Source organism: Paramormyrops kingsleyae, chromosome 19 (genome assembly GCF_048594095.1).
Source record: "Paramormyrops kingsleyae isolate MSU_618 chromosome 19, PKINGS_0.4, whole genome shotgun sequence".
Lineage (NCBI taxonomy): Eukaryota > Metazoa > Chordata > Actinopteri > Osteoglossiformes > Mormyridae > Paramormyrops > Paramormyrops kingsleyae.
In genome coordinates this window covers 14134822-14196481 of record NC_132815.1, presented here as the reverse complement: position 1 = coordinate 14196481, position 61660 = coordinate 14134822, and the positions used below count along the sequence as shown (strand labels likewise).

At 42.1% G+C, this 61660-nt stretch overlaps 2 protein-coding genes and 2 long non-coding RNA genes across 6 annotated transcripts; 2 read left to right on the top strand and 2 right to left on the bottom strand.

Annotated features, from left to right (window-relative positions):
- The first annotated feature begins 4066 nt into the window (after nucleotides 1–4066).
- On the top strand, nucleotides 4067–5039 carry LOC140581232 (uncharacterized). Its single transcript, XR_011984295.1, has 3 exons — nucleotides 4067–4157; nucleotides 4230–4348; nucleotides 4424–5039. It is a non-coding gene; the product is annotated as an uncharacterized lncRNA (long non-coding RNA).
- A 4198-nt stretch (nucleotides 5040–9237) lies between these two features.
- Nucleotides 9238–13684, top strand: LOC111841319 (uncharacterized). The gene is made up of 4 exons (XM_072703203.1): nucleotides 9238–9752; nucleotides 10135–10222; nucleotides 10319–10388; nucleotides 11002–13684. The coding sequence occupies exons 2-4, from the start codon at nucleotides 10185–10187 to the stop codon at nucleotides 11575–11577; spliced, it is 684 nt and encodes a 227-aa protein (XP_072559304.1). The 5' UTR covers nucleotides 9238–9752; nucleotides 10135–10184; the 3' UTR covers nucleotides 11578–13684.
- Nucleotides 13685–15604: 1920 nt separating this feature from the next.
- LOC111841317 (sialic acid-binding Ig-like lectin 16) lies at nucleotides 15605–58451 on the bottom strand. Of its 3 annotated transcripts, XM_072703199.1 has the most exons (12): nucleotides 58251–58451; nucleotides 51678–51773; nucleotides 51148–51504; nucleotides 50500–50832; nucleotides 50002–50241; nucleotides 48297–48632; nucleotides 47793–48032; nucleotides 46099–46434; nucleotides 18547–18786; nucleotides 17120–17207; nucleotides 16984–17023; nucleotides 15605–16694 (listed from the first exon to the last, which is right to left on the bottom strand). In XM_072703199.1, the coding sequence occupies exons 2-12, from the start codon at nucleotides 51715–51717 to the stop codon at nucleotides 16395–16397; spliced, it is 2550 nt and encodes an 849-aa protein (XP_072559300.1). In that variant the 5' UTR covers nucleotides 51718–51773; nucleotides 58251–58451; the 3' UTR covers nucleotides 15605–16394. The 3 variants fall into 3 exon arrangements, with proteins under 3 accessions (XP_072559300.1, XP_072559299.1, XP_072559301.1); XM_072703198.1 differs by lacking the exons at nucleotides 15605–16694; nucleotides 16984–17023; nucleotides 17120–17207; nucleotides 18547–18786 and adding exons at nucleotides 39571–41235; nucleotides 44646–44715; nucleotides 44999–45086; XM_072703200.1 differs by lacking the exons at nucleotides 15605–16694; nucleotides 16984–17023; nucleotides 17120–17207; nucleotides 18547–18786; nucleotides 50002–50241 and adding exons at nucleotides 39571–41235; nucleotides 44646–44715; nucleotides 44999–45086 and having other exon boundaries at nucleotides 48297–48595; nucleotides 50808–50832.
- LOC140580849 (uncharacterized) lies at nucleotides 27789–28553 on the bottom strand. Its single transcript, XR_011984034.1, has 2 exons — nucleotides 28436–28553; nucleotides 27789–28294 (listed from the first exon to the last, which is right to left on the bottom strand). It is a non-coding gene; the product is annotated as an uncharacterized lncRNA (long non-coding RNA).
- Nucleotides 58452–61660: the final 3209 nt, after the last annotated feature.

The following is a 61660-nucleotide window of genomic DNA, read 5'->3' as shown; positions in this document are numbered from 1 at the left end:
GGCCGTGTCTCACCTTGCAGCAGGCAGCCAATGAGAATGAATCCCTCAGCCACAGTCATGACTCAACTGAAGAGAAGCTTTGATACCAGAGAGCACTAATATGTGTACATTAACCTGCCAGAAGCACAATGTGTTTAAATAATACTCTCAGTAAGTCGTTTGGAATTTCAAAAAGCTGAAGTGGTTCCTGAGCACAGACCTTCATTCAGTTAGCAGACCATGACTAAACAATAGAGCCATACAGGAAATAACTATATTAGAGCAAGTTACCTCTCTGACAGGGTCCCTTCTCTGGATCAATATAAAGAAAAAACTGCAGGTATTAAATGAATATTCTATGTCTACACTGAATGCTGTAATTACTCTCTTGGGTGACGTGTTCACATCATCCTTGTAAGAACTGATCAGTGCCTTGAATTCTTAGCTACACTCAAAATAAACGAAGCACATTTAAGGTGGTATTTTTTTGTGAACATAATACATTTTTGAGAACAGTCAACGCTAAATTGCTGCTATTTGTTGAGTGTGCACTCAGCACAGTAAGATGCAGCACTTAGTCCTGGTCACACAAAACCAGGATAACCTCAGGGCCTCCAGGAAGAACAGAACTTGCATATTTTTGCATGCATGCAACTTGTGAACAGCACTGCAGGAATTCATTACAAAAAACGACAAATTGACATTTTTTTTGACTTCCATGAAAATATCAGGATTTGTCAAAACATGCATTCAGACCATTTCTGAGACCTTATATTTTGATGCAAATTTGAAATTATGCACAGAATTAATTAATTTCTGTGTTCCTGTCCAGTGTCTAAGCCCGCTCAAGTCTGTGTTCACCAATGCTGCTGCAGCTATCCAGTGTAGATGTTGGTCAAGGATTTTGCTGCTAGACTGCAAACTGTAAATTCTGACAAAACATGCATATTTACCTACAAGTACTCACCAAAAACTTACTCCTAAACCAAACAAAGCTATTTTTCTGAACCTGTTTTACAGTATATATAATTAAAGGTATGTGTTGATTTGTTACATTTTTTGGTAACACTTAATTTGAGGGGGCACAAATACTTCATAATAACTCAATTACTAATAAAGCAAAAATCATGAATAAACATGGCAGCTACTTGGGATAAAAGATACGTCATGATTCATTAATGATGAACAAACATGAAATCAGTATCTCATTTGTGTTATTCATCATTTGTTTCTTCAATAACTTCAATACTTGTGTAATTCACAACAGTTTGCAGAATAGACAGATATACAGTAGTAACAAATATAGTAACAGTTTGGGATAAAAGATGCATCACAATTAATTCATGATGAATGAATATGAGATCAGTATGCAACTATGACTTAGTCTGTGGTTACTTAATACATAAGTAAGAGCTTAATACTATATTATTTGTGCGCTCTCAAGTAAAGCATTATCCATTTTTTGTAAACACAACCATTTTGACTAAATAAAGTTATGCGTTGTATCTCTTACAATGCTGAGTTACACTACAGATGACTAAATAGAGTATACCACAGTAAGAAAACACCCTTGTCCATTTACCTTACTGGAGCGAATGCAAAGAGACTGTGTACATGTGAATACTTCAGAGGCATTTGATTAAACAGGAACTCTGCAGTTTTATTGTGTGAGATGTCACACAGGACGTCATAGTTAACAGCACAATAGCCCTGCTAAAAGTGAGGGACAGATGTGTGTCTCCCAATAGTAGACTTTTTTTATTCTCCATTGTTTTTGCTCCTCCTTAAAGTTTTCTTCAGTTGATGCGACAGTTTGATCTGCACATGTGGGGTGTCTCCACAAGAATGGGGGCTTTTTTTTTTTGTGGGGGGGGGGCTTAATTTAACATACCTGATACAGATAATCAGGCCCTTAAGTAGCATATCAGTATTAGAGCCAGCTTAGCTTCAGCATAGCTAGTGGTAGGTCTCCAGGAGCAGGGTTGGGCAGCCCTGTGCTAGATGCAAATAAATCACATCATACATCCTGTTGGGTCCAGCTTGCTCATTGTGAACTTAGTCTTCCCATGACCAGTAATGCAAAGAAAGAAGTTGCTTCTGTGCTGGTGCAAGCTGCTTTAAGCTAAAATATGTAGTAAAATATAATATCAGACGTTGCTCGCTGAATGTCATTATAGGACATAAACATAGAGCAATTAGCAAACAGCAGTGCTGTGATCTAGAACTGGTGAATTCACTTGCAAGCCTGCTAGATGCATCCTAATTGACGTCAACAGACATGCTCAGGCAGTGACATCATGTGGTTTGTCATATATGGAGGATTTAATTAGCAATGAATCAGGTTAGCTACTTTTTTTCCTAAGGACAAAATTAATTTCTGTCAGCTAAACGTAGGTGTTTTTATAGCCTGTGAGCCTGAGTGAAAAGCAGAACCTACTGGTGAACTTGACGTTGCATGTTATACGCGTCACAGTCGCTGGTTAGGTTTTATTTTTTGAGCAACTAAAGTCTCTATGATGTTGCACATGTTTGGCACCCTAATGTAAGACAAAGCAGGAAATGCATGCATTATGATCATTAATTTAAGAAAGCATTAGTGTGCCTCCGTGCACGAACACACCAGCACCCCCGTCAGCCTCTGTCACTAACTCTGTAGGGAACACTGGGTATACAGTAAATGAAGGGTGTAACGGTTCTGAAATTGAGACCGGAACCACAACCCAAACGTTCACAATCTCGTATCATCCCCCCCGCCGCAATCCGCTACCACGCGTGCAACCTGTTGAGCTCACAAAAGTCATTTTTCATTTCACAATTAACACTATAAAACATGTAAATCACAAAATTTATTCTACTTAAAGTTAGTATATTTTATATATCTTGTAAATATGGAAGCGAAGAAGGTGTTCATCCCAGGTGTACCTACACTGTATTGCCAAAGGTATTGAGACACCAGCCTTTACACACACATGAACTTTAATGACATCCCATTCTTAATACAGAGGCTTTAATATGGAGTTGGCCCACCCTTTGCAGCTATAACAGCTTAAACTCTTCTGGGAAGGCTGTCCACAAGGTTTAGGAGTGTGATTATGGGAATTTTTGACCATTCTTCCAGGAAAGCATTTGTGAGGTCAGGCACTGATGTTAGGCCTGGCTCGCCATCTGCACTCTAATTCATCCCAACGGTGTTCTTTCGGGTTGAGGTCAAGGCTCTGTGCAGGCCAGTCAAGTTCCTCCACATCAGACTTGCTCATCCGTGTCCTTATGAACCTTGCATGTTGGAACAGGAAGGGGCCTTCCCCAAACTGTTCCCACAAAGTTGGGAGCATGAAATTGTCCAAAATGGCTTTGAATGCTGCAGAATTAAGAATTCCTTTCACTGGAACTAAGGGGCCAAGCCCAACCCCTGAAAAACTACCCCACACCATAATCCCCCTTCCACCAAACTTTACACGTGGCACAATGCAATCAGGCAAGTACCATTCTTCTGGAAACCGCCGAACCCAGACACATCCATTGGATTGCTAGACAGAGAAGCGTGATTCATCACATCACTGCTCTAAAGTCCAGTGGTGGCATGCGTTACACCACTGCATCCGACACTTTGCATTAGATTTGGTGATGAACAGCTTGCATGCAGCTGCTCGGCCATGGAAACCCATTCCATGAAGTTCTCTATGCACTGTTCTTAAGATAATCTGAAGGCCACATGAAGTTTGGAGGTCTGTAGCTACTGGCTCTGCAGACAGTTGGTGACTCCGGCAAACTGTACGCCTCAGCATGCGTGGCCTACCGCTTTGTAGCCGAGTTGCTGTTGTTCCCAATTGTTTACACTTTCTTATAATACCACTAACAGTTGACCATGGAATACTTAATAGCAAGGAAATTTCATGAATGGACTTATTGCACAGGTGGCATCCGATCACGGTTCCATGCTTGAATTCACTGAGCTCCTGAGAGCGACCCATTCTTTCACATGTGTTTGTAGAAGCAGTCTGCATGCCTGGGTGCTTGATCTTATACACCTGTGGCTATGGGGGGGGGGGTGTTTTGCGTGTTCAGTCTGTCAATTAATTGGGGGCACCTTCTATAAAGCTTTGGTGCCCAGTGGGGGGCATTGCCTGACTTGACGGTGTTGATACTGCCCACTTCCTTCGACTCTCCTAGCAGCATGAGTAAGGTAGCAGTAGCTGTTTTCCTCCCTATCGGCTACGTTTTGCCATTGATTGTTCGTTTGCGTTTAATAGTAACTCGGATTGAAGGCAGCGTGTACATCGCTTCGTAGCAGGACAGTTTCTCCTCCAGTGTGACACCGGTATGGTTTGCCTTTCCCCTCTTGCGTGTGATTGAGGCCGCTGCCTGAGTGGTATGTTTGCCTAAGTTGTCGGTTCTGCCCTCTTTCCTGGCTGTAGCACATAAACTGTCTCTGCTTTTCTAATAGATGGTGTCTGGATGATTTACCGGCTGCAAGAACGCGACGGGGACTTTGTAGGACCACTGCTGCTCTGTTGGATCTGTTTTATATTTTGGTTTTATGTTTCTTTTCATTAATTGTTTTGTGTTAAGTGGTTGTTCTGTATTTAATGTATAAATTTAAATCGTTGGTGTTATTTTGCTTAATTCTTTTGTTTTGTCTGACCGGCTGTTGTGTCTTGAACTGAATAATTGGCCACAACCTCGAATTACCTCCAGCAACATTTACTGTGAACAAAGACATGCATACACCAAGTTGTCCGGCACGGCGACTGGCTACTTGCTAAGTACCAAAATCTCCCTCTCCTTCTGCGTCACTGCCGGCCCACTGTTTAACCCATACCCTACGCTGCCCACTTATTCCCCATTGTACCTGGTACAGAGCTCCCATTTTGTGTCCTTGGGACGAAGTGTTCATTTGCTGTGTTTTTAGAGCTTGTGTAATAAACATTTTAAGTGATATCACGTCTCCTGCCTGGGCATAGACCGAACCTGGGTGCCTTATGGTATTAGAGGAGGATTCGTTATTTCCTTAGGTGAAATTCCCGGGGTGGCGTAGTCTGTAGGGTGACCAGATAATCCATGTCAGGGAGGACACTCTGAGCTAGGACAGGAATTGTAAATTACCATTTCAATTAAAAGGACCTGGATTTCACTTGAGCAGTTGCTCACTTGCTGTGTGCTGATTGGTCAGTTTCCTATAATCATGCATGTGTCACTAATGCTAATGTGAAACACCTGGATGAGTCTTTCAGTCAAGGAAACAAACCAGTCAAAGCACAAGAAGAGCTGAACTATTTTGCCGAGCACAGGAGCCTTTCAATTTGAAAGTAGTTTGTAAAATCGGAAGTAGCTCAAAGTGTCCTCCCTGACATGGATTATCTGGTCACCCTAGTAGTCTGGCATGTTACCTTCCCTTTTTGGGGTAGTGAAAGGGATAATCAGGATTTAACGAGTAGGAAAAACAGAGCCGCCTCGTATCACACGCCACACAAATATAACCAGGACTCAAAAAAATAAACTTTGTTAAATGTTTGGTTTTTTCTGTTTCAACAGTTTAATATATCACAGTGTGGGAAGACGATAAATGCAGCATCCAAAGCTATGTGTCACTTAGCGTTGCGGAGGTGTAATTGCTGAACAACACAGACACACCAGAGCACAAGTATAAACTCTCACAACAGCATAGGTCACTTGTATAGGTGATGACTTTGGCTAGATGCAGAAGCATAAATCAGCCTTAAGATGGGGGGTGTGGGGGGGTGTGGATGAACCTTGGTGGGGTGAGTTCAGATCACAAGGCCCTTTGTTACCCTTCAGCCCAAGGGTCTCCAACTCCGATCCTGGAGACCTAATGTCCAGTAGGTTTTCTACTTTTCCTGGCTTATGATGAGCCACATCTGTTCCTGGTATTAACCTGAGAGCAGATGTGGCTCATTGGAAACCAGGTTGGAGAGAAAACCTACTGGACAGTAGCTCTCCAGGACCGGAGTTGGAGACCCCTGCTGTAGCCTGTCTACCCCCGCCCCCCCACAATCCACTGTGTACGTGACAGGCCTCTGTGATTCTGATTTAACCCCTGAATTAAGCCACCATCGTCACTGTGAACAAAGATTGCTAAGAGAGATACACTGGGGTTTGGCACAGTGAGGTGACAAGTCCCTTTCACATGTACCCAGTTACAGGTCCTTTGCTCTCTCTCCAGTCCCCAGACACAAACTCCACTCTTACGTCCCCACATTGTGTCAACATTATTCTACAGCTTCATTTTTTGCTTTCCCTGTCATTTCACCACTTTCTTGTTTTGATAAACTCACCCCCTCCTGTTGTTTTTCAAACTGCCCCCCCCCCCCCAAAAAAAGTCCCCTTTCTTGTGGAGACACCCCACATACAGTATGCAGATCAATCTATCACATGAACTGAAGGAAATTTTAAGGAGGAGCAAAAACACTGGAGAATAAAAAAAGTTTACTATTGGACAACACATCTGTCACTCAGTTTTAGCAGGACTGTTGTGCTGTTAACTATGACGTCCTGTGTGACATCTCACACAATAAAACTGCAGAGTTCCTGTTTAATCAAATGCCTCTGAAGTATTCACATGTACATGATCTCTTTGCATTCGCTCCAGTAAGGTAAATGGACAAGTGTGTTTTATTACTGTGGTATACTCTATTTTGTCATCTGTAGTTACATTTTAAGAGATACAAAGTATATCTTTATTTAGTCTCAGTGGTTGTATTTACAAAAAATGGGTAACACTTTACTTGAGAGCGCACAAATAATATAGTATTAAGCTCTTACTTATGTATTAAGTAACCAATTAAGACTGTCATAGTTGCATACTGATCTCATATTCATTCATCATTAATTAATTGTGATGCATCTTTCCCAAACAGTTACTATATTTGTTACTATATGTCTATTCTGCAAACTGTTGTGAATTACAGAAGGAGTTACTGAAGATACAAGTAATGAATAACACAAATGAGATACTGATTTCATGTTTGTTCATCATTAATTAATCATGACGTATCTTTTATCCCAAGTGATAATGATTTTTGCTTTATCAGTAATTGAGTTACTACGAAGAATTTCTGCCCCCTCAAGTTAAGTGTTAAAAATGCAACAAATCAACACATACCTTTAATTATATATACTGTAAAACAGGCTCAGAAAAATAGCTTTGTTTGGTTTAGCAGTGAGTTTTTGGTGTGTCCTTGTAGGTAAAAATGCATGCAATGTTTTGTCAGAATTTACAGTTGACCAAAACCCTTGACCTAAATCTACACTGGAAAGCTGCAGCAGCATTGGTGAACACAGACTTGAGCGTGCTTAGACACTGCACAGGAACACAGAAATTAAATAATTATATGCATAATTTCAAATCTGCATCAAAGCATAAGGTCTCCAAAACGGTCTGAATGCATGTTTTGACAAAACGTGATACTTTGAAGAGTTAAAAATGGCAGCTCAAAATTGCTTTTGTACATATTCACATGTTGCAGTTCACACGTTGCAAATTTTTTATTCTCTGCAAAATCAGGCACCGCATGCTGGAGGCCCTGAGGTTATTGTGGTTTTGTCTGCCCAGTGCCTAAGTGCTGCATCTTACTGTGCTGTGTGCACACTCAACAAATAGCAGCAATTTAGCATTGATTGTTCTCAAAAATGTCTCATGTTCACAAAAAATTACCATCTTAAATTTATTTATTTTGGTCTTGCAGTGAAACTAAGAATTCAAGGCACTGATCAGTTCTTACATGGATGATGTGAACACGTCACCCAAGAGAGTAATTACAGCATTCACTGTAGACATAGAATATTCATTTCATACCTGCAGTTTTTTCTTTATATTGATCCAGAGATGGGACCCTGTCAGAGAGGTAATTTACTCTAATATGGTCATTTCCTGTATGGCTTTGTTGTTTAGTCCTGGGCTGCTAACTGAATGAAGGTCTGTGCTCAGGAACCATCTCAGCTTTTTGAAATTCTGCGTGACTTACTGAGAGTATTATCTAAACACATTGTGTTTCTGGCAGGTTAATGTACACATATTAGTGCTCTCTGGTATCAAAGCTTCTCTTCAGTTGAGTCATGACTGGGGCTGAGAGATTCATTCTCATTGGCTGCCTGCTGCAAGGTGAGACACGGCCAATGGGGGGGGGGGGGGGGGGGGGCAGGAGGTGGTGCAGACTTCACTTGCCTCTTTACCAACTGCATGTTTCCTCTGTTTGCACAGTTTAATGACTTCAGTTGAAGTTAATATCTTGTATTTTGGAATTTATGACATTAATGTAATATACTGACGTGTTTGTTGTAGTGTAAATGTACAGCAGTGTTTCTTGGTATGATTACAGGGGCTCTGTGCAGTACCTGGTCAGCCTGGATGCCTCAGAACATACAAGCTCTGCATGGATCCTGTGTGCTGATTCCCTGCACATTCCAGATTCCATCTGATTTTGATCAACATCTGAAAGCCCCAGTCGGAATGTGGTGGTCAAATAGAGGGGCCCCTAATAAGAAAATTGTGTTTTTTTCCAATAAAACAGAGAATGACATTCAGGGAAATATAACTGGGAATTTATCTATGAAGAACTGCACCACAGTCCTGAACAATATTCTGATGAATTGGACTGGTAATTTTTTCTTTAGGATTGAAAGCAACAATCCTCTTAAATATAATTTTGCTGAAACCGTGAAAATTAATATTAAAGGTATAGACATCTTTATATGACTGTTGACCATTATCTTACTAATATAGAGAGATTTCCAAAAAGTTGACTCCATGTTTGTTGGATGTAATTCAGTTTCAGTGAAAGTGAGTATTACTGGATTTAAGCTGTGATCATAATATGATATGAATAATGTGACTCTTTGTCTCTGTGTCTTTCAGACTCCCCACCCAGCCCCCAGGTCACCATAAACAGGGACATGGTGAAGGAGGGGGACTCTGTAACTCTGAGGGAGGGGGACTCTGTGACTCTGAGGGAGGGGGACTCTGTGACTCTGACCTGCTCGGCTCCAGCTCCCTGTCCATCACTCCCCCCGACTCTGTCATGGACCCCCAGGCTGAATGACAGTGTCATTGTGTTTCAGGAGAATGATGATCACACTAAACATGTATCTTCTGTTATGAACTTTACTGCCTCACATCTCCTCCATAAGCAGGAAGTCAAATGTACAGCAGTTTACAGGCTGCAAGCAGACAACAGTGAGAGGACATCCAACACAAGTGTAACTCTCAGTGTTCAGTGTGAGTCCATTTTGATCACATTTTTATGAAATTCTGTGTGAGATTTCTTGTCATAATCTCCCTTTGAATTTAATTCTGATGGATTTTACACCTGATATAAGTGGGATTCCCTGGTTTCTTTAACACAAATAATCCTAAACACACTTTAGCTTTAATTGGGAAAGACAGGAGAATTTTTATGAAATTCTGTGTAGATTTGTTGTCATAATCTGAGTGCAACATTTATACGCATGAATTTCATTCTGATGCATATTATGTCTGATGTAAGTGATATTCCTTGGTTACTTTAACATTCCCACAGATTCTCCTAAAAACACTTCGGTGTTAATTGGAAAAGACGGGAGTCTAACCTGCAGAAGTGATGCCAACCCAGCAGTGAACAATTACACCTGGTATAAAGTGACTGGGAGTGAAATTGAAGTTGTTTCATACACACAGAGCCTCACCTGTAATATCACTGAGGTCAGTGGACAGTATTACTGTCAGGCTCAGAATGAACACGGCCTGCAGAATTCAAGCACTGTGCAGCTCCACTGTGAATGTAAGTATCACTTCATATCACTTTCTGCTAAGTGACAATGTTCTATTTCACCTGTGATGATTTTCCTCCTTATTTGAATGTAAGTATAAACATACTTATCAAATCCATGATTATGCCAAAGCCGGCTGGCAGAGGAGTAACCAGTGCAAAGTGACTGAGGGTGACAGCAATACTGTCATATAGTATAACAGGAACTCTTTCAAAAGTTAAAGTCATACCACACAAATGTAATTCTAAATGTTTAGTGTTAGACCATTCGGATCATATTTTGTAAAATTTCTGTGAGTCGTATGAAACATGGTGTCATAACCTTTCTGTGAATTTAAAGCAAATCTGAAGGATGTTATACAATAAAATGGACACACATCTGTTTGCTGTGCAGCTGTCAAAGCTCCGCCCACTTTGATTGGTGCTGCTGCAGGGGCTGCTGGGATGATTCTCACCTGCATCTTATTGACAGTTATTCTCAAGTGAGTGTCTGTACCTGAATCTTCCCTGAATGAAAAGGTCCCTGCTTCAATAAACAGCTTTTAACAGTCTGTTCCTGATCACTTCATCCTCTTAAGGAAAAGCTGCACCAGACAGAATCATGGCAGTAAGACACAGGAAACAGGAGAATTAACACTGACAAACCAGGTGAGTCTCTCTCATGGGCTGACAGATTATGAATGACAAATTTTAAGTGGAATCATAATTAAGTTTCTTAATTATCACAAGCATTCTAATATTATACACAGTCTGCAGCTGCCCACTTTCTCTGCCTTACTGACCTAACTGTACTTCTCTATCCCTTTTTCAAAAACAAAATATATATTTTCCAACTACTCAGCTATACTTGACAGGTTTTTATTGTAAGATGACAGAAAATATTTAATAATTAAATATTCTCTGTTAATTAGTATACATACTAATTAACAGTATGTATTAGCTTGACATCCTGATCAATATCTCAGTTCCACTACTGTGGAACTCTACTATTTATATTTAGCATTAGTATTTTAATTAGTAAATAGCATTAGTATTAGTATTATTATTAATTATTTTGCTGTAGATTGTTCTACGTTTTGAGGCTGTTAAGCAATATTTGTTTGATTAACCATTGTCTCGTTTTCTTACGACCATATAATTGTAGTTTTTGTGGAATTATTGAATAGTTGACCAGTTTAAAAATCACATTTTAAAACTTCACATACATCTTATTTGTTTTTTCTGATTTGCACTTTTGAAATCAACAAACAACAAATTCCAGTGTGAAAATGACACTCCAGTCGTCCACCATGCCAGCGCTGACCACGGTGGATGGGCCGAAGAGGAAACAGAAATCATCCAAGGGAGCTTCCAGAGCACTGAGGCCAACCTTATTACTCGAAAAGAGCTGGAAGACACAGATGTGAAGTCTGAGGTCCAGCAGGAACAGGAGCAGTATGTCAATGTCTTGAGGGTCAAGCCTGAACCCAATGATAAGAAGAAAACCCGGCAACCTGAGCATCGAGATGTTTCTGGATGTGGTTTCAGAGCCCAGAATTCTACAGAGACCCAGAAGAGAAAAACTAAACAAGAGACAATGGAGGACAGGAAGAGCTCAGGGCCAGATGATCAGCTGAACACACCTGAACCAAAGGAGGAGGCAACATATGGGAACATCTGCCATCAGCTGGGCACCAAAGGTTCAGACAAGAGGTCTGCTACAGTGGAAGCTTCTGGGAATAAGCGGCAAAGAGGTGCTTCTAAGGGTCAACAAGATGATTATGTTATTGTTTTAGAAGAGAGGGGAACCAATGAGAGTGAATATGCAGTGGTGAAGAAGGACAAAATAATGCAGTAGAAAATCCATCCAAACTGGTTCATGGTTTTCATGCGATAGAAGTGAACTTCTACACAACGTGTTTTGGAAATATTGAAATGGGAAAAAAGAAATCACATATTTGATATCACATTGTTACTGCAATAATGCATAATACCCACAAAATGAGGAAGTGGCAGCAGTTAATGCACTCTGGCTGCGTCTGAATTCAGGGGCTGCGTCTGAAGACCGGATGTGTCACAGAGGTGCAGCAAGGCTGTCACATTGTCAACGGCTCCTTCAAATACGACCTAGAAATGCATCCTTCTGTTGCATCCACCCAAAGGCTCCTTCAGAGCCTAACCTATCCCAAGATTCATTGTATGGACTTTCCATAGGATGCAGTCTGCAATAGCTCTGTAGTCTGTATCTTTTGAAAGATTCAGTTCCTGAATTCGGACCCCGCCTCTGTATTAATGCAATGGGCTTTTCAGCTCCGAAACTGTATTTAGCATGATGTCTGGCACTTATTTTTTTAATGCAGCAGCAAATAACTTATAGATGTGATAGAACTATGATAGAACAATATTAACACACAGAATCAAGATTTGGTTGCAAGAAAGTGGAAACTAGTGGCATTATTTTTTAGAAAATGAAAGATTCTTTGTTTGGGTAATGTTTATTAATTTGATTAATGTAAAACATTCAGCAAAAACTATTTACACGTATAAATGTTGCAAATTATCCTTAAAGTATCCAATAAAAAATAAGCAATTAGTAAGGCTTACACATAGAAAGTATCGCAAAAAAGTGATACTTCTACAGTACAATGCATAACTAATCAATTTTCCTTTCCAAGCTCCTCCTTCTTGTCTCTTTCACACACAGACGCACACAAGTCACACTGACCATGATGAAGGGAAAAGTACAGTATGTATCCTCACAGTCTTCACGAACATACTGCATAATAACACCTATTAGTTGTGTCATTGGCATTTTTGAGTTGATTTTTTCTTTATTTTTCTTAATGTCACTCTTCTTTCTTATCTTTCCCTTTCTTCATAAATTAATAACTATTGTATATTAATATAAATTTACAATACATAATGGTCACAGTTTTGTCAGTAAATCATTGTATATTTACAGTATGTAAACTGTATTGGAATCTAATATACTGTATCTACTGTAAGTGCCAAAAAAAAAAACACCAACAGATGGCACTAACTCATCGCCTACACCACCAATGTCAAGCTGAAGGCCTACAGGCCATATCTGTCCCACTGCACAAGTCTTTATGGCACACAAATGATTTTGATATTCTGTTAAAAATGAGATGGGAGGGAATAGGGGAGTAACGATACACAAAATTTGTGCTTTGATACCAAAAAAAAAAAAAAAAGGCGTAACTAAAAAGTTTTTGGCATAGAGCTATAAGATTTTGCAAGGTCCCATGAATTTAATGCAAGTTTTCACATGATTTTTTTCAAGAAGACCTATGACATGAACTGCAAGCTCAGCAGATTAAATCAGCATTTAAGGATAACCAAGCACTTAGTGATGCAGGCATCAAACTTGGCATGGACACTCCAACAGGGAAAGATCCCATCGGACACTTCAAATGTCAAGATGGCCACCATCTTCCATTCTATTTAATTCTGGGCTGTCTGTACGAATTCATTAAGAAGACTGAGTCTCCAAATGGCAGTTTAGTTGCCATGCAGAAGGCAAATTCGTATAAATAACAGTGTTCTACAATGTTCTTCTGCAATTGTATCGAACAAAGTGTGACTGTCAAGGTACAACCAGGGCACACTGGCATGGATGTGCAGTATTTCTGATACGTGTATTTCAAATATGTATTTTAAATACATAATTATATACTGTAATTTGTATTTGACTCATAAAAAATCATTATGTAATCTGTATCAGAATACTTTCATGGTCAGTATTTTTGTATTTTGAAAATATAAGAAATATTTTCCCCAAAATGTATGTGTGCAAAACGCTTGTGCAAACACAAGAAGGAAGCCTGGTGTTCACAACATTTTTATGAATGGTCATTAGAGCCAATAGCTGGTCACTTGTGTTGCACCAAAAGACTTGAAAGCTCCATTCAGGCCTATTTGTATTAAAAGTTCTTTAAGATGTTGCTGAGTGAAGTGCCTTAATTGTTTTTGTGGTTTTTCATTTTAAATATTGTTGTTTTGAGGTATTATCATCTGTGGTGCAAAAAGGAAGCAATCTTGTCAAGTAAAATACAGAAAAAACAAATTGTTCTGTTTTTATTATTATTATTACGTCAATCGACCGACCATTATCTAAGTCAGGGGAGCCCAGTCCTGCCCCTGGGGAGCCACCACCCTGCAGAGCCCTAATTTAACACACTTGATACAGATAATCAGGCCCTCAGTATGAGAACCAGCTTAACTTCAACATAGCTGACTCTAATACTGAGGTGATGCTGAAGGGCCTGATTATCTGCATCAGGTGTGTTAAATTAGGGCTGCACCTAAGCTCTGCCGGGTGGTGCTACTGGGCACCCCTGATCTAGGTGTTCATGTGAGTAGCTGGGATAGATTTAAGACACTACACAATATTTGATCTTTAGTTTGGGTCATATTTACAGTATATTGTGTCTCGTTAAGCAGTGAAAAAATGTTGTTCTTATGCTTGGCCATTTGAGTCATTGTGCTTGTGAAGGAACAGGCTGATGAAGAACTTTTCACTTTTAATTCTGGCATTAGCAGCAAATGTCACATTGATAAAATGTTTCTACAGTATAGTGTCAAATTCAGAGTTACCATGCAAGCTATTTTTCTGTAATTTTTGTTTTGGGCTGTAAGTCAGAAATTAAATTCTGTTAAATGAGGCTTTCTGTCCTTCATTCATGCAGAGTACTTAATATACTTCAGTGCGATTTGTAATTCTTTTATAATGCTTTGTTACATGAAAATCTGACATGGTAGGTCAGTGTTTCCCAATCTTAAGAATGTTGCAGCCCACTTTGAAGCCTGAAACGTTTCTGTGGCCCACCCAGACCTTTAATCACAACTTTGTTCAATGTACGAGACTAATATTAAATATTTCTGCATATAAACAGACCTGTTAGGCTAGGGTTAGAGTTAGGTTAGGGTTAGGCTTAGGGTTAGGGTTGGAAAAAGTATGGAATTTGCAGGCATCAACATATGTTTTTATGACAGGTCTGCTCTCTCGTAGGATAGGAAACCATACTTTAGCTTGCTTTAGTAGCATATTTCCTACTTTGCAACAGCCTGTTGTTTCACCCTAAAGCCCCAAATCAGGGTTAGGGTTAGGGCTAGAAAAAGTGTGGCATTTCCAGGGATCAAAATGTGTTTATCAGGGACCCCAGAATTCCCAGCTCTGCTCCTGGGTGAGAGTGCCCTAATTTCTTAAGTGCAGTTAGTGAGGTGCCTGAAAGAGTACTGCTATCGTTTTATAGCTGTGATCGTCAGATGTTGTCTTTTTTGAATACCTTAATAACTGATATTGCCTAGTAGTGATGGCCATAACGAGTCTGATTGATATTGCCCATATCAAGTCTTATTGATATTGCCCATATCAAGTCTTATTGATATTACCCAAAACAAATCTGATTCAAGACCAAGACCTTTAAAAGGTAGAGTCCAAGTCTAGACCAAGACATTGGGGGATTTGTAACCAAGTCAAGACAGAGACTTGGACAGAAATGTGGTCCATTTTTGAAACCACAGTGTTTTAAAGAGATAGTGTGAAATCAATCTTTCTGGGTCAATCCCAATACCGATAATAAAATTTTGAGTTTCTGAAAATACTGATGTAACTGATATTTTTCCCCTTAATTAACTAATAAGTATTAAATGAGAAATCTGTATCCACACATTTCAATTAACATGACAAACTATCTGCATTTAGTGTTGTAGTGGCATTGTTTGAGTTTGCTAAGAATCGGAAAATATAATGGTCATGCAGCTTAAACAAAAGCTCATTTCTGTCATGATACAGATGAAACAGATAAGACCAAACTGCACATGCAGAGCACAAGGACGAAAAATATACCTAAGAAAGACTGTAGTCCTGTATCAGACAAAATCATGTTATCATATGGATCAGTTTTTTTTTTTTTTTTAGCTATGTTTAGTTGTGAAGCTGCACCCTAAACAATGTTAGTCTTATTTTCAATAATTAAATCATTATTTTAAAATTATTTTACATTTTTTCTTACATCACATCCTTTCATGATGTGACCATTGCATGTGAGCCCATTGCAATGCTGGTTTAATTAACAATAAATTAACCGAACTCACCAAAATATCCAAATGAGACAACCCCAAATACACAAAGCAAGTGCGACCAACGAAACTGAACAGGTACGTGGCACAACAACTACAAAAAGTTATTGCTCAATATATATGACAGTAAAAAAATAAAACTGAAACAAGGCATTGCATAAAATGTATTACAATTAGCACAAATAAATGAAAAACACATTTCAAAATTATTTTTCAGAACACATATACAGTATAAGAGTGTAAGTATAGTTCACTGCCACTGTATGAATACCATAATCCAGCAGTGATGGATTTTCTACTGCAGATTGTTAACCTGCTTCATCACTGCATGATTCCCCTTTCTTCTGAAATCAGTGGATTAAAAATGGCAAGATCATCTTGCTGACCATCACACCACCACTGTCCTCCCAGTTGCTACCTCTTATCTGGACCTTTGGTGCTCAGCTGATGGCAGATGTTCCCATATGTTGCTTCCTCCTTTGGTTCAAGTGTGTACAGTTGATCATCTGGCACTGAGCTCTTCCATTCCTCCATGGTCTCTTGTTCCACCCCAAGTTTAGTTTTTCTCTTCTAGGTCTCTGTAGAATCCTGGGCTCTGAAGCCACATTCAGAAACATCTTGGCACTCAAGTTGCCGGGTTTTCTTCTTATCACTGGGTTCAGACTTGACCCCCAAGACATTGACATACTGCTCCTGTTCCTCCTGGACCTCAGACTTCTTATCTGTACCTTCCAGGTATTTACGAGTACTAAGCTTGACCTCTGCATACTCAGTGCTCTGTGAGCTCCCTCGGATGGTTCCTGTTCCCTGTTCAGTCTCTCTGTTGTGGTCTATGCTGGCATAGTAGACGACTGGAGTGTCATTTTCACACTGACAAATTTGTTTTTGCAAATCAGGGAAAGAAATTACATACATGTGAAATTTTACAATATAATATGTAAAGTGGTTACTATTCAGACAAAAATGATGATAATTCACTCAGAAGAAAACAAGGTTACAGTAACAGTTAATAACAGAAAAATTGAAAACTCTAAAAGTCAGTACTGCTACAACGCGTGACATCATACCGGGAATCTACACAAGGCCAATACAATGCGGTATTGCATTTGTATTTGCACGATTTTCAGCTAGAGAGAAAAGCACTACGCAAACTACTCACCTGTACCTTACTGCCATGATTCTGCCTGGTGCAGCTTTTCCTGGAAATCATGAATCGATCAGGAACAGACTGTTAAAAACTGTTCATCTAAACAGGGACCTTTTCATTCAGGGAAGATTCAGGTACAGACACTCACTTGAGAATAATTGCCAATAAGATGCAGGTGAGAATCATCCCAGCAGCCCCTGCAGCAGCGCCAATCAAAGTGGGTGAAGCTTTGACAGCTGCACAGCAAACAGATGTTGTGTCCGTTATATTATTATAAATTCAACAGGAACATCATGCCACACCATTAGGCCCCTGACCCTCCTGTCTCCTTAGCATGATCCTAACGGGCCTGTTATTCGTTTGTTCTTCCTCTCATGTTGATCACTCCCAGCTGCCATGCATTCGTTCTCACGTTAGTCTTGTACATATGTGCTTCCCAGTCCTGTGTTCGATCCTCCTGTTTGCCTGAGTCCTTCCCTGTTTCAGTCCTCCCGTTTGGATCCTTCACGCTCGTGTTTGTTTACAGCCTTAGTTCAGTTCTGTTTGGTTTGAGTTCAAATGCCAGCACGTCTCCAGAGCCCAGCCCAGTAGGGGTGGCTGGTCTGCTGTGGAGAGGTCTGCGGTCCCACCACCCGTCGCTTCTCTGGAGCCCACTGCGGTCCCGCCACCCGTCGCTTCTCTGGAGCCCTCTGCGGTCCCGCCACCCGTCGCTTCTCTGGAGCCCACTGCGGTCCCGCCACCCGTTGCTTCTCTGGAGCCCACTGCGGTCCCGCCACCCGTCGCTTCTCTGGAGTCTGCTGTGGTCCCACTGCATGCTGCATCTCTAGCCTGCTGCAGTTGGACCTGTTAGTTGGTTCCCCACTGCGCACTTCAGCTCAACCGGCTGGCTCCTCACCACTCACCACAGCCCCTTTTGCCATTTCCAGTGGCAGGAGGAAGAAACAGAGGAAGCTAGCAGTTCCCATGGCTAGCAGTTCCCAGTGTCAAGTTCAGGTGAGGTCACCACTGCACCCCCAGTGCCAGGTCCAGAAGAGGTCACTGCCACGCCTTCAGCGCCCAGCCCAGAGGAGGTCACTGCTGATTCTCTAGCACTTGGCCCAGGAAGCGTGGCAGAGGCAGCCCAGGACAAGCAGGGCCAATTCACCCCATGAGGAAGTAGTGACGTCTGGAAAAGCAGTGTGAGGCGGAACCGCCACACTTCCATCGCCCAGCCTGGGAGGGGCCATCACCATGCCTCCAGCCCCAGGTCTAGGTGAGACTGCCACCAGTAATACTGTCCATACTCAGTGACCTCAATGAAATTAGAGGTGAGGTTTTGGGTGCAGGAAACAACTGTAATTTCACTCCCAGTCGCTTTATACCAGATGTAAACATTCACTACTGAGCTTGCATCACTGCTGCAAGTTAGACTCCTATCTTTCCCAATTAAAACTAAAGTGCTTTTAGGAGAATTTGTGTTAAAGAAACCAGAGAATATCACTTATTTCAGGCATAAAATCCATCACAATTAAATTCACAGGGAAATTATGATACCAGATTTCATAAAGAAATTTGATGATACTTTGTGATACTTACATTCACAGTGAGGCTGCACGGTGCTTGAATTCTGCAGGCCGTGTTCATTCTGAGCCTGACAGTAATACTGTCCACTGACCTCAGTGATATTACAGGTGAGGCTCTGTGTGTATGAAACAACTTCAATTTCACTCCCAGTCACTTTATACCAGGTGTAATTGTTCACTGCTGGGTTGGCATCACTGCTGCAGGTTAGACTCCCGTCTTTTCCAATTAACACCAAAGTGTTTTTAGGAGAATCTGTGGGAATGTTAAAGTAACCAAGGAATATCACTTACATCAGACATAATATGCATCAGAATTAAATTCACTCAGAGATTATGACAACAAATCTCACACAGAACTTCATAAAAATTCTCCTGTCTTTCCCAATTAAAGCTAAAGTGTTTTTTGTGGATAATTTGTGTTAAAGAAACCAGGAAATACCACTTATATCAGGTGTAAAATCCATCAGAATTAAATTTGCAGGGAAATTATGCTACCAGACCTCGTAAAGATCAAAATGGACTCACAGAGAACCTTTAGAGTTACACTTGTGAGGGATGTCCTCTCACTGTTATCTGCTTGGAGTCTGTAAACTGCTGTACATTTGACTTCCTGCTTATGGAGGAGATGTGAGGCAGTAAAGGTCATAACAGAAGATCCATTTTTAGTGTGATCATCATTCTCCTGAAATACAGTGACACTGTCACTCAGCCTGGGGGTCCATGACAGAGTCGGGGGGAGTGATGGACAGGGAGCTGGAGCCGAGCAGGTCAGAGTCACAGAGTCCCCCTCCCTCAGAGTCACAGAGTCCCCCTCCTTCATGATGTCCCTGTTTATGGTGACCTGGGGGCTGGGTGGGGAGTCTGCAAGACACAGAGACAAAGAGTCACATGATTCATATCATATTATTATCACAGCTTAAATCCACCAATACTCATATTCACTGAAACACATCCAACGAACATGGAATCAAAATTTAGGAAGTCTATATTAGAAAAATACTGGTCAACACTAATATAAAGATGGCTGTACCTTTAACATCAATTTTCACCTTGTCATTAAAATTATATTTAAGAGGATTGTTGCCTTCAATCCTAAAGGAAAAGTTACCAGTCCAATTCATCAGAATATTGTTCAGGACTGTGGTGCAGTTCTTCTTAAATAAATTCGCAGTTATATTTCCCTGAATGTCATTCTGTGTTTTATTGGAAAAAAACACAATTTTCGCATTAGAGGCCCCTCTATTTGACCACCACATTCCGACTGGGGCTTTCAGATTGTTTTCCTGTTTAGATGGAATCTGGAATGTGCAGGGAATCAGCACACAGGATCCATGCAGAGCTTGTATGTTCGGAGGCATCTGGGCTGACCAGGTACTGCACAGAGCCCCTGTAATCATACCAAGAAACACTGCTGTACATTTACACTATAACAAACATGTGAGTATAGGTACAGTAATATTTACAATTCTAAAACAGAAGACATTACACTGCATTCATTATACTTTTTACATAGAGGAAATCAAAAAATCCCAACGTCAGTTCCTAAAAAGTTGGGACAGTATGTAAAACGTAAATAAATCCTCTTAGACTGAAGATTACCGGCATTCGATGGCCGTGTCTCACCTTGCAGCAACCAGCCAAGGAAAATCAATCTGTCAGCCCCAATCATGACTTTCTATGTCATCTCAGCTGAAGGGAAGTTGTGATGCTTGACACCATCTACAGTATGTGTATATGCTGACCGGCCAGAAGCAGAATCTGTTTGTTTAAATAACATTTGTATTTAGAGAAATAATCCAACATAACTGACATAAAATGACAACCACAAATCCACTTTTCGGAGCTTAGATTCATGTTGTTGTTGCATATTGCAGTGATCCATTTGCTTCTTTTCTTTAGTTTTCAGCAGTCTGTAAAAAGATAGCTCTGATTTCTGGTTAAATCATTCTGTACAATCAATCACATAACAGCTCTGTCCTATTTTCCATGTGTTTTCACAGCATTCAAGCTGAATGCTAATGCTGCTGCAGTTTTTTTGCCACTGAGTAGGTGTAACCAGAGTATATTCTGCCTGCTGTGATGTCACTTGCATACCTCCTACTGACTACTCAGCCTGGACAGGAAGGCCCGCCCAAAGCCAGTTTTTTTTTTTTTTCAATAAACTTTATTTAGAACAATGACAATGACAATCTCAAATAGACAAGCGAAACAGTGTCTTTCATCACATTATGTCACACCTCCTTTTTCTTTTACCTTAATTTAAAGAAAATACATCATTCCAACGGTGAAGTTGGTATTTAACAATCAAACCAACAATAATTGTAACTAAACATATATATATAAAAATAAATAAATAAATAAATAAATAAATAATAGAGAACAAGAAACAAAAGCAGGAAAAAAGGGAAACAAGGGGGATCATGCAAACTTTAGAGGTGAAGTTTTATAAACAAGATATATAACTTAAATAAGGGGGCTAAGAAAAATCAAACTCCTCTAAAAATTTATGCAATTTAATTGCTTGGGGCCGCCCAAAGCCAGTTGATTGACAGCTTTCCCTTCAGGAAAAATTAAAAGCAATACGGTAAGATTAAAAGCAATACAGTAAAATTGAAAGCAATACGACAAATAAAACCAATATGGTAAAAGTAAAAGCAATAAAGGAAAGCATCAATTAACTTATTCTTATATTTTAAATGTATTATCCTTATTTTTTGTTTTATTTGTATTTATTTCACTTTCTTATTCAACATTTATTTCCTTGTCCTTTTACAAATTTATTTTTATAGATCTATCTGTCTAGTTCTATAACAGTATTTTACATAGATATGCAACGTCTGTATAAATGCATCAGTGTTTGTTCACTTTCCAGTATGTATGTACTCTCAAGTATACTCTCAGTTCCCTAACTGGATGTTGGTCAAAATCTTACTGTTCAACAGCAAACTGGAAGTTACAAATACAATTTTGCTAAAATACTTTACCTATGGAAAACAGCAAAAAAATGAAATATCACCTTAACAAAGATACTTTTCTCAAACTACTTTTAATTTCAAGAAAGTAAAGGTATGTGTCGACCCGTGACACAGATTTGTTAAGCATCCTTAAAAACACCGGCAAAACATCCTCATGGTAAATTAAGAAAAGATATTTAAGAGTATGTACATTTTTAACCTCCTAGAAATGCAGATGTTAATACAGGTTTAAGACAAATGAGTACGGTAAGTAAGAGTAACGTCTAACAAAAACAGTGACAAAAACTACTAAAATAAAAAGTTATTAACCTTAATGGAACTGAAGTAAAGAAAGCCTATAAATGTTAATAATTCAGAGGCAATTGAAGAAGATCTCTGCACTTTGAATGTGTTAGAAGTCATATATGACATCACAATCACCATGCTGAAAATGTTAATGAATGACAAGTGTTCCTCTATAATATTAGTAATATTAATAACAGAATTTCCTTCATTTTTGCATTTACCTCATTGTAAGACTCACTTCGTTTAGGGCGGCAAACAGATGATACAGGGCTGTGAAAAGAACTTTTCAGATTAACTGGTTTCACAACACAGAAAAGGGACTGATATAATCTTCCTGTTCATGTAAGGCATCCGCTGTTCCTCCCCCCCCCCCCACTTCCTCTGAGTAGACAGCTGTCACCCTCCTATTTAAAGCATCAGCCGGTGATAGCAGTCAGGAGGCATCGGTAGGTGGTCAGTCACAGCACTGCTTTAATAGTCGGGGACGTCACCTGGAGCAATGCAGATAGGAACCTTTCAGGTGAGGTCCATAAGCAGGCAGACAGGCAACAAAGCTTAGAATAATGAGTAGTGAACCCCAGAAATGCTTTCTTAAATAACCTCATGTCAGTGGTGGGTCCCATGAAGAGTCTAAAATTCTCATAAACTGAAGGCAGTGGAGACAGTGATTTCCCCTAGATTCTGGTGATAAGGCAATTTGCCAGAAGGCTTTGGTTAATTAAAAAGCTTTCTCTAGATTATCCAGCAAGTCATCCTTACTGGATATAGGATAACAATCAAAATTGGAGACCTTGTTCATCTTCCAGTAGTCAACAAAAAAATGGACAGATCCATTGGGTTTGGAAAACAACACCATGGATGTGCTTTAGTCACCTTGAGAGTGACTAGAAAACCCTGGTTGGTCCAACTGCACTTGGAACAGTGCAGTGCTCATAGCTAACTGGACAGATAACCCACTGACATGCAGTGACCGTTCCCTTACATATGTTGAGAAATGCTTCTGTACTGTCCTCAGTCCCATTATCATGGTCTGGACTGGAGCAGGTGTGACATAGTGGAATGAAAGGAGTGGCTCAATCTTCCCTCTAGGACACTGAAATTTTGGAGAGTTTGCCGCTGCTGATCCTGTGAGGTCGGACTGATGGCTGATGGCTGATGGCTGGCCTGTAGAGATGTGAACACTTGAGGAGCAGCAGAGCTCAAGGAGGTTTCCTTTTGGGCGGTGCATGGTTCAGCGGGTCATCGGTTTGAATCCCGGAGCTGGCCGGCTGATGTCGGCATTGGCCCCTTGAGAAAGGCCCTTAACCCCTAATTCTTGACCACAGTGTAGCACTTGCTTTTAACAAGTAAACTCACTCATTTCTTTTTCTATAATATTAGCACGCCCGGGGGGGTTGGGCAGCCAGTTGACCTCGAACCCCCAGAGATTTTTTTTCTCCCTATTTGGGAATTTTTGGTTCCTCTCCTCCATTGTAATCTAGCTTTCTTTCTTTCATTTCTTTGTCTTTTCTTTTCCCTGTTTTCATATTATTCTGTCTTAATGATGTTATAATGTATTACAACACACCCATGTAAAACGCCTTGGGCTGATTCTGTCATTAAAGGCACTATATAACACCCTATGACACCCTACGCTGTGACCACCAAGCTCGGTCTCACCTGTACGTGTGTCTGTGTGTCTCGTGGACAGCAATATTGGATAGGCAAAAAGATAACTTTGCCATGGAGGTGAATAAAGTCTCACTATTCTATTCACAGCATCCATGACATTGCATCAGTTCCTGAATTTCGGCACCACTTGAAAGTTCAGTTGAAGGTCCATGTGATGTAAGACTTGAGGAACTGAAAGGAGACTTAATTTGGGCTAATTGATTTCGTAACAAAGAAATTGGGAGGGACTGAAACAATCGACAGGGGAAATGACAGGATTGGGCTTATAGAATGTGATACTGTGGGGACACGTGCTGAGTACTGTATGTTTTGGGGACTGGGGATAAAGAGCATGGTTTCTTGCATTTAGAACTTAAAGGGGTACATACCCCACCCCAGTATATTCATGCCACCACCACCTCTTCCAACTGCTTATCTTGGACACACACACATACACACACAAGCAGAGGCAATTTAGAGACACCAGTTAGCTTAACTGCATGTTTTTGGACTGGAGGAATCTGAAGTAGTACCTAGAAGGAGGCTGCACAACATGACCACTGCAGAAATGCAGAAGGAACAGGGTAAGTTGCAGTGAGCAGAACAGAAAGAAGCAGATGTAGACAGTTAAAAGAGGGCAGGATGGGGAGTGGAAAGGCAGGACATCTAAACCACCTGGTCTGCAGCATGAATTAATGCCCTGGACTATGAATATCAGCCAGTCCCTTAGTAACCTTCCACTTGCTACGATTGAATATATGCCCCCATCCAGACGAAGCTCCAATGACAGTGGCAATTACTGTTTTCTGGCAAGGGACCTGTCAGCTACTGCTTTAACTCACTCCTCACATATCCATGGGGCAAGATGATCCTGTGTGCCAGAGAGCGAAACCATGGACCTATTGATTGAGGTGTCACTGCCTGTTATGAGCTGGGAAAGCAGTCCAGTACAAATGTCCTGGATCTCATTCCAGGAGAGCAACAACATTATAGGCCCATCATTGAAGCTCTGGAGAGATGCTCTGGTCAATAGAAGAAGAATCTGACATAACCGGCCTGGCACAACTACCCCCAATATTTGCCCCAAAGTTCCTTGCAGTGCCCCAAGCAGAAAAAGAGAGAGTGGAGAGTGTGTTAGTGATTCTGCAGTCTCATACCTCATGGCACCACATTGCTTAAGCTGATGTTGACAAAATTAATATGAGTAAGGACTCTGTCCAGTTCCCTGTATTGATAACACCCATGATTACATTGCAGGGTCAATCTGGTTTAGTTCCCCTGACCACTGTAGTGGGTACTGGAAGGTGGAGCTGGCACCCAAAGTCAAGATGGCCTTTGATCGTTTTGGGCGATGCCATTTGGGAATTGCAGTGCCTCACGATGAGTGTTCCAGCCCATGTTCCACAGACATGCTGTGTGGCGTATCTTGATGATCTGTCACTGAATGCAGTGGATTTAAACGCAGCCATCCACTTACAGGAAGTCTTTGCTGACATCCATCTGGCTGAACTCTACCTTAACCTTAAGAAATGCAGCCTGCTGTAGCATGAAATAGGGGTGCGGGGAAATCGATTCAGTGACAATTCACGATTTAACTTGCAGCAGACAATGCAAAATAACACCTACTCCATCAGGGAACGAGTGGAGCAGGACGTCCAGGACGTTCAGCTGCCTGCCATCCCTCTAAATATTCAGCTTAAGTCCAGTAGAGCACCACCGCCTAGGAGCATAAGGCTGGTCCTGGCCAGACTCCAAGATCAGGTTGATTGTCTGGCTTGTACATTGGACATCTCTAGGTCCACAGTTCTAATCCTCCAATTAGTGGTGAACCACCCAATCTCACTGAGACGGGGTGACCTTCTCCCGGCTGGTGGTAAGTCTGTCCTCCTGGCATTGCAGGCAATCTTTGCTTCCATTTGGGAGACAGGCGTCAACCCACCTGAATGGAAAACGCAACTTGTTGTCCCTACTTGAAAAGAGAAGGGTGATCGCCTGGAACCACTCTTCAGTGGTTTGGCTGGAGGAATTGGTGCAAGTCTCTCTCTGTTACCAGGTGTCTGCTGGTTTGAAGAACTAACCAAGTACTTCCAAAACACATTGAGGTTAACAGTAGCTAGCTAGCATCTACCCAGAGCAGTTATTTGGTACACAATAGCTTTCCATCAAATATATAGAACAATGTTGATTGAATGGTTATCAGCCTTCTTGACTATGCAATTATACTAAGTCAGTAAAATATGTGTCATGCACATAAAACAGCTGATTCCCCCTGGACTTCTGACCTGACTGTTGATTGGCCAATATAATTAATTTTGAGTAAAATAAAATTAAAATGTTGCACGTACTCCTACACAATTGTTCATCATGATTCATATATTCATGCATATATAATTTATTGGTTGTAAAACAAACTCATTATTTCATTTGTTTGCAAAAAATACATACTACATTTGAAAAAACTGGAAGTTTAAAGTTAAACATTAATTTCAAGTACTAATATATTGAAACTCAAATTATAGTTCTCAAAGAGCTGTTCTGAATTAAAAAGGTCATTGACAAGCATCATTGGATGCTTTTTAATTAGTGACACCTCTGCAATAACATGAAACATCAAATGCTGGGGGAGCAAAATGAAAGAACAGAACAAAATGAGTCAGTCAAAAATATCATGGTTCTTAATAAAAATCAAATGTCTGTGCGGAAGATATGTGAAGGTACATTAAGCATAGCTGGTCAATGGACTATTGTTATAAAACCAATGAATTTGCAACATTATTACAGAACTAAGCAAGTGTCCCAAGACTTTCTATGAGCCCTGTACTTTACCTAGAATGTCATGACAATTGTCTTCACCCATGAAAAACATGCTATTTGGGTTGTGAAACGCAACACCAGTTAGATCACGCCTCAGATTTGTAAAACTGGAAGGAAACTTTTCGCAACAGTGAGGTTCCTCTTAAAAACGAACGGGCAGAAGAGTGACAGGGTTCAGCATATTTCTGCAATGTTATAGCTGTCCTGCTCCTTGCCCTGGTCCAAGTGAAGTGGTTGTGAGGGTTGAAACGTCTGGGAGCAAATTCATTTCTGGTCAGCCATATACTGTCACAGCCCACCCACCTTCCTCCTGTGACGTCCTCACAGCCCGCCCACCTTCCTCCTGTGACGTCCACACAGCCCACCCACCTTCCTCCTGTGACGTCCACACAGCCCGCCCAACCTCCTCCTGTGACGTCCACACAGACCGCCCACCCTCCTCTTGTGACGTCCTCACAGACCGCCCACCCTCCTCCTGTGACGTCCTCACAGCCCGCTCACCTTCCTCCTGTGACGTCCACACAGCCCACCCACCTTCCTCCTGTGACGTCCACACAGCCCGCCCAACCTCCTCCTGTGACGTCCACACAGACCGCCCACCCTCCTCCTGTGACGTCCTCACAGACCGCCCACCCTCCTCCTGTGACGTCCTTACAGACCGCCCACCCTCCTCCTGTGACGTCCTCACAGACCGCCCACCCTCCTCCTGTGACGTCCTCACAGACCGCCCACCCTCCTCCTGTGACGTCCACACAGCCCGCCCAACCTCCTCCTGTGACGTCCTCACAGACCGCCCACCCTCCTCCTGTGACGTCCTCACAGACCGCCCACCCTCCTCCTGTGACGTCCACACAGCCCGCCTACCCACCCACCTCTGACGTCCCCACAGCCCGCCCACCCTCTTCCTGTGACGTCCTCACAGACCGCCCACCAACTCGCCCGCCCACCTTCCTGCTCCGTTACCTAGTTGTATTTAATTTAATGTTTTCTCTAGTTTGTTCTTTTTTTCCTGTTTGATTTTGATCCCTTGCCTCTTTATTTTAGTGGATTTTCTTTTTGTGTTCAGTTTTTTGTATTGCTGTGAACTGTGCTGAGGATCGTCTCTCCTTCCCTTTCCCATGTCCCACTGTAACAACTAGTTATGGGAGAAATGAACATGAAACTGGAAGCCATTGTATGTAAGTTGTGTTAAAAAAATCAGGGATGTCACCTGCTTATGTGCAAAGAGCAAACTGGAAGGTTGAAAACCATCCACACTAGTTGGGAAGCACCCACTATGTTCTGCAGTCACAGATTTTTATAAAACAAAAACATGTACAGTCCTATACATGAAATACGCACAATGTATACACAAAATGGACACATAAGCTAAACACCTGGAACATGTAACTGTATAATGACTGACAATAAGTCATACTGTAGTTCAGGTGACTCATAAGCTTCAGTATAAAAAGTTGAGTGTGCCCTGCCACACTGCCAAATAGCTTTTATAAATACTAACAACCTCATTAACTTACACTTACAAAGCATGTTCATTGCATTGCTTTTAATTTCCTTTATATCACAACAGAAACAGTCTAGATTACATATTACAACAGAATTTAAAGACACAAGTCGAGAAGGTGTTTTTCAATTTTTTTCCAATTCCTTAAAATTGAATTAAGCCAGCACAGAATTTCCACTAGGTGGCAGCATTTCAGTAGATTGAATTGAGGCAGCCAGCTGATCTTTATTTAGGGACACACAAGTGTAGTTCATCTCTGACCTGTTTCACTCGAACAAACCAAGCCGTCTGCTGTCACTGGTACAGGCAACTCTATGCTTTTCTCACAGGGGGTGACGGGGATACAGCCCAGTCTTTTGTGTATGCCTCCCTGATAATCTCGATTAACGATGTATACATGTACGGAAATGGAATTTCAACACCGCGGTAAAGTTAACTATACAGATGTAGCCACTTGAATTTTCCCCTGTTTCCATGGTGGGTCCTTGGCTGGTCCATCACAGGTCCCTGCTGGGTCCTGGGCAGGACCTTGACTGTAATGAGATCCCCCACAATGATGTAATGAACAAGGGGGCCGGCATGATCCGCCCCTTAACTCTCTGTGTGTAAAATACTTGCAATGATTTATCCATCCACCAGAGAGAGCAGTGATTGTGAAAGCTGAAGTGACTTACCTGAAATCTACGGTGGCCGAGAGAGCTCAACACGCTGCAACTTCAAGAAAACACATGCAAACATAAAAAAACACAACAAATTAAGAAAACGTCTCCATCAGTTTGACAACACAGGCGCTGCAAATACGGAAACGTGCTGCAAACACAAAAAACGTGCTGCAAACACAAAAAACGCGGTGCAAACACTAAAAACGCGGTGCAAACACAAAAAACGTGCTGCAAGCACAAAAAACGCGGTGCAAACACAAAAAACGTGCTGCAAACACTAAAAACGCGGTGCAAACACAAAAAACGTGCTGCAAGCACAAAAAAAGCGCTGCAAATAGCAGGCACCACAACGGAAATGTTTCAGGGGGACCTCAAAAAGTGACGAACCCATCTGGGAGCTGATTATTTGTTCAGTGGCTTTTGGTCAGAGCAGAGGTGTTGTGCGTGAACTAAAAGGTGTTTTTTTTTTTAACAACCTGATCATACGATTCATTGGTCTTTTGGATATTATTAGACTAATCTGACGAATCACACACTTAACTGTGGAACGTTATTAATTTAATTGGCAATAAATATCTAAATAAATATATGCAAATAAATGACAAAATTCTGCAGTGCTTCATTAATGGTTAAAATCAGGTCAAAATTCATTATAGATTGATGGAAAAAAATATATTTTACAATTTATTCAGACCCCTTAATAATAATGAACAACGGAATACAAATAAAGCATGCTAAAATCGGTAACATTGTTATTTTTTGTTTTTTCAGATCAAAATGTATTGTCCGTTCTGTGGCTTTCAGCGGCCAACTTTGCACAAATTTTGTGGCTCATGTAGGCGAAATGTTAGTTTTGTCGTGAAGAATGCCCCTAAACCTGCAGGTGAGGACCAGGTGTCATGCCAGGCTGTGCCCAGAGGTAATATGAACAAATAATCAGCTCCCAGATGGGTTCGTCACTTTTTGAGGTCCCCCTGAAACATTTCCGTTGTGGTGCCTGCTATTTGCAGCGCTTTTTTGTGCTTGCAGCACGTTTTTTGTGTTTGCACCGCGTTTTTAGTGTTTGCACCGCGTTTTTTGTGTTTGCAGCACGTTTTTTGTGTTTGCACCGCGTTTTTTGTGTTTGCAGCACGTTTTTTGTGTTTGCACCGCGTTTTTTGTGTTTGCAGCACGTTTCCGTATTTGCAGCGCCTGTGTTGTCAAACTGATGGAGACGTTTTCTTAATTTGTTGTGTTTTTTTATGTTTGCATATGTTTTCTTGAAGTTGCAGCGTGTTGAGCTTTCTCGGCCACCGTAGAAATCAGGTATTGTAACTCCACTGCAAAAAATGAAAATCTTAGCAAGTATAATTTTCTTATATTTAGACAAAATTCCAATTTCATTAATAAACTGACTATACTGGCCTGTGAAATTTAAGAAATTGTTTCTGTTGTGAGGCAAAGATTGCCTAAAACTAGCAAAATGTGTTTAGTTAATTTATTGATGAAATTAGAATTCTGTATTTTACTTCCCCCTTTGGAGATGAGGCGGTCCTAAGATGTGTGCAATACAATAATTACAGGCCAAAACAAAGTAATAAGACTGATATTGTCAAGCAATGAGGGACAGTGTGGTATATGAAAATTAAACAGATTGAAGCCCATTGAACTTGTTTGGCACATGATGAAAGATTTCATCCGCAAGGATGCCAAAGCAGCAGCGTGTCCAAGAGTTATTTTGGGACTAGAAATTCTGCAAAGAAGAGTGGTCAGATATTCAGCCAGAATTATGCCAGAAGCTTGCTAATGGCTACCAAAAGATTCTGGTTGATACCTGTTGTACTTGTGTACAGTACAGTATGTAAACTTGTGACCACAACTAAAATGTGTGTTTGTAAAGAAAGCGCCATCTCATGGTAACACCCTGCAAGTGAATAAATGGGCAGGTTTAGATGAGAATTTAGGCACACCCCCAGAAGGAGGGGGGTTACTCTCTTTGGCTGGCTTTTGGCAGGCAGGGGGAAATTGAGGTGGCTGCATCTGTATATGCAGCTTTCCAGCAGTAATATCTTTCAAGGTCCATCTATCCATTTTCCAGCCTGCTTATCCTTCTGGGTCATGAGGCAGGGAACACCCCAGGATGGGGGGCCCATTGCAGGGCACAAGGCAGGGAACAACCCAGGATGGGGGGCCAGCCCATCGCAGGGCACACTCACACACCATTCACTCACACACCATTCACAACTATGGGCAATTTAATAACTCCAATTAGCCTCAGCATGTCTTTGGAGGGAAACCAGAGCCGGAGGAAACCCCACGATGACACGGGGAGAACATGCAATAGTCGATAAATAGGCCAAAATTCCATTTTTTGTATATCAAATGGACACATCACAGTTATTAATGTATTGCGAGATCTCGCAAATGTTTATCTTTTTTTTTCCCCTCCCATGTCCGCTCCCGGGATCCGTACTTTTCAAGATCATCTACTATATATTTAAAAATCAGTTTAAAGTTTACCTCCACTGTCACGCCCCGCTCCGTCCGCTCCCGATGTGTGCCACGCCCACCTCGTTACCTCGTGTGATTCCCTGATTGTTCTTACCTGTGATTCGTTACCCTTAGCCTGTCTCTTGTATTTAGTCCGTGTCTAAGTCAGCGTACCCCAGATCTGTCATTGTATTGTCGTGTATTGTCCGTGCTTGTCCGTTTTTGGTTACTTAAACCCAGTTTACCTGAAGTCCTGGCTTGCTCTCCTGCTTCCCTGCTCGCCTCCTTCGCCAAACGTGACATCCACTGCTTTTGCATGAGTGCTGCATGTGTTCTTTGAGACAATCGTAATCATTTTCATCCTTGCTGTCAATGGTTTGTGAGAAATTTATGGTGAACTACCCAAATATTTATTACAACAAAATCACATCGCAATATTTGAAAAATTTCCAATACCGTGCTGTTGTAGTATATTATACAAAATATAATTTCTTGTTATGCTATCCTGACCTTGTTATGCTGTAGGGTGGAGTATTGGCTCTGAGGCTAGGGATCTGTTCCAGCAATCGGAAGGTTGCTGATTCAAACCCTGTAAATGCCCAGAGTGATTCTACTCTGTTGGGCCCTTGAGCAAGGCGCTTACCCTGCAATTGCTTCATCCTGGGTATGACATTAATCTACATCCAGCCATATAAGGAGATCCTCCAACTTACAGGGAAAATTTGGGGGTTGGTGGCAGGAGAAGAAAAACCTCACACAGGTCCATTCAGACTCATGTGGTGCTGAGGTATCGCCCACCAAATGGTTGCACTCAGGTTCTCATCCCTGAGGTGGTTTGTCGTGTGCTGGGTGCGGCAAGGCGCTGTACTCAGTGCATGCTCCTTACCTCTCCTACCCTCTGTCTGTTTTTCTGACCAGATCACAATTAAAGCTTGTGTCACTTCATTCGTCCACATGCCTTTTTTTACAACTGTGATGTAATAGGTCAACCGGAAAAAGCTGAAAGGGGCCTTCTGTTGTAGCGGAGTCAAACATACTTTGGTCAAGAAATCGATTCCCCTCCCATGAATGTATACTGGTACAAGGACGATTAAATGGCGTAATCGAGCTATAACCGTAGCTCGACTTAGCTGTGCACGTAAACATACTGACTGACGTCATTCCTCTTGTCAGCCTGTGTCCTTCCCTGCGCTAGAGCCTATAGGATTTTGGCCACAGTGGGATCGAGTGCAGAGAGACATATTTGAAAAATACTGGAACATACCCTTATCTCTCACTCCATCCCACTCCACTTTCGCAGCCTCCCAACTCTAACACATCTCACAAGAAATCTTACAAATCTATATTATTATAAACCTAAAATCAGTTACATCAAAAGCATTGGGGTAGTTTGCAAACCCTACAGACTATTTACAAGGTAATAAAACTGTACATTCATGTAAATGCGTGTGCAGAGTTGTCTCGCATTAAAAATCTCACGTCAGCCAGCTGACGAAAGTTAGCAACCCTGCATTCGCATACCCACTCACATCTTGAAATAAATCATTTCTGTTTGAATGTGGATTTGGCTGCTCAGTTATTTTTATGCCAGGCTACAGTTCAAGCTAAAATTAAAAGGCAATTCTGATTGGTTTCTTCTTTGGAGTGAGCGGTGAACAATTTTATTAAGAGTAGGGTGCAGGGGCTGTGAGCGTGGGAACGTACATCTCGTGAGCGAAGATCGGAAATTCTCATGGCTCCGTTCCGCTCACATGGACTACCAGAGGAAGTAAAACTTCCTAGAGACTTGTTCATTAAACTCTGACTGAATTAAATGACTTGGATGAGTGTTAACTGAAAAGTTTAATCATGACATCGCTCTGTACTGGGTTTCTTGTGTTGAAAGATGAAGCTGAGAAATGTAAACAACAGTCTGCAAATGAGCAGGCAGCGTATTGCAGAAAGCAGAAGGAGCAGGTTAAGGAAATAGTGGCGAATGTGTTTCTTTGATTACAGTTTTAGCAAATTAAAAGTTTGGGTGCAGCTGTGGGGGGGGGGGGGCAAGACATACAGTAGGGGGGCAGCTGCCCCCTCTTGCCTCCCTGTAGATCCGTACACTCTTTATACCCACTATAGCTAATTTTACGTTTATAGTGGAATAATATAGATTTTCCGTAAGATTTCTTGTGTGAGCCTGAGAGTCTGAAAGCATGAGTGTCACGTCAGAGGTGTGATAGCTGGCAACCCTACTGTACACTGCTCAAGAATTGTGAGAGAAAATTGAGATCTCAGTTTTGAGTGAAAAAGAATTGTGCAGCCCTTCAATCAGGTGCAATTGGCCCGCTGTGGCCAATTAAATTTATTTAATAGATGCTTTGAGAAAGCAGGGTCATAGTGGACTGGTGTGGCTGACCACAGCTTTTTATCTTTCATGCGGTGATATTTCACACAGTGGGGTAGTCGTGTACATCTGTGTAAAGCCCTGTCATATCACACTTTCACCGATGTCCTGACTTCCTTCACCCCATCGCCCTTCTGTTCACTGTCTGCTTCTGTCTGCCCTGGTCTCTGCAACTTAAGCTGCCCAAATCACTGAAACAAATAAGGCATGGAGAGAAATTTAACTGTAAATGCAATCTTAGGTCCTGCAAAATCTTAGCTGCAGCGTTGCAGTGAAACGTGCACTGCATAGAGAGCCCACAGCGCGAGCCTCCCGTTTGAAGTTTAACCAGGCACATGAATGCCAAAGTTAAATTAGTAGTGAATGTACAGTAATGTATGCTAAGTAAGTAATATATGTTTTGTATGGTAATGGCAGTTCAACAGTTACTCAGCTTTGAGAACCAGCGTGCAAAGGCACTTAATTTGGATATGTTTGTGAAACCTTTTGTTGCACAGCACAGTCGCCTTAAGTTATCTTTAAAAAATGCGGTCAGACATGAGCAAATGGGAAGTGCAGAGCCAGCCAGAGCTTTCTGCATGAACACTGATCTGTTGCTCCTATTGTCGATCACGATAAACTTGGGGAAGTGTGCATTGCAATTTTTTTGTTTGTTTTGGCACATTTCATGAAAAGTTCTTAAAATGTTCTCAAGATTATAAGAGCATTTCTCAAAACAATTCATGCATACAGCAAAGCACTGTACCATATACCATAGCTTTGCAAAAGCCTGCACTTACCCAACACAATTAAGTCATGTCTCAAAAGCAAAAAATTCCACCAATGGATTAGTCAGCGCCACCAAAATGAAAAGTACAGTAAAGAAAATCATTTCTCATTGCTTCACATAAATTTCCAAATGTCTTACTTCATATACACAAAGAGTTTTGTACAATTGTCATCATTTGGCATAATTTTCAGTTGCTTTAATCTTGTTGGTCAAAATAAATTAGATGTAGTTTCCCATTGTAATAATTTTACACCCCAAATCATATATATGTGTAATCATCGTGTAAGTCACGCCATGGAAAACAATTAACCAAGCTGTCAAAAGATATATTCCCTAAATTACAGTGATACAACACTTGTGTTTTTGGTTCCTGCAGTACATTTTCTTGTATTTGTGTTAATACAGTGCTGTGTGCTGCTTAACTATTTTGTTTGCTATCGTGTCTTGAGATCTGAAGAAGCGCCACACGTGATGCCCGTGAACTTCACATACTGTACTGTAATGCAAAGCCTTGTAATGTTGAAACTGGTATCTTGGTCATGAATCAGCAACCGTTTGCTAAAGAAAAATGATCAGTCAGTGACACTGAGAAAGTGGGATCCGACTGTCCTTCTGAATTGTGGCGCTCAGGAGCATATTTACACTGACATACTGACAATATATCTAAGCATTTTGACGCTTGTGGTTAAAACGATGCTTATTATAGAGCAGGACCGGTTGCAACATGGGGCAGTTGCAACATGGCTTCTAAAATCAGGAATGAGCTACAGTGATGATATTTATACTCCACATGCTCAGTTAGCCCCTCCTCCTTCCTGGAAGAAGGCAGCCACAAATCACCATTATGTCTGCAAAAAAAAACTTTCTTCTGGGCAAAAAAAATTATTTTATTATGATTAAAGTTTTTGTCATGCTGTCTAAATTATTTGTGTGACGCATTGTAAAGTCATATTTATTCAGTGTTTCCTTAGCTTCTAACATGCATAGCTAGCATGTGTCAAAGCTATTGTGTCAAGCTAACATATCAGGTTTTCTGGTGGCTGTCAGTGTAGGGACAGTTGCAACATGTTTTTGCAACCATGCCAACGTGCTGTTGCACTAATGCTGCATTTATAGCTGCCAAGGCTGCGAGTCTGATGTGGACTAATTTCCTTCTCTTACCTGCTCTCTGACACACACACATAAACCACATCACATGCACATATAGAAACACACTCACACAAATAATCAGTCACCTGCATATCCAGATGCACACATAAAATATCCCAACAAGCCTACGCTAGGTTAGTTAGCTTGTGCTCACCCAGACAACCAATCAAGTGTATCTGTGAGGATCTGAAAATGTAGGCTAGATTGTAACTTTGGTTTTAGCAAAATATGCTGCCCTTAATTATATACTAGTATTTTAAAATGAAAAAAAAAATAAAGGAATTAAAATCAGGCCTGAATTTCTACTGTGCGGGGGGGGGGGGATGCTGTCTTAGACCCCACCTGGACCAGGCCTGCCTGGTTGGCAAACTGCAGGGGATCCAGGGGGTCTGTTACCAGGGTCTGAGGCTGTTTCAAAACCAGCCTCTCAAATGTCTTCATATGTGAAGTGAGAGCAACTAGTCTGATGTCCGTAGGGGAGCTGGAGTGTCCCATCTTTGGGATGGCGGCCGTACAGGATGCCTGGCAGAGCTGCAGCTCCTGCAGACGCAGGGAGGGTAGAGCAGGTACTGAAGGACCCTGCAGAGCTGGTTGGCTCATGCCTCCCACATCCTCAGGCTGATTTCATTGGACCCCCCCCCATCTTTCCCCAGCTCTCTCCTCACATGGTCAGTGGAGACAGACAGACTGAAGCCCGTTTCATACTTCACATTCCTCTGTGTCGTCACGACTGGCATACGGGGGAGTGACGTAAATTTCATTATTGTTGGTGTCCTGTGTGTCTGCGGGCTAATGACAGGGGTGATTTAGTAAATGTGTGGCCACTACAATTGCCAGCCCACATGAAATGCAGAAGCATAGAAGTGCGGCCATAAAAGGGCCACAAAGATTACAAATGACCTCTTGGCAGCTGAGACTGAGGTTTGTGTGATGGAAGCCCACTGCAAAGCAACGGTTCATTTTGCCAGGAAACATCCCAAGGGCTCCATTCTCTAGAACAGAGTTCAAGGAGTCAGATATTTTGTATTATATGTCAAACATACAAATATCAGTACATGTGACAGTGTCCTGCAATAGCTGGGGTATCAACTGTTAGGAGCCCCTGGTCTGGGGGGCAGGGTTGGGTATCAAGTAGCCAAAGGAACCACACAGGAACTGCAAGGGGAAAATGTCACCATTTATTTAGGTTGGTTGGTGCAGGACAGTACATGCAGAAACCAGGAAGGAGGGCAATTAGGGTGGCACTAAAAACAAGAAAGGAACAAATCCAGACTAACACCGGAACAGATCTGATCTATTCTATCTATCCCTAGTCAAAAAGTACAGAGGATTGGTGCTCGCCCACTAACCTAATGTATCTAGACATAACATTTCTATAGGCAGCTGTAAGTGTGTGCACATTCTGTCCCCACCAGCCGAGGGGCTGTGAAGTGCCATACCATACTGTACCATACCATACCATACTGTACCTTACCGTGCCATACCATACCGTACCGTACCTTACCGTACCATACTATACCATACCGTACCTTACCTTACCTTACCTTACCTTACCTTACCGTACCATACCGTACCGTACCGTACCGTACCACACCTTACCTTACCTTACCTTACCGTACCGTACCGTACCGTACCTTACCGTACCGTACCGTACCTTACCGTACCTTACTGTACCATACCATACCGTACCTTACCGTACCGTACCTTACCTTACCATACCATACCATACCTTTTTGCAACTGCTTATCCTATTCATGGTCATGGGGGGGGGGAGTTTGGAGCCTATCCCGGAGGCTAGGGGCACAAGGCAGGGAAGAACTCAGGATGGGGTGCCAAGCCACTTCAGGGCACACTCACACACCATTCAGTCACACATGCACCTCACAATGCTTTTGGACTGTGGGGGGTCGCCCATTCACATTTACTTAAGTATGAAAATTGAGTACTTTTCCCACCACTGTGTGTGGGTCAGAGGGATAGGATGCAGAGCCTGTGGCCGGAAATGTGTTGGTTCAGGTCCCATGGCCAGCAGAGTAGTGTGTTGGGTATTTGAATGAGGCCTTTAAACTTTACTGTTCCTGGTTCTGGCTGATCCTGCTTTCGCATTTGTATGTCACTTGGGGTAAAAGGCTACACTAAATTTAAAAAATGCAAATACATTAATGTCACATTTTTAAAATGCATTATCTGTTTCAATCTACATATATCTTACATTCACATAAATTTACACCTTGCTATAAGTCTGGTGCTCCCTGTCTTGCTGTATGACTGTGAGACTTGGATGCTATCCAGTGACCTGAGACGAAGACTGGATTCCTTCTGTACTGTGTCTCTTAGGAGAATCCTTGGGCACTGCTGGTTTGACTTTGTGTGGAATGAGCAGTTGCTAGAGGAGTCCTGAATGAGGCACAGTACCTGCATGGTGAGGGAGCGTCAGTTACAGTACGGCACTACGGCCATGTGGCGCGTTTCCCTGAGGTTGATCCAGCTCGTAGGATCCTCATTGCTGAGGACCTGAGCAGCTGGACCAGGCCAAGGGGACGCCCACGTGACACCTGGCTGCGGCAGATGGATGGCTATTTCCGGAGGGTGGGACTGGACCGTGTATCTGCCTGGGGGGTCGCCAGGAGTTTCGCTGTGTGGTGGGTGCAGAAACGCGCTGCATCAGCGCATGCTCCCCAACATGACCTGACATAAATCTTTCCAGAACTGTAACATGCAGTAGTGGTCAGAATTATTGGCACCCCTCAATTGTTAGTACAGAATGTAGAATATTTTCAGAAAGAAATGCAAATGAATCAATTTTATATAATCAGAATATTTAATAAAACGTCCAAGGTTGCAGAACAACAACAACGAAAAAGTTTCTTATAGTGAAATAAAAAATAGACATAAAATGTATGCTGGACACAATTATGGGCACTTTTTGTGATTTAAAATTATTTCCTCAAACAAACTAGGAAACAAATAAGACTCAGCTGTGCTTCATCTTTAGTGTTCACATGACCTGAATTAAGCAATGAATTATGGTTTTACTGCATAAAAAGGGGCTGATTGCTTCCAGTGTCTCTTCCACAATGGCGAAGACAAAAACGCTGCCTGACAGCAATAGAAATACTTTTAAAAAGCATAACAATTCCAAAGGTTTCAAGGCAATCGCCAAAATACTTGAAATCCCTGTTTCAACAGTTCATAACATTATTCAGAAGTTTCAGAGTCATAAAACTGTAAAGACGCTTTTAGGACGTGGTGCCAAGAAGAAACCAATGATAGAAGTCTGCGAAGGTTGGTGGGAATTGTGGAAAAAGCACCACAGGAGACATCTAAAGGACTTCAGGCTGACCTGGAGCAATCTGGAATGGTGGTGTCCACCCATACCAAAGAAAGCAGGGCTCCATGGCTGAAGGCCAAGTTTTTTTCCGGTGGCTGAAGTGCTAATCCTGCTATCAGCCCCCAAATTTTCCCAGGAAGTTGGAGGACCTGCTTGCAAGGCTGGATGTTGATTAAGGTCATACCCAGGATGAAGCAATTGCAGGCTAAGGGCCTTGTTCATGACCCCAACAGATTACCATTACTCCTGGCATTCATGTGATGCAAACAAGTAACGATTTTCCATGCTATTTCTGCAGTCGGCTTCCATGTCCAATGGTTCCTCAGAAACTCAACTATGCAGAAACTGGCTTTTTACACAATATTAACCAAGTCATGGTACCACAGTAAGTCAATAACCAATAAAGGGCTCTGGATTTCAATATCAATACCCTATTGAGATTTAAGAAGGAGGTATTCATGTTTGTCAGAAAGAAAATAGAAAGGAGATTAAAGACTTATGCATGACATCCATAACAGCTGAGGAGGAAGTATTTTAGTGGCAATATACACAGTACTCTTCATTAAAAAAATATTATTAATAATATTTTTTTTTAAATGAAAAGATTGTTAGGTTTTGGAATACAATTTATGTGATGTAACACAGGAAGTGCAATATTTTAACAAATACTTTCCTTGAAGTAAAAAAAGCATTTTATTGAATACAACAGAATCAATAATGCAGGACGTTTCATGTAAAACTGTTAAACTCCAAAGCAAAGTATTGATAAAGACAAGTGTCAAATATACAAATTCCTCATACAATAATTAGAAGAAGGCAGTTTATTGACAAGCAATGTGTAATTTTATCTAATGAGATCATTAACAGGATAATTTCATCAGTGATGCTTTGCTGCCAGTGCAGCAGAAAACACCCAGTAAAGGAGACCGACTGGGTCAGAGGGCGGTTCCTGGGAAGGCAGAGAACAGGTGTACCACTACCAGGACCAGAACCTGTCCTGCAGAAACATCTGAACCCAGCTCCCTGCTCAGTAACACTGAAGACCGAGGTAAAATTTGACATTGTTTATTATAACACCAAATATAAAAAGTCAATTCACTTTGCAAAAATATGTAATCCCCCTTTATACAAAAACAACCCCAAAATTATGCAAGGTCAACAGAAAAGCCTCAGAAAACCATAAGGAATGAAGAATGATGGCAGGAATAAACTGTGAAGATGACTTTACCATTTTATCCCCTTCAAACAAAGTGCAAACCTTAAAGTTTGTTTCCTGTTCTCCTAAGTAACTTTTGTTTGCACATTTCCTAGGAAGATTTTCATTGGTGCGTTTAATGTGGGAAAAAATCAGATAGGGGAGAAAACACAGACCCTCACCCATACTGTACATATATACACACTATTTCCCTTTAAAAGTAACAAACCTCAGAAACACACAAGAACTGCAGAAAGGTGGCAGGAATAAAACAAACTTGAAACAACTTGAAGACTGTTTACTCTTCTCCTAAGTACCTTTTGTAAAACAAATATTTCACTGCAAGTCATATTGTGTTTGATTGGTATCTGACAAATGAAATTTGAATATGATTTGAATTTGTTTGTGCTTTTCCGGGGAAGATTTTCATTGGTGCGCTTAATGTGAAAAAAAAACAAAGACAGATCCTCTGCTGGCAGCCCATAGTCCTACTCACAGCTGCTGAGCTCCTGCAGAAGGACTGTCGCTGACCTTAAAGAAGCCCAAGTCCGGCTTTGTTAACACTGCCTGTAGCTGGGAAGCTTCCCCCACGTCCTTCATACACCTCTCTCTCGACCCCCTTCTGTGTCCCCTTTACTTAAATGAGCTCTTGTAATAAAATCAGTTCCCCCCAAAATCCTCAATACAGCCCCTACTTTCCTAAATCAACAGAAAACACTCAAACACAACTACAGATCAGACGGCATCTGAAGCTGAAACACTCACATTCTGCATCCTGCCTACACGTATTTTGACTACAATACCCAGCATACATATTACTGATGAAATAGCTCCTCCTATTATTTTTCAGGAGACATACATTAGGCTTATCACACTAACACTTCATGCTGTTGAGGTAGCTTTCCTACTGAGCACTTTAGAACTTCCTCACCACTGCATACTCACTCTCATTTCTGCCATTTTCTTCTAAGATCAGCGGGTTAAACATGGCAGCATGATGGTCTTGTTGATCCTCATTAGCACCACTTTGCCGCTTATTCCCAGAAGCTTCCACTGTAGCAGACCTCTTGTCTGGACCTTTGGTGGACAGCTGATGGCAGATGTTCCCATATGTTGCTTCCTCCTTTGGTTCAGGTGTGTTCAGCTGATCATCCGGCCCTGAGCTCTTCCTGTCCTCCATGGTCTCTTGTTCCACCACGATTTCAATTTTTCTCTTCTGGCTCTCTGTAGATTCTTGGGCTCTGAAGCCACATCCAGATACATCTCCACTCCCTTGTTTCTGGATTTGCTTCCTCTTAAAACTGGGTTCAGGACTGACCCCCAAGACTTCAACATCCTGCTCCTGTTCCTCCTGGACCTCAGACCTCATATTTGTACCTTCCAGCTCTTTCTGAGTACTAAGCTTGACCTCTGCATACTCAGTTTTCTGTGAACTCCCTCGGATGGTTCCTGTTCCCTGTTCAGTCCATCCGCTGTGGTCAATGCTGGCATAGAACAGCTCACAACTGTCATTTTCACACTGATGTGATGATATGGTTATAAGAATAAAGGACAGTGGTTAATCGCATAAAAAAACAGGTCAAATTCTCTCAAAATGTTAAAAAAACAAAACACTTGAGCTAAATATATGCATATATGACATGATGTGTAACTATAAAATACAAGGGTAGGATAATGAAACTGAAACCCTGGCCAAAATGATGTTACAGGTTTCATGCCTATACAGTATATACCCAGACTGGTGGCCGGTCCTCACTGTTTGCACATTGCATCAGTAAGAGCAGAGTGTTAAGGCTGAATTAGCAGAGCAGTAGCACAGCTGTACATACATTACTGCAGTCCACACAACAGAATGGGAGACATATCAGAGTTCAAAAGAGGACAAATTGTTGGTGCTCATCTCACTGGCACATCTGTGACCAGGTCAGCAAGTGTTTGTGGTGTATCGAGAGCCACGGTATCCAGGATCAGCACATCACCATGAAGGACGGACCACATCCAACAGGAGTAACTGTGGATGCAAGACAACCCTGTCTGAAAGGAATGTCCAGGTGCTAACCCAGATTGTATCCAAAAAAACATACAACTATAACTGCCCAATGCACTGCAGAATTAAATGTGCACCTTATGTCCTGTTTCCAACAGAACTGTTAGTTGGGAGCTCCACAGGGTCAGTATTCATGGTCAGGCTGCTATAGCCAAACCTTTGGTCATTCATACCAATGCCAAGTGTTGGTTTCAATGATGCCAGCAGCACAAATCTCGGGCTGTGGACAATATGAGACATTCTCTTCTCTAAAGAGACCACCTTCACTGTCTGGGAGAGTTACAGTGTGGAGAAGCCCAAAGAGGTTTACCACCCGAACTGTCATATACCCAGAGTGCAGCACTGGGGTGGATCAGTGATAGTTTGGGCTGCAGTATCATGGCATTCCCTAGGCCCACTACTTGATTTAGATGGATGCATCACTGCCAAGGACTACTGAACTACTCTGGAGGACCAAGATCACCCGTTGATTCAAACATTGTATCCTGAAGTTGGTGCTGTGTATCAGGATGATAATGCACTAATACACACAGCAAGACTGATGACAGAGTGGTTTGATGAACATGAAAGTGAAGTTGAACATCTCCCAAGGCCTGCATAGTCACCAGATCTAAATCGCTAGATCGCTTTGAAAACACATCAGATCTCAATAGGAAAAAATGTGTGCTGAATATCTATACTAATATGCACTGGGCAATGTGTTAGGAACGAAATGATGCCTCTTGGTTTGATGGAAATGTAAAGTATCGACCTACAGAGGGCTGAATTCAAAGACACCCTGAAAAACAAAGTTAAAAAATGATCTAGCAGGCTAGTACATTTTGCCAAAATTTCATTTCAGCAACTCAAAATCACACTCAGTAGTTTGTATGGCCCCCACATGCATGTCTGACAATGTCAGGGTATGCTCCTAATGAGACGACGGATGGTGTCCTGGGGGATCTCCTCCCAGATCTGGACCAGGGCATCACTGAGCTCCTGGACAGTCTCAGGTGCAACCTGGTGGCGTCGGATGAACTGAAACATAATGTCCCAGAGGTGTTCCATTGGATTTAGGCAGGCGAGCATGGGGGCCAGTCAACAGTATCCATTCCTTCATCCTCCAGGAACTGCCTGCATACTCTCGCCACATGAGGCCGGGCATTGTCGTGCACCAGGAGGAACCCAGGACCCACTGCACCAGCATAGGGTCTGACAATGTGCCCAAGGATTTCATCCCGATACCTAATGGCAGTCAAGGTGCTGTTGTCTAGCCTGTAGGGGTCTGAACCCTTCATGGATATGCCACCCCAGACCATCACTGACCCACGACCAAACTGGTCATGCTGAACAATGTTACAGGCAGCATAATGTTCTCTACAGCCTCTCTAGACCCTTTCACTTCTGTCACATGTGCTCAGGGTGAACCTGCTCTCATCTGTGAAAAGCACAGGGTGCCAGTGGCAGATCTGCCAATTCTGGTATTCTATGGCAAATGCCCATCGAGCTCTACGGTGCCGGGCAGTGAGCACAGGGCCCACTAGAGGATGTCGGGCCCTCAGGCCACCCTCATGAAGTCTGATTCTGATTGTTTGGTCAGAGACATTCACACCATTGTCCTGCTGGAGGTCATTTTGTAGGGCTCTGGCAGTGCTCATCCTGTTTCTTCTTGCACAAAGGGGCAGATTCCAGTCCTCCTGATGAGTTAAGGACCTTCTATGGCCCTGTCCAGCTCTCCTAGAGTAACTGCTTGTCTTCTGGAATCTCATCCATGCCCGTGAGACTTTGTTGGGAGACACAGTAAACCTTCTGGCAATGGCACGTATTGATGCACCATCCTGGAGGAGTTGGCCTCATGCTACCAGTACAGACTCAGACTGTAGCCAAATGCAAAACTAGTGAAAAAATAGTCAGAAAAGATGAGGATGGAAAAATGTCAGTGGCCTCCACCTGTTAAATCACTCCTGTTTTGGGGGTCATCTCATTGTTGCCTCTTAACTGACCAGAATAATATCCCAGAAGTTTAGTTCAGTTGATGCTATACTCTGCTTTAAAAGTGTTGCTTTCATTTTTTGAGCAGTATGTTACTGAGCCACTTTGGGGTGTCTTGGAGGAGCGAGTCAGGAAACGTTTTCCTCCACCAGCATCACATAGTGACCTGGCCACTGATCTGCAAGAGGAATGACTCACAATCCCTCTGGCCATGTGCAGGGCTTGTATTTGTCATTTCCAAGAGAAGCTGATGCTGTATTGGCCACAAAAAGAGGCCCTACACCATACTAATAAATTACTGTGGTCTAAAATCAGGTGTTTCAGTTTCATTGTCCAACCCCTGTATCTATACCATATATATAAATATAAATAAGGAGAAATTAGGCAATGGAAATGGATTTTGAACTAAAGGCAAATAGATATTATGCAAAATATTAAGCTTAAGTCAGATATTTCCTGTGTGATAAATCAGCTGCTGTGTTTTTGTTATCAGATTCAAAGCGATATAACGACTTTGAAGATTCTTTCTGAAAAGCCAATAGGGTAGATGATTAATTATTTTTGTGGAACACATATTTTATATTTACGAAAGCAACAGAGAAGTACAGAGGAGTCAGCAAGGCGCAGGCAGCTGAAGACAGTATTACATTAATCTGACGTGGGCAGCCACAGGTCACTTTATAGTGTATTATGTTTGTTGGATCAAATAATCTAATCTAATCTAAATAAATCTAATTCCACTGACAATTTGCTACTGCAAATTGTCAGTGGAGGGTCATTAACTTAATGACATAAATGGTGCTGGTAACATGTCATAAAGTCCATACTTCTTATGATCTCTCCATACTCTCATGTCTGTGTGCAGCATGGCAGTGCTTTGTGTGGATCTGCAGCCCATGAGAGAGACTCACCTGGTTTGTCAGTGTTAATTCTCCTGTTTCCTGTGTCTTACTGCCATGATTCTGTCTAGTGCAGCTTTTCCTAGAAATCATGACATGATCAGAACCAGACAGTTAAAAACAGACAATAACTGTAGGAAATTTTCATGCATAGATGATATAAACTCAAAAATAGGACTATTACACAATTTAACCTGTAGAACAAGTGAATGACGTACTGACATAGAACCTAGGCCAGTTTTATTCTCACTAGATCAAAGAAAACCAAACCCATGATAACATTTTGTTGAGTATTTTGAGTGAAATCAAATCAGTGAATCAAATGAGTGAATCAGAATAAACTCAAACCATGTCCAGACACTCACTTGAGAATAATCGTCAATAAGAGGCAGGTGAGAATCATCCCAGCAGCCCCTGCAGCAGCGCCAATTAAAATGGGCAGAGCTTTGGCAGCTGAAAACAGAGGGTGTGTCAATTATATTACTGGAAACCAACACTGTTAGAGAGATCAGAAACCTACAGCCACGCCCATAATGTCTGTGCTTCACATTGACCCTGATGGGTGACATTCTGCAGCAGTTAGTCCTGTAATTTAAGACAGTAATTAAATTCAGTGCCAGTAAAATGATTGAGGACACCAGCTTGACACCAAGTTTTTCCCAGTTATCTATAAACAGGAACTGGACGTCTGAGAGTTGGCAGTCAGTATTATAGCTTGATGAGCTGTAATTTCACTTTTGACTGCTGTGTATAAAGAATTATGACTGAAAGAATGTACAGATGAATGAATTATTCCATATTATAAGATATTTAGCTGGGAATCCATAGCCAGAATGGAAACCTAATTTTTATTGTTCCAGATATACACACTTTGGGGTCGCGGACTGAAAGGTTTGGGCATCATGTGCAGCATGTTGTTGTGAACATATGCAATTTTAAAACAGACCTCAGTTTCCTCCTGGTTTTAATGCTAATGTCAGCTTGAGTCAGGGGTGCTGCTAGAGAACTTGGGCCCCATGACAGCACATCATATTAGGCCCCCAACACAGAACAATCTGTCATGTCCTGCCTTCCTGCCTCACTCATTCCCCCCTAGAGTGCCCGCCGATCCACACGCTGACTCCCTGCGGCCCTCTGTATGCCAATAAATATGTTTCAAATTCATATTCATGTCCAGTTTTTTTTCCTTATGTGGCAAGTAGCCGTGTAATAAGCGGGATAATGTACAGGCAGCCGGTAGTTATCGTGAAATAAGCCCCTTCAGTGTGATACAAGACGCTCCGCTTCACGTCGGGTCCTGATCACACTGTCGGGGCTTATTTCTGCGATAACTACCGGCTGCCTGTACATTATCCCTTACTTAACAACTAATTAAGTAATGAGAGCGGCTTATTCAGACCCACCCCACCCCCCGGTCTCATACATAATTCAGAAATTTCTGAAAATATGATCAAAATGGACTCACAGAGAACCTTTAGAGTTACACTTGTGTGGGATGTCCTCTCACTGTTATCTGCTTGCAGCCTGTAAACTGCTGTACATTTGACTTCCTGCTTATCGAGGAGATGTGAGGCAGTAAAGGTCATAACAGAAGATCCATTTTCAGTGTGATTATCATTCTCCTGAAATACAGTGACACTGTCATTCAGCCAGGGGGTCCATGACAGAGTCGGGGGGAGTGATGGACAGGGAGCTGGAGCCGAGCAGGTCAGAGTCACAGAGTCCCCCTCCCTCAGAGTCACAGAGTCCCCCTCCTTCACCATGTCCCTGTTTATGGTGACCTGGGGGCTGGGTGGGGAGTCTGAAAGACAGAGAGACAAAGAGTCACATGTTTCGTATCACATTATATTATACTTGTTTCACACACGCCTGGGGAGAGACTATTTACAGGGCGGTTCCTGCTCGCTTTGGTTTTCCACTGCAGAAGAGTCGGGTCTGTAAAGTCAGGGTTTGGAGAGTGACAGTGAAATAACACCAAAGAATCGCTTATTAATTGGTATTACAATGGCTGCTCCGCCAGTTGTGATATGGGCTCACCTTCAATGATAAAGATGGTTTTTGTGTCTGTATGTATGTGTCTTGCATTGACTCTGAAACTGGAAGCTGAAACTGCCTGTTTATGACAATAATTGGAGCGTCCTTTTCCTTGCTGAGAGAACGGGATGTATTACTCCGGCTGCTCAACGCCATCCGAGGGGGAGCAGCCAGAGATACCTAATAGAGAAACAGGTGTATTTTCTTATGTAGTCTTATATGTGTGCTATATTTAATCTGGTTTGCTTGATTGCATTGAATGGATTAAATAGAAATACAGTATGTGAAGGGCTAGTAAGGGTGGGGTGCAGCTGATGGCGACTGGCTCTCGGTCCCTGGGCCTAGAGGAATGTGGGGGTGCGTGAGGTCATCACCTCTGAGGCCATCACGCTTTTCATCTTGAAGTAGAAGATTTCTTTTTAGGGGAGTAACAGATACAGTATGTATAAGAACGAGCCTCTCTGTTGTTTAGGGGTTCAGTTCTCTGGAACAGGAATACCCTGTTTCTTTGATGTCAACTCTGGGCATGCCCTGCTTTCATAAAGATATTAATGCATTTAACAAAATAAACATTTTAAAATATTTATAAAATAGAATTACTGTTGACTGTGTAAGCCGCCATGCTGAAATGACGACAGGGGAATCTCGGACAACAAAATTCTCTCCGACATCACATTGGAAAGGAGGCGTGACTCTGACAGGAAGTGACGTTTTTCATGACATTTTTAGCTGAGTTCCGACTCGGAGAGAGATAATTGAATGCAGGATAAATACAAGACGTACACGGGGCTATACACACGCTCGCGAGGCATGCTGGGACATGCAGATGCCTCCGGCGCTACAGTAATTATAGCGTATTTGAATTATACACAGTTCAGTAATTTAATTTATGTAATTTGAGAACCGTTTTAAACGGGTGTACCGTATTTTGAAAGAGTCAATGAAATTCTGTAAATAGCGACACTGTCTGTTTACCTTATATTCATGTAATAAATATACAAATATCAGTTAGATGGTTACCTGCCTGAGACATAAAGGAAGAAAAAAATCGGTTATAATGATCATCTGCTTATAGTGATCAATTTCACCCAGACCGGCGTGATCAGCGGTTTCCACTGTACTTACATTCACTGTGGAGATTCACAATGCTTGAATTCTGCAGCCCATGCTCATTCTGAGCCTGACAGTAATACTGTCCACTGACCTCAGTGATATTACAGGTGAGGTTCTGTGAGTATGAAACAACTTTAATTTCACCACCAGTCACTTTATACCAGGTGTAATTCTTCACTGCTGGTTTGGCAACACTCTTGCAGGTTAGACTCCAGTCATTCTTAATTAAGACCGAAGTGTTTTTAGGAGAATCTGTGGGAATGGTAAGAAACGTTTCAGGCAAATGCCATATCAAAAAAAAAACAACTTTTTGATCTTTTTATTTGTCAGTTTTGTATTGCTTTAAATTACTAATAAAATTAGCAGACAAATGCACAGATTGCATCTTTAAGACTGTGATAAAATATACATATATCAACTAATTAAGTAACGAGAGCAGCTTATTCAGGCCCACCCCAGCCCCCGGTCTCATACATAATTCAGAAATTTCTGAAAATATGATCAAAATGGACTCACACTGAACATTGAGAGTTACATTTGTGTGGGATGTCCTCTCACTGTTATCTGCTTGGAGCCTGTAAACTGCTGTACATTTGACTTCCTGCTTATCGAGGAGATGTGAGGCAGTAAAGGTCATAACAGAAGATCCATGTTTAGTGTGATCATCATTCTCCTGAAATACAGTGACACTGTCACTCAGCCTGTGGGTCCATGACAGAGTCGGGGGGAGTGATGGACAGGGAGCTGGAGCCGAGCAGGTCAGAGTCACAGAGTCCCCCTCCCTCAGAGTCACAGAGTCCCCCTCCTTCACCATGTCCCTGTTTATGGTGACCTGGGGGCTGGGTGGGGAGTCTGAAAGACAGAGAGACAAAGAGTCACATGTTTCACATCACATTATATTATACTTGTTTCACACACGCCTGGGGAGAGACTATTTACAGGGCGGTTCCTGCTCGCTTTGGTTTTCCACTGCAGAAGAGTCGGGTCTGTAAAGTCAGGGTTTGGAGAGTGACAGTGAAATAACACCAAAGAATCGCTTATTAATTGGTATTACAATGGCTGCTCCGCCAGTCGTGATATGGGCTCACCTTCAATGATAAAGATGGTTTTTGTGTCTGTATGTATGTGTCTTGCATTGACTCTGAAACTGGAAGCTGAAACTGCTTGTTTATGACAATAATTGGAGCGTCCTTTTCCTTGCTGAGAGAACGGGATGTATTACTCCGGCTGCTCAACGCCATCCGAGGGGGAGCAGCCAGAGATACCTAATAGAGAAACAGGTGTATTTTCTTATGTAGTCTTATATGTGTGCTATATTTAATCTGGTTTGCTTGATTGCATTGAATGGATTAAATAGAAATACAGTATGTGAAGAGCTAGCAAGGGTGGGGTGCAGCTGATGGCGACTGGCTCTCTGTCCCTGGGCCTAGAGGAATGTGGGGGTGCGTGAGGTCATCACCTCTGAGGTCATCACCTCTGAGGCCATCACGCTTTTCATCTTGAAGTAGAAGATTTCTTTTTAGGGGAGTAACAGATATGTATAAGAACGAGCCTCTCTGTTGTTTAGGGGTTCAGTTCTTTGGAACAGGAATACCCTGTTTCTTTGATGTCAACTCTGGGCATGCCCTGCTTTCATAAAGAAATTAATGCATTTAACAAAATAAACATTTTTAAATATTTATAAAATAGAATTACTGTTGACTGCGTAAGCCGCCATGCTGAAATGACGACAGGGGAATCTCGGACAACAAAATTCTCTCTGACATCAACATTGGAAAGGAGGCGTGACTCTGACAGGAAGTGACGTTTTTCATGACATTTTTAGCTGAGTTCCGACTCGGAGAGAGATAATTGAATGCAGGATAAATACAAGATGTACACGGGGCTATACACACGCTCACGAGGCATGCTGGGACATGCAGATGCCTCCGGCGCTACAGTAATTATAGCGTATTTGAATTATACACAGTTCAGTAATTTAATTTATGTAATTTGAGAACCGTTTTAAACGGGTGTACCGTATTTTGAAAGAGTCAATGAAATTCTGTAAATAGCAACACTGTCTGTTTACCTTATATTCATGTAATAAATATACAAATGTCAGTTAGATGGTTACCTGCCTGAGACATAAAGGAAGAAAAAAATCGGTTATAATGATCATCTGCTTATAGTGATCAATTTCACCCAGACCGACGTGATCAGCGGTTTCCACTGTACTTACATTTACTGTCGAGATTCACAATGCTTGAATTCTGCACCCCATGCTTATTCTGAGCCTGACAGTAATACTGTCCACTGACCTCAGTGATATTACAGGTGAGGTTCTGTGAGTATGAAACAACTTTAATTTCACCACCAGTCACTTTATACCAGGTGTAATTCTTCACTGCTGGTTTGGCAACACTCTTGCAGGCTAGACTCCAGTCATTCTTAATTAAGACCGAAGTGTTTTTAGGAGAATCTGTGGGAATGGTAAGAAACGTTTCAGGCAAATGCCATATCAAAAAAAAACAACTTTTTGATCTTTTTATTGGTCAGTTTTGTATTGCTTTAAATTACTAATAAAATTAGCAGGCAAATGCACAGATTGCATCTTTAAGACTGTGATAAAATATACATATATCAACTAATTAAGTAACGAGAGCAGCTTATTCAGGCCCACCCCCCGGTCTCATACATAATTCAGAAATTTCAGAAAATATGATCAAAATAGACTCACACTGAACATTGAGAGTTACACTTGTGTGGGATGTCCTCTCACTGTTATCTGCTTGGAGCCTGTAAACTGCTGTACATTTGACTTTCTGCTTATGGAGATGTAAGGCAGTAAAGGTCATAACAGAAGATGCATGTTTAGTGTGATCATCATTCTCCTGAAATACAGTGACACTGTCATTCAGCCTGGGGGTCCATGACAGAGTCGGGGGGAGTGATGGACAGGGAGCTGGAGCCGAGCAGGTCAGAGTCACAGAGTCCCCCTCCCTCAGAGTTACAGAGTCCCCCTCCTTCACCATGTCCCTGTTTATGGTGACCTGGGGGCTGGGTGGGGAGTCTGGAAGAGACAGAGACAAAGAGTCACATGATTCATATCACACTGTATCACACGTGTCACACACACCTGGGGGGGGGGGGGGGGGGGGGGCATAGTTCTGAACAGGCATTGCAAGTATTTTTATTGATTACGTTTATATTCATTTAAACTCCAACATTAATCTGAAAACAAGGACAATAATTAAAATGTAAGTACATACATTTTTTAATTAATTGAAAGTGAATTATACCTGGTAACCATTTTAAATCACACTTTAATAAATCTTAACACAATAAATTTTAAATGGACAATAGCAGCTGATAGAAAGACAGATACCTTTGACATCAATGTTCACATTCTCATCATAATTATACTTAAGTTCACCGATGCCTTCAATCCTAAAGAAATAATGATCAGTCCTGTACTTCTTAATATTATACAGGACTGTGGTGCAGTTCTTCTCAGCTAAATTTCCGATCATCTCTCCTTGGATGACATTTTTAAGTGTTTCTTTAGATGAAAACACGATTTTTCCAGGATGCCTACGTCCTGTCTTCCACATTCCGACTGGGTCTTTCAGATATTGATCATAGTCAGATGGAATCTGGAATGTGCAGGGAATCAGCACACAGGATCCATGCAGAGCTTGTATGTTCTGAGGCATCTGGGCTGACCAGGTACTGCACAGAGCCCCTGTAATCATACCAAGAAACACTGCTGTACATTTACACTACAACAAACACGTCAGTATATTACATTAATGGTATAAGTTCTGAAATGCATTATATTAAATTAACCTAAATTTATTAAGTGTCGTACACAGAGGAAAAGAGCCAAGTGAAGTCTGTACGACGGCCGTGTCTCACCTTGCAGCAGGCAGCCAATGAGAATGAATCTCTCAGTCATGACTCTCACCTGGGAGAAGCTTTGATGCTGGTAAACACTTGTATGTATACACTGACCTGCCAAAAGCAGAATTCTTCAAGTTCAGGGGTTCAAAATTCATATATCATGTAATGAAAAAATGTTAGTTAGGGAAAGAGAGAGAACGGCCAGCAGGACCAGCGTGTAAATCCAGGAAGGAAACAGCCATTTAGGAATAAGTTACCCTTCTGACAGCGGTTATGTGCTATCAGTATAAACAACATGTATACATTATACATACAGTATCTACATAATCTAATTTTCTTACTTCTAAATGCCCAGCATGAATAATCCAGTAGAGTTTATTCGTAGATCGATAAAACACAACGGGATCTATTTTACATTGGCGCTAAGCGTAACGTAAAAAAGAGGTTTTGCTCATTTTCACACCATGCGCACATCATCAAAATAGCAAATAGCACTTTCTGCACGTAGGAGTGTTATTTAAATGAGTCGCAGCCGGGCGCGTTTTCGGCGCTTTGCTATTTTAAAGGCAGAGAAATGACATTGTGCTTTTGACTAATAGAAACCATGTCTAAAGTCAGTGGCACATTATTTAATGGTATTTAAGCAGCGCTTTTTATAAATGTGTGGAAGTACGATTCACGTTATTGACACAGGTATTTGCTCAAGGTGCACTTATGGTTTTTTGTTATGTTATTTTATTTCATTTATGTATTTATTATAAAATACACCTGGTCCTTTTCCGTAATCATACTTTTAATGAAAGACCAAAGGAAAAACAATACATATTAAGTAAAGAATAAACCATATCAATAAAATCTTTCGAGTTCATTATCAGAATTGAGCACGTACTGTGACTGAAAGGACATTTGGGTGCTGAAAATGCATATTAGATAAGTCAGGTGGAACATTACAATACAACCATCAGACGGTCGCAGCATTCTTTGTGGCATGTTGTATGTTGCGTAACATTGTCATGCCTGATGGATGTCTGTTGGACATACAGTAAATAAGGACACATTGGAGGACTTTTGAAGGCGTGATGCTAAACTGCATGTGCCGATGCCAACAAAGGAGTGGGTGCCGGCAGCAGCGCAGACGGATATTTATTGCGTTGTGCCTGGTCTGTGTCACTCCCTGCTCGTCCGATCCTGCGCCGGCGGTCGAAGCTCCGCCCCCCGCGGTTCCGGTGCTGGTGGTCGATGCGTCACCGCTCGAGGTTCCTGCTGTGTCGCCGCCCAAGGTTCCTGTGCCGACAGTTCCTGCGTCGCTGCTCTTGGTTCCTGCTGCACCTGAGGCTGCTGCGCCACCTGTCATTGAGGTTCCTGCACCGCCTGTCCCTGAGTCCCCGGCTCCAGCTCCGTCCGTTCCTGTGACTCCTGCTCCGTCCGTTCCTGTGACTCCTGCTCCGCCCGTTCCTGTGATTCCTGCTCTGCCCGTTCCTGCTCAGTCCCCAGAGATTCTTGCTCCGGACCCTACTCCTGTGTCCCTGACCTTCGTCCCCAAGGAGGTCCCCAACAGATAGACCATCGCTCCTCCTCCCTTGGTGGACATAGAGGAGGAGCTCGAATAGGACCCCTCGAGGATTAACTTGACTGCCCCGATGACCCCCTCAGGGGGGTCACCCCAACCATCACACCAACGTGGTCAATCCCGGCCGAGTCCCCACCTCTCGGTCTTCCGGAGTGGATGGGGACACCTGCGCAGGGGTCGAGTCCTGCCCACCCTGCCCCCGGACTCGCCTGCAGTTCCCCGGGCTCCGGGTCGACAGTCATCTACAGGTCCCCTGGCGGTGCCTCGTTGGTCAACTGCGGTTCCTCCCTCAAGGGCTCGTCGGTCGCCTGCGGACCCCCCGCCTCCGGCTTGTCAATTGCTCGCACCTTCAACGGCTGCAGCGATGCCTTCGCCTGCTGCAGCTTCTGCTTTCTCCTCCCCTCCACCAGTGTCCCCTTCCTCTCCCTCCTCGCTTCCTCTATCAGTCCCTCCACCTCCCTCCTCACTCTCTACGGTATCCCCTTTGGCGCCTGCCTCCCGGTCGCCTGCTGCCCCTGCGGCTCCGGCCTCTCACCCGCCGAGGTTCCCTCTGGCTCTCCATTTCCCCCCCGCCCTTCGCCTTCCTGCCTCCTAGTCCTGTACCCCTCATGTCTGCTCCTCGTCCATCCATTTCTCCTTTGTTTACTCCTGGTCCCTTCATTCCTCCCGTTGGTGTTCCCCCCGTGTCTCCATTCTTGGTGACCCTGTGCCTGTCTGTGTTCCCTGTCATTTGTCAGATGTTGTCCTGGTTGCTTCTGTTGTGCCTGTTCTGTGTGTCTGTCCTGTTCCCGGTTCCCCGGAGTGCGCGCGTTTGGGGGGGAGGGGTTCTGTCACTCCCTGCTCGTCCGATCTTCCTGTGTGCCATGCCCCCTCATTTACCTTGTGTGAAATCCCAATTGTTTCCAGCTATTTCGTATTATTTCCATTAAGTCCTCCGTATTTAAGTCCATGTTCAAGTATGTTTTCCCAGTCCTGTCATTGAAGTCTTAACCGTTTTGTACAGTACCTCGCCCTGCTGTTTGGTGGAATAAACCCCTTGTTCCTCACTCTCCGTCTTCCCAATCCTGATTCCTCGCTCCGTATTCACAATCGGTCACGACTGTCTGTTTCCAACTTATGTGTGCAGCCAACAGGCTACCTAAAGTTTGTCTTTATTTCAGTTTTATTTGGGTTGATTTATTGTTACTGGATGGAGTGCTTTCATTTGTTAAGTTTCATTTCTCTGATGTTGTGTTTACTCTGAAGTGTATCACTCTTTTAACCCTGTGTCTTGTCTCCCTGCTTGTGTTTCAGGGCTAGTAGCCTAGAGCCGCAAGAGCAGTCTTCCCTGCTGGTGGTGAATTTCACTTGTAATGTGTGCAGTGCAGATCACTGGCATTAGCCCACTGAGCACGCGTGTGCTTGTCTGTGAGTGTGTGATCACCAGAGTGTTCACGGAGGTCCCGCCTGTGGTGAGTCCCTTGTCCATCTGTCAGTCCATGCGTCTTACCTTGTTTAGTCTGCAACATTAGTGTCTTGGCTTGATGTTTCCTATATATTGTGTTTAGCATAGAATTACTATTCTCCTTTAAATGTAATAAAATAATTTTATCAATTCACGCCCCTTTGGTTGACTGAACCTGTGTGCTTGGTTACTATTCATATGAGATTTTGGGTAACATCATAGCATTTTCCCTGGGTGAAACTTCCCCGGGGTGGCGTAGTGGGCTATCCATTGGGTAGGGTATCGCAGACCACTCCGCCACACCTTCATCTTAAACATTAAAAACATTCATATAAATACAAATCAAACATCCGGGCAGAGCTTGATTTAAAGATCTGAGTGACTTTGACAAGGGACAAATCATTATGGTCAGATGACTGGGTCAGAGCGTCTCCAAATCGGCAAGGCTTGTGTGGTGCTCGTGGTCAAAGGAAAAACAAACCCACCATCTTTTTTAGAGTGTTCTAAGCATTAAAACATTAATATAGATACAATCCAATAATCCTGGCAAAGCCTGGTTTAGTTCCTCAGATATGTAAAGGGCCAAATTCACTCATTAGTAAATAGAAAAATTACAACAAAAAACATGCCACTGGGTACCTGAAATACCAGACAGAAGACAGAACATTCTAGATTAATCCCAGCTATATGGTCTCCAGGAGTAAATGTCATGTAAATGTCAGTTACTCAGAGCCTGACCGAAAAAAGCAAACTCTGCAGCATGAAAATCAACACACAACTTGAACAAACTCTGTAAAAAATTACATTTAGCTCTAGAGCAGCCAGTTGTGTTAAGTAACACCCATCATAATTCTGAGGAAGTAATTTAATGTTAAGCAGCCGGAAATTGTAAGTATAATTTGTTGCTTCATTTTTAATATTGAGTTTCACTGCAAGCAATAATGTAATCTGGTCAGGGGGCCGGGGGCCGGGGGCCGGGGGCCAGTCCCACTCAGCATTCACCCTTCACTCTGATGCTACACCCCACACTCAGCTGTATGGCTCAAATGTGATTTGTGCACATTTGTTAAGTTGCATTGATAACTGCCTGTTCAGTGCTGCCAGTTGTTTTTTTTATGTTTCATTTTTTCAAAAAGAAGAGAGACGCGAGACGACTTTGTTTCTGTATGCAAAGGGAGTTGAGTACTTTCTTCTCAGAAACAGTGTTGAACGTGATCACATGATCGACAACGCTTCCCCTTTCAGACTCGCACGGTCTGTGGTTTTGTTATAAAAAGCAGAAAGGGGTGTATGAGCAAACTAAATGCACAGTGCATAAATATTCTACTAGACAATATACACTATATTGCTAAAAGCATTGGGACACCTCTCTATAGCCACAGATGTATAAAATCAAGCACCTAGGCATGCAGACTGCTTCTACAAACATTTGCGAAACAATGGTTTGCTCTCAGGAGCTCAGTGAATTTAAACCTGGTACCGTGATCGGATGCCACCTGTGCAATAAATCCATTTGTGAAATATTCCACGGTCAACTGTTAGTGGTATTATAACATAGAAGCAATTGGGAACAACAGACACTCAGCCACAAATTGGTAGGACATGTAAAATCACTGAGTGGGGACAATTCATGCTGAGGCACACAGTGGGCAGAAGGTGCCAACTGTCTGCAGAGTCAATAGCTACAGACCTCCAAACTGCATGTGGCCTTCAGATTAGCTCAAGGACAGTGCGTAGAGAACTTCATGGAATGGGTTTCCATGGCCGAGCAGCTGCATCCAAGTCTTATATCACCAAGTACAATGCAAAGTGTCGGATGCAGTGGTGTAAAGCACGCTGCCACTGGACCCTAGAGCAGTGGAGATGTGTTCTCTGGAGTGATGAATCATGCTTCTCTGTCTGGTAATCCGATGGATGAGTCTGGGTTTGCCGGTTGCCAGGAGAACAGTACTTGCCTGACTGCATTGTGCCAAGTGTAAAGTTTGGTGGAGGGGGGATTATGGTGTGGGGTAGTTTTCCCCTTAGTTCCAGTGAAAGGGACAATTTCATACTCCCAACCTTGTGGAAACAGTTTGGGGATGGCCCCTTCCTGTTCCAACATGACTGTGCACCAGTGCACAAAGCAAGGTCCATAAGGACATGGATGAGCGAGTCTGGTGTGGAGGAACTTGACTGGCCTGCACAGAGCCCTGACCTCAACCCAAAAGAATTAGAGTGGAAACTGCAAGCCAGGCCATCTCGTCCAACATCAGTTCCTGACCTGACAAATGCTATACTGCAGAGTTCTTCAAATCTGGACCTTGATTCAAAATCCAGGCCTTGTTTTCAGTTCTCCCAAGTAGTTTGTTTAATAATGACTGATTCTAATTGGCCAGAGGCTTCACACCTGGCTCACAGGTAAAGGAAGGCTGGAAAATCAGCAGGGTTCGGACCTCGAGGACCATGATTTGAATAGCCCTGGTATACTGGAAGAATGGTCGAAAATTGCCGTAAACACACTCCTAAACCTTGTGGACAGCCTTCCAAGAAGAGTTGAAGCTGTTATAGCTGCAAAGGGTGGCCAACTCCATATTAAAGCCTATGTATTAAGAATGGGATGTCATTAAAGTTCATGTGTGTGTAAAGGCAGGTGTCCCAATACTTTTGGCAATATAGTGTATAGTTATTCTTAGAAAGACTGTGTTCTTATAGATTTATACTACTAGGATTTTGGAGACAGGAAGTTTGCAGAGCACAATAAAAGACATGTTACACAGAAGAGGGGAATTTCTGACTGAAACATTGTGTGTGTACTTAGCCTACAGATACAGTCATCAAGCTGCACATGTTTCCATACAGGACAAAAACAGACACTCCATGCCTTCATTTTAAACATTAAAAACATTAATATACTGTAAATACAATTCAAACATCCTGGCAGAGCCTGGCTTAGTTCCTCTGTCACGTCTGACAATCCATCAACCTCCAGATCCAAAATGTAGTCTTACTGACTCCAGAGAACTGGTTAATTAATCTCACCTGTTAACTATTACTGTATGTCTTAAATATGGCCAATATTCAGTGCTCATACTGTGAGTTTCTGCATACTTTTCTTTATGTTTCTTTGTACATTTGGATTTGGTTCTTTCTCTGTTGTTATTAATAAATAGACATGGATCTTGCACATGGACCCCAACCCAATTCATTACATCATCAAAGGGACAAATTCTGTCATTCTGTCACCCAGCCTCCTTGAGCAAGACCCTTAACCCCCAGCTCCCTGGGTGCACCAACAGGTGGCTGCCCTTTGCGGACAACTTACTCTACAAAGAGCAAGTTGAGGGAGGCATAAAAACAATTTCCCCATGGGGATCAATAAAGTATCAATTATTATTATTATTATTATTATTATTATTATTCTGCAAAAGCACAACAATGAACATGCCACTGGGTACCCTGACGAACAAGACGGAAGAGAGAACATTCTAGATTATCCCACCTACTCTATATGGTCTTCTGGAATCAACATCAAGTGAACGCCAAATAAGAATATTACTCTGCAAATCACCTTGAGCATATAACAGTTATTATTTACCTTATTTTGAAGAAGATGAAGCCGATGGAATGATGGTTTGCAAATGTCAGAGATTGTGTTGAAAGTCACAAGTGATATATTTCACCCCCCTAATCAGGATTAAACTAAAATTAACTGTGTAAACAATCTCCTAAAGATCACACATTCACATCCTTCATACACAGCAGGCTTTTCAATCAGCGAGGCACCCTTGGCTTTAAGAAACACTCATCTTTATTTGAGGAAGTTACTTAATTTTATGGTAGGCAGAAGGAAACTGTAAGGATGACGTGTTGCTGCATTTTTACTGTTGAATTTCACTGCAAGCAATACTCTCATTTCTTTTGAATAGGGCTTGTGAATGCCCAGTGCAAGAAATTACTTATCCATCCATCCATTCAAAAACTTCCCCCGAGATGAATGAAATATATGGAATCCTATCCAATCCAATCTTCCACATTTCTGATCCTGGTCAGGGTACGTAGAGCCTGTCCCAGGCATCGTAAGGCCTAAGGATGGGGTACATCCTGGACAGGATGCCGGTCCATCACAAGGCACATACACAAACTCGGTCTCTAGGAGCAGTTTAAGAAACTGCACTTCTTCAAGCTGTGGGAGGAAATCGTAGTACCTAGAGAGTGAGTGTTCAAAACCCTAGAGGCGTGATGCAACAGTGTGAAGCAGTTAGCCACCCACCACCCTCCTTTAGATTGCCTGTTCTGCTGTTGATCACATGATCAACAAGGCTTCCCCTTTAAGGCTTGGATGGTCTGGGGTTGTGGTTACCACGATAAAGTGGAATGGGGTCCCAGAAGTTTTACATTCAGACCAGGGTCGTCAGTTCAAATCAGACCTTATAAAGCACCTCTGAAGCTTAATGTCCATCACTAAACTTCGGACATCCCCTTATCACGCACAGCGTGATGGGGCGGTGGAGCGCCAGAATCGTGTGCTGAAGGACCAGCTGTCGAAGTACCTTTTTGACTCCGGTAGGGACTGGGATGAACATTTACCCCAGGTATGACTGGCCTACAACACGACAACTCATTCATCCACAGGTTTTACTCCATTTTATATGGCTCATAATAATAATAATGTTAATATTAACTCTTTTTGGACAATAACCTTATGCCATCTTTCGTCTAATGTCAGCTCACTGACATTAATTAATGTCTGAACATTAGCTAACTAGATAGCTAACTGTCAGTATCAGTCTCTGCCTCTTCCAGTCCTGTCAGTCGTTTCTCTGTTTGGACAGCAGGGGTCCCTGGCGATTCCGTTCGTCCCTCTGTGTTTAGAACCTTCACTAGCCCTTATGTTTTCTCCTGCTCCCTAGGACACCACAACGCAGAATGGGCTGAATGTGCTGCTAAGTATTCGAGCGTCCCTAAATGCCACTGTGGATGTTGTGCTGTTTTGTGTCCTGGCACTTTATTTGTTGATTCCATGTTTATTATGTTTCTTGCATGTTTGCATTCATGTATTGATTCTAGTTTTGTGCCTCTCTTAGGTACCTTTGCCCATGTCTAGTCTTGCTTGCCTAAACAATGGAGGATAAATACGTCGTTTTTTTAGTTATTGCGGGGATCGATCACAACAAAATGGGACACAGTCTTTTATTTATATTTTACTTTATATGACCCGTGACACTTCATTATTCTTCATTACACTTCATTAAATCTGGGCAGCAGATCGATCTTTTGTTTTCCACAGAAAAAAAGATGTAACGTTGCCCCACTAATAAGCGCTGGCAAGTTTCACTGGTGGCACCAGTGAAATCTGACAAAATTATATTGGCCAGTGATCAAAATTTCCTATACAGAAATATAGAGAAGCGAGCAAAAAAATTATTAATTAATGCAATAAATGTAACTGGGGTACAAAAATAATTCCATCTGCTCAATCTTTGCTCTGCTACATCTCTTCCTGCATTTCCGTGTAACTTCTGTGTTAGCAGCGGTGCTTGTTGTCATCCAATCAGCAAGCTTTTGCTGTAAGTTCATGTTTGAAAGAAAATGACCAGGTCTGGAGGAGTGTTTTCAGAATACCAAAACTATGATTCAATACGATACCTGCCTAAAATATTTGAACCTGAAATGATACCATAGCAAAAAACTAAAACATCAGGAAAAATAATTGAAAAATAGATGACAAAACACAGAACTTTTTGGTTTTTATTAATTACAGTAAATAGTCCTTTTTATCAGTGTATATATGTACCTGCTCTTGTAATATTCAGTAGTAGCAAGAAACTTTGGGAGGAACCAGATTCAAAGGGGGACCCCAACCTCCGGGGGCCAGCAAAGGAAGTCAAAATAGCAAATAGTGTTTTATCAAGTGATAGTTAAAAATTATAAACATCAATGAGTCAAAACACTATGGCCACCCCCATATGACGTGAATAATGTTGATTATCTCATAAAAACATGTCAATGTCTGGGATGTATTAGACTATAAGCTAACATTCAGTACTCATAGCTGACATGGTGAGAGCAGAAGAAAATGACAGATAAAGATCTGAGTGACATTGACAAGGCCCAAATCATTATGATCAGGTGATCCACCACTTTTTTAGTGTTCTAAGCATCAAAACATTAATATAGATATAATTCAATAATCCTGGCAAAGCCTGGTTCAGGTCCTCAGGTACTGTACATTAAGGGCCAGATTCTGTCATTATTAAACTGAAAACTTACAATAAACATGCCATTGGGTACCTGAAAAACCAGACAGAAGACAGAACATTCTAGATTAATCCCAGCTATATGATCTCCAGGAATCAGCATCAAGTGGACGCCAAATAAGAATGAAAAATCTGAGTATATAACATTTATTTACCTTTCAACGTCTAAATGTCAGTTGCTCAGAGCCAGACGAAAGAATGCAAACTCTGCAACGCAAATGTGTTGAAAATCATTTAATATATTTTGTCAACATCAAAACTAGGCGTAAAAATCAATATACAACTTGAACAAACGCTGTAAAAAGCTTACACTTAGCTAAACCAGCCAGCTGGCTCCCATGGTGTTACTTAACACCCATCTTCATTTGAGGAAGAAACTTAATTTAATGTTAAACGGCAGGAAATTTTAAGTATATCTGCATTACTGCACTATTTATTAATGAACAGCCACGAGGGGGCAGCATCGTATTGATTATGTACAACTTGTAAAAAAAGGAATGAAACTCTAAACAGCAGGAAAGGACATCTATCAGCTTCTTGTTTTAAAAAGCTACTAAAGACATATTTTGACCCTACCTTTTTAGATATACGTTAATTTGTTTTAATTTCCTAATATTGGACATTTGTCTTTGGCCTCCTTGTGATGTTTGAGCCCAATGCACCATGGCAGTGTCTGTCAACATAATCGTCAGAGACCCGTACTTGTGGTTGTCACGTAGACGGAAGGTACCGAGAGAGGGGGGGAGAT

What these genes read in the sequence shown, in the direction of transcription:
- LOC111841319 (XM_072703203.1), top strand. Translation starts at nt 10,185, where the DNA reads ATGATTCTCACCTGCATCTTATTGACAGTTATTCTCAA. An exon ending in TTATTGACAGTTATTCTCAA is followed by an intron (nt 10,223 to 10,318) that starts GTGAGTGTCTGT and finishes CATCCTCTTAAG; the next exon opens with GAAAAGCTGCACCAGACAGA. An exon ending in AATTAACACTGACAAACCAG is followed by an intron (nt 10,389 to 11,001) that starts GTGAGTCTCTCT and finishes AACAAATTCCAG; the next exon opens with TGTGAAAATGACACTCCAGT.
- LOC111841317 (XM_072703198.1), bottom strand. Translation starts at nt 51,717, where the DNA reads ATGACTGAGAGATTCATTCTCATTGGCTGCCTGCTGCAAG. An exon ending in TGTGAATCTCCACAGTGAAT is followed by an intron (nt 46,435 to 47,792) that starts GTAAGTACAGTG and finishes TCTGTCTTTCAG; the next exon opens with ACTCCCCACCCAGCCCCCAG. An exon ending in TGTAACTCTAAAGGTTCTCT is followed by an intron (nt 45,087 to 46,098) that starts GTGAGTCCATTT and finishes CTCTGTTTTCAG; the next exon opens with CTGCCAAAGCTCTGCCCATT.